The sequence below is a fragment of the Ochlerotatus camptorhynchus genome, unplaced genomic scaffold (genome assembly GCF_037179485.1).
Source record: "Ochlerotatus camptorhynchus isolate MF236.1 unplaced genomic scaffold, CSIRO-AGI_Acam_v1.1 ptg000267l, whole genome shotgun sequence".
Classification (NCBI taxonomy): Eukaryota; Metazoa; Arthropoda; class Insecta; order Diptera; family Culicidae; genus Ochlerotatus; species Ochlerotatus camptorhynchus.
Window position 1 is genome coordinate 1,750,141 of NW_027040757.1, and position 72,089 is coordinate 1,822,229.

At 39.5% G+C, this 72,089-nt stretch overlaps 1 pseudogene; it reads right to left on the reverse strand.

The window, feature by feature from the left end:
- Window positions 1-15,260: 15,260 nt before the first annotated feature.
- LOC135705497 (U4 spliceosomal RNA) lies at window positions 15,261-15,444 on the reverse strand (annotated as a pseudogene).
- Between the last annotated feature and the right edge of the window lie 56,645 nt (window positions 15,445-72,089).

Here is a 72,089-nt window from a genome sequence, read left to right on the forward strand (position 1 = left end):
AGAAACGGACGGTGGACGAAATTTTCACCAACTGCCAGTAAAATGCTCCCCGACAAAATCAAACCCAGAACACGAATGGACAACTTCACTCCAACTCTAGAAACAACATCCTCGAAACAGTTCTGATCGACTCAGAACTACGCAACCTCGAAGACATCACCAAGCCTATCGTATCGCAGATTATGATGTCTCCTACCATCACCCAATTACATACGTTCAAGCATATCAAGTTCACGATCCTTTGCAGATGTGATACCTTCCGCAAGGTACCACCAATCAAAACCAATGGCAAATGTACCACCAGTGAAAACCATCAAATTTCTCCCCACTTACTTAGGCAAGGATACTTAAGGAAAAACGTAGGAGTAAACGATACAATTTTCATCCCGGGAGACCCTTGGCAAGACCGGGATTCAAACCTGGCCGAATTACAAAACCCATCACGCACCCCCTATGATGTGGTTTTTTTTTCTTTATCGTTCGTTTTGCATTGGCGTTGACGGCGACTCTGTAGCTCTTTACTCCTACGGAAAATCCCGTACGCATACGTCAGACTGGGCGTTAAGCATGGCGGTCTTTGTACTATCTTTTCAATCCACTGAAAATTCCCATAAAATGCTGTTAATTTTTGCTAGACGAGACGATTTTTCAACGGTGCCATCAACGCCAATAACAACCTTGTAAAAAAAATCAAAAATCCTCCGCAGCTGGCACAATATTGTCGTCGTTCAGAGGATTGCTGTCCATTCAGTTAGCCGTTTGCATTTCACACCGTACCGTCGTATTGGACGATCCTACAGGCATTTGACCAACCATTGCTGAAGGGAACCCATTTTGGCCATCTTGACTGTCGTATCAACCCTCTCGACCGACCATGGTGTGAAAGAACTCTGTTAGCGTGAAGCTGGACGAAACCACGAGCCGCTGGGATTTTTGCTACGAATCGGATGAGATAAACTTAGTTTCATGGTACAGACAGGTGCAGGCAATACTCACAGCACTTTTCCTTGGAATCCGAACCCAATGTGAAGCCCAATGCAGTAAACGAAGAAGTCAACCTTAGCAACGATTGGCAAAACGTCAACTCTCGACAGTGATGTCCTCAAGTGCCGAATAGTGTGCCATGCTGGATTTCGGCACAGTGTGCAGAGTTGATTTCCTCTTGGGAATTTCAATAATTTATTAACAGTCAATTCTCCACAACTCGATGTCCACTAACGCGATATCGAGTTATAGAGCCATAGTAAAAAAGAATTCCTCGGCTACTATGCTTTTCGGATCCCCTATCGGTGTTTGCTGAAACCCCATTAATGAGAGTGAAGAATACTCCAACCCAGAGGCGATATAAAGAGACGCGCGGAGAAAAAAAAAAGTAAATTTGGTTGCACGGCCAGTTATGATATATTATCTGCAAGGTTTGGCAACCCGCATATTTGTGTTTACTTCGAGTGACTTTTACTTTGAGCAACTGACGTTTTGCTTCAGCGTCTCGACAAAACGAATTCCTTTCGAACCATATCGGTAGTGATAAATTGAAAAATGCCATTGAAATGCACGACTTCCTTCTGCATTAACAAACCGAATAAAACGTTAAAATGTGTCAGTTTCTTTCGGTTTCCCAAAGACAGCGTTATCAGAGAAAAGTGGATTCAATTCTGTCGGCTTCCCCTTGATCAAAGCGTAACCGAAAACTCTCGTCTATGCAGTGTAAGTAATCTACCATATTGATAATACAATTGTTTAGATGAAAGTATATACATGGCATCGGATAGCGCAAAATTATTGGCAGCTCCGGGTGCAGTTCCAATTTTTTAAAATGTAGTGAATTTGAACAAACGAACAGGGAATGATAATTATACGCTAGACTTGATTTTTGATTAAAAAAATATTGTTGATTACGTTCATAGGTTTCTGTTACCATCAAAGATCCCGGTGAAGGTCTGAGTGCGACAGCCTGTAACCAGCAACAATTGTTTCCGAGCAGCACGATTACTGCGGATTCCAACGAGCGATTGGAATCGTCTGTATTACCAGAACGGCTAGTAAAATGTTAAAAGCCAATGTATGATCATCATAAAAAGAACTGTTCATGAAGTGTAGATAGATTTTCTTTTATTTTTATTTCGTAGACTAATCCGAACTATTCAGAAGCTTTGACACAAAACTGTTCTGAAGGATAAAAATCTCAAAAGTTTTCGGCAAAATCTACGCCGTGCCAATCAGAGCCGCACCAGCAGTACAACGAAAGCAGCGTCAACACTTTTCAACCCGGAGCAAGTTCGACTGAAGGTGGCCTTCGTCGGGTCAAAAAGTGGTCTAAACAGACAATAACGGAAAGCTTCGAGATTCGTTTTACCTGTGGAGCGAAAGGTTATAAATTCCTTCGCGAGATGAAAAACAATCCCTATCCTTCGATCCGCACTCTACAAGAGTATCTTCAAAAATTGCATTTCGATACTGGGATCCTTCACGAAGTTTTCATGCTGCTGGAAAAGAAAGTTCAATGTATGTCTGGAGCCTAAAAGGATCGTGGATTAGTACTGGATAAAATGTCCATTGATCAGTCTTTCGTTTTGCTGTAACAAAAAAATACTTCGGTGACGTCACTGTTCCTGGGCAGAGTGAAAGGGCTAGTTTGCGTTTCTAGTAGATGGAAGCAAGTAGTGGCGTACTACTTCACATGAAATTCCATCCCGGACGGGTTTCTAAAAAGTGTGATAGTAGATATCGCCCCAGAGTGGAAGAATTAGGGCTGCATCACGAATTAGGGCGGGCAGAACTTGTTACTGTTTTTCAGTGAATGTAAAATACATTCACTGAAAAACAGTAGTGGCTTCTATTCGCTCTGGTTCGTCATGCATAAGAGATATGGATTTAATTTTTTTTACAAAACTTGTAGCTAATAACAAAACCTACAAATGCTTCATACATTGTTTTGCGGAATTCTATTTATGAAAAAAGTTAGGGGCAAATGAATGTAAATAAATGCCCGAAATGAATGCAAATGATTTTCCATGCCTGGTTCCAGCGCAACATGTTCTTCGCGAAACGTCTCCAATCGGCGGATCTCTGGATAGACCTTTCACAATGCTGAAATTCTCGCGCAGCACGAGATAGGATGATAGTTGATCGATTCTCTTCATCGATTTTCTCTTTCGCTAATAACCCGACTGCAAATGAATTTCCCATTCAGTGTGTTGTTTCAGGCGCAAACTAACATCATCTTCTGTGGAACTGTGCTGCAAGCTTAGCGATAAATTCGTTTATGTTGCCGTGGTAAACCAAACAGAAAGTCGATGAAAAGAATCGTTCACCGAACAACTCCTCACCGGGAAGCGATATGATTCAATTCAATCTTCTGAAAAATCTCCCAGATGTTGCAAAACGACGCTTGCAAGGCTTATTCAATTCCTTACTATAAAACAACATTGTACCGCCTGAATGGAGACAGGTCAAAGTAATAGCCATTCAAAAACCTGGAAAACCAGCGTTTGGCCATAATTCATACCGTCCGATTGCCATGCTTTCGTGCATTAGTAAATTGTTGGAGAAAATGATCCTTCGGAGACTCGATCACTGGGTCGAATCAAATAACTTTCTATCAAATACATCGAATTCCGCAAGAGCAAAGGAACAAACGATTGTCTAGCGCTGATTTTCACAGATGGTCTTTGCGCACAAGGTACAATTGGCTTCAGTATTCTTGAATATAAAGGGAGATTTTGATTCAGATTCCAATTAAAAATCTGTTAGACAATCTGCAGAGATATGGACTAGCTTAAATTTTAAATAATTTGCTGTCAGAAAAGCTAATGAACTTTTCCCTTGGACAACTGATAACTTCCAGAATTAGTCACATGGGCCTGCCCCATGGCTCATGTCTCAGCCCTCTTATTTATAGCTTTTATGTCAAAGATATAGACAACTGTTTGGCAGACCAATGCACGCTAAGCAGACAACGGTTTCTGTAAAAGGTCCACATGCCATGGTCTTGCAAGGACCATTGCTAGGTTCAGGCTTGCAATTGCTCATTACAGTTAAAATGCTAGTTTTCGTAATTATGAAACTATGGGATACTATAATGATAATTTTTATTTGTAAGAAGCGAGAAGAGGTGGTAAAGTTTGTGTATGACATATAAAATTTGTCAATTTTGCTTGAAAGCCAACTCTTCCGGAAGCGGAAGCGTAGCACCGAACACGCGAAAAGAAAAACCCACCGAAGCACAAACCAGCTAGCACGACGCTACAGCAACAATTCTATTTGTACCAATTTCTTATCCGGGGTATTCACAATATTGTTCAGAATCTTCATTTATTCACATTAATGAAAACGAATTTCTTTTTGAATTGGAACCAGCCAAAAAGCACGCGGAAACACAAAATGTGTGACAGCAAATTTAAAACCAACCGTTCTCGGGCAGAGCCTACTGCGCCCTCCCGGCTTCAAGAGAAAGCTGTGTAGTGATTATTGGATAACCGGGAAAAGGCTGAATAAGCGCCTTTCAAGTTTGTACACAACTAAACAGCAGGATAACAACTGTTTAGAAGCGTAACTGGAAATGCAATAAGGGCTTGTTCCAACCGTCCCAACAGCCATAAGTAGCTGACAAAGTTCGCCAGATTTGCTTGTATAGAGGTTGCCTCATATCGTATAACGCTTGAATTCAGCTTGAGGCTGTATACATGAAATGAGTAAAGCGTTTATCTTGTGAAATTTTTAGTTGGGATGTGTCTTCCTTGTTATACTCCAGACCGTGCTCACTTCATTAATCGCAGTTCCTCAATTGCATATGATCTGACCATGAAACAAGTAACTCATGGGATTCCAGATCAACTTCGACCTTTTATTATCCCGCGTATTTCTACTGAAAAGTACCAATACGTCAATTGCGTGAAAAGATATTTTACAGACGGGTCCCGTCTCAATGAATCCACTGGCTTCAATGAAAACTCTAGCGCCTTCCGTAAACTTCAGGAACCTTGTTCCGTTTTTGTTGCTGAGCTGGCAGCAATCAACTTCGCATTGGGAATGATTTCCAACATGCCCGCAGACCATTACTTCATCTTCTCGGATAGTCTCAGTTCGATTGAGGCTATTCGGTGGATGCAACAAGGTAGGCACTCATCTTATTTCTTTTCAAAGGCAAGGATCAGATGAGTGTGCTGGTCTTTCCTTTATTTAACGTCGGTCTCTGTTCCGCAATCTAGTGCCAATCACCGACGGACATCGATTGCCATTCACTGACGGCAATTGAATGTGCAGGAAGGCAGCTTCTACACCTGCGTAGGATATCGCACCCATTCAACACACATGGGCCGGGACCAACGGCTTTACTTCCCTTCCGAAGGAAGACGTGACCAGAGATTTTCATGCCTCGGAAAAATCCCACCGACCTCGGCTGGGATTGAACCCAGACGCATCGGGATGTTAGAAAGCAGTCACGTTTACCACTGCACCACCAGCGCCGGCTTGAGTGTGCTGGTCGAAAGATCATATAAGATTACTTTTGTATGGGTAACGCTGCTCAATCCCAGTCAGTGAGAAGGCGGACTCTCTCGTAAAGGTGGGCGCGCAGGAAGGCAAATTTTATGACAGGCAAATTTTACACGATGAATTTTACCATTTAGTGCGTCATCGCTCTGATGAGACAACGAAACCCTGCCCCCAAAGCTCCTCCCCTTTTCCTATCCTTCGAAAATGTAACCCGTGAGTATTCGGCCCAATTCCTACTAGGCATAGAATTATGCGAATTTTGTTGCAAACCATGAACAATGAACTATCGGATCCGTAAAGCTAACGCGATTGACCCTTCCAAATTAACTAATTGGATGGAAAAAATTCTCTTCTGAATTTTCTTGGAGCTCTCATTCTTTTAAATACGTATCTATTTTTTCTTTTACTTACCACATATTACGACTTATTTGGTATTTTTCTCGGTACTTCCTTAAAGCTACTAGGCCAATTGAGGAATACTGGTCAATTGAGAAGCACATACTGAAGAAAAAGGATGGAACTACAATTGACCTGAAGAATTTCAAGCGGAAATGGAATTTGGCAGCCAAACAAGTGGGAACAGGGCTCGTGCAAAAGATGATGGGCCGTGTACGAAGAAAAGTTCGAGCAATGGCCTACACACTTAGAAATAACTACTTTTACACGAGACGTAATCCATATTAGACGTAAATTCAGGAACGTAAACAAACATTTCATGTAAAATTAAGTGTTTTCAAACCGAAAGATAAGCAACTGGACGAAGAGTACTTTTGTTTAAATTGATTTTCTCGTTTCTTTCAACTGATTCTTATGTCAAAAGGGCCGCTTATAGTTTCGGTCTCAGGGAACCAAAATTTACACGACTTTTTCGTAGTGTGTATGGTGACCCCGGCGTAGTGGTTAACATCCATGCCTCTCATGCCAAAGTCACGAGTTCAAATCTCACCCCCGGACAAGTCACGAATAACCCAAGAGTGTTAAAGTGACTATAATAAAAAAAAAAAAAAAAAAAAAAATGGTGACTGAAACAACAAGATTTTCGTATCCGGATTTTTTTGTGTTCGACCTTCAACAGGTGATTTATGTTTTATGGATGCAGATTTTTTTGTACCTCACCTCTGAAACCTCAATTCTACTCAATTAAACGTACTTTAGAAATTTTCAGTCTCGGAGCACTTAATTTTACATGACATGTTTGTTTACGTTTCATTCTTTATGTAAAAGATGGATTCTGTCACGTATAAGATTAATTACCGTAAAACGGGGTAACATTGATAGTTTTTTGAAGTATATTCTAAATATTTTTTAAGGCAATTAATTTTTTTCAAATTTTTATTTTTTTAAACAAGTACGGATGATCCTTGAGTCAATTCGTTAGTAATATATTGAACGGAAATCAAATCATTTGCACTATTTTTTTAGTCTTGTAACCGAAAATCAGTATTTTGATTTGGGGTTACTTTAATAATCCTCGTTGAATGTAGAAGAAAATGCGTGAAACTCAAATAATTTAGTTCTTCAACTATGAATGAGTATATAATCAGAAAACATCATCAGTAATAAGAAGAAAACATTTAATTTGTGATGGCTAAATTGGAAATACATTTCATTAATGATTATTGAGTGCTTTTTCAAACAGGCGATAAACAAGAAAATTGAATTTTAATATGTTTGTAAAATATGTAACTCATACAATATAAAAACTACATACCATATCAACGGAAATGCCATAAGATACAATATGGAACCAATGTTTCCAATTCGGAAAAGGCGCAGTGAGTAAATTTAATCATTGTATTCTACTATCAATGTTACCCGAATTATCAAAGATACCCCGTTTTACGGTATTTCTAAGTGTGTATATGTATTGACACATTTCGCGCCAAATCGAATCGAAGCTGGCAACACCCTCTCTTCAATGAAATTTTCTGGATGTGTAGACTTTGACTAAACAAGGACTTTTGCATACTCAGTTTTTCCAAAATTTATCTAAACTAACATTTGAGAAGGGCCAAATTTTTTCTGCTGATTTTTTTCGAAAAAATATCATGGAAAAATGATAACTCCTACAAAAATTTGTTGTATGGATGACTTTAAGGAAATTGTCCAAGCTTTAAAAAAAATCCATTTGAGACCTACACTGAAAAAAAAATTCTTCTATTATGAGATATCACGTTTCGGCATGGCTCACAAATGCTCATCGTTTCATCAATTTTCTGGCTGTATCCCATAGAATGTATTTTTTCTACCATCGTTGACGATATGGCCCGTAACTTATTTCGGTTGCATCTCGGATTATTTATATTTGCACAACATTTCAATCCTTTGAGCCTTAATTTACTACTTTGGTCCATGATAATAATTTTACTAAAACTTGTCTTCACAACTTTCGTTATCAGACTGACTGCTGCTTGTATGAAATTAACCTTAGTTTTATAGTGCTCTTAGGTAGAATGAAGTGGTAGGTATATAATGTTAATGGTTTAGGTATAAATGGTCAACGCGATACGTTGACTTCCAAAATCGTTGTTGATACGAAAGAAGATCTCAATTTAAATTTTATTCATACCTAATTCTCTATGGATAATTTTATCTAAGAATGCTAAGTTGCTATAGAAGTATCGGATTTTGCCGCAGCAGTAGACAATATTATTTTCAAATGATATAAGCCCTTTTCATATGGAATTCTCGATTAATCCAAGTGATTAATTGCTGATAAGACAAAATTGAATCGGAAATTGAGCTTCATTGGACGCCGAGATGATTTTGAGCTTCAATGGTTCAGTTTTGTGTGAAAATGGTACGTTAAAAAAAATCAGTTCAGACATGAACAAGTTTTTGTAAGAAAAACTCTTTTTTTGTTAAAAGTGCCCATTCTGTGATGTTTGGATGGATGGAAGTAAACATAATTACCTATCTTGAGTCAAAGTTTCATCCAAATCAAACATTTTTTAAAATCGACTTTAAATTTTAAAAATTGATTTTTTCAGTGTATGTCTCAAATGATTTTTTTTCAGTATTTTTTTCGAAATCTTGGTCAATTTCCTAAAAGTCATTAACACAACACATTTTTGTAGGAGTTGTAATTTTTCCATAATATTTTTTTGAAAAAAAATCGCCTGAAGAAGTTTGGCCCTTCTCAAATGTTAGTCTAGAAAAAATTTGGGAAAAAACTGAGCATGCAAAAGTGCTTATTTAGTCAAAGTTTACACATCCAGAAAGTTTCATTGAAATCTGAGAGGGTTGCTGCCAACTCCGAATATGATTTGGCGTGAAATGCGTCATTAGGAACTTCACAAAGTATGGTGCTTACACGGTACACATTTGTTTTATAAATTCAAATGAATAATATAGAAACGAATGTCATTTATTATTGGTATTATCACCCGCGCAGAATAACCCGATTTCATGGTAAATTAAGCTCATTCAAACAAGTATAAGGTAGCAACACACAGCAAAAAATAAATTTTAATATTACATCCAAGAGGATGCACTTCAATCATGTCGAAAATCTCATGTAATTTTTATGGCCACACAAATATACAAAAGCAGTAAAAGCAACGTAATGTCAGTTCATGCACTGTATTCATGATAATTTTCTCCTTTTTGGCAAGTAATATTACACCATATTTTTGTCACGATTGAAGTGTATCAACTTTGATGTGATATTAAAATTAATTTTTTGCTGTGTACACCAAAATGCGTGTAATTTTGAATGTCCTTTAAAATTACAAGATGAGCCCATCTAAAGCCATCCATGTAAAATTCAAGTGACGTTTAATTTTACATGCATGTAAATTTCAAGTCGTGTAAACGTAAAAATCAATTTAATTTCACATGAATATGCATGCTCTTTTTATGTGCATGGAAATTCACGTAAAATTACAAAATAATTTTAACTGTGTATCTATAAAGCGAAGTGCCCTGATCAAATTCCAACACATTTTCATTTTTAAAGTTGAACTTAACTTCTGAAGAGGAAAATAGCGCTCCATTTCTATTAATTAGAAAGCTTAACAAACTCCAACAGAGCATATCATACGTCAACAAACCTTCCCCACAACAGGTATCATAGCTCTGTGTTATCAATCTTGATGGAAGATGTCATTGAAGATTGAAAAAAAAAAACCTTAAAAAACTGAAACAGACTGTATGCTAGATGGATTATTTGTTCAGAACAAAATCAACACAAAACTATTATTTATTTAGCTGCCGCATCTGCTTTCGTTTAGCGCGCGGTTGTATTCAAATCAAATTTCCATCTGGCTTCACGCTTCGACAGAGTTCACCATATAGTTTCAGACTGAGAGCTGCTACAACAAAAATATCAGTCGGAAAACCGGGAGCAAAAGCAAAAAAAAAAAATAACAATGCTCTCCGGAAGTTCAGAACAGTGGCACTCCCCTCCCTTTCCCTGTTCCTGTGCACTGCACACTCACACACAGTGCAAAATATGACCGCACGGTCTCTGAATAAATGAATGAAAGGAAGCACACGGCTGCTGGCTGCCAGCACTCGGAGCAGAGTTTCCCATCAGAACCGGTTTGGTCCTCGGCCAGCATCCCCAGCCCAGGTTCAATTGTCACCAACAAACGGCGGTGTATGCAACAAAAAAAAATACGCTTCAATAAAAAATTAAAGCAACAGCGAGCGGGGACATAAAAAAAAAGAACTATCAGCGACAGTTTTGCAACAGCTGGAAAATCTAGTGGAAAAAATGGAAACAAAACAAGGGGCCAGCAAATAATAAGCTACCGGGAGCGATAACCAAGCGGATCCAAAACTGGAAACGATTCAGCATGTTGGAAAAATAAACGAAAGATACACTCCGCGAACGGTGGTGGGGGTGGATTCATGAAGTTGCCGAACCGTGGCCACGTCGTGAAACGAGCGAAAATTTACATTTTTATGTGTGTACTAATTGTGGACGTACAAATGTCATGCGGCAAACACACACACACACACTCATTCATAATGACTTTGGATGGTTCGTGTGCGGGCGCGAACGAACGAACGAACGAACGAACGGATGGGTAAATATTGTGAACCGTGAACCGCTTTTGGATGCGATCAGCATGCAAATTTGATAGCTGATAGGACGGAGAGAACTCCGTTTCGGGACTTTAATGTTGTGACGGTGGAGGACTTGAGAGTGTAAGACTCAAACAAGTTGGAAGAATTTTATTTAAAACTGTTCTGTGGGGGAATTGACGTCTTTGTCAATTCCTGTACATAATTATCGTGAGGGCACGTTGGGGTGATAAATAAAGTCCTTGAGTTGTTCACTGAAAGAATCCCTAGGTACAGCTATCAGAATCAGATTTGTCCTTGACACTAGATCCGGAAAAATCAGGAAAAATGATTCCACCTACGCTTTTCAATGTCGAATTCTTCAAAACTGTTTGCACGCGTTTTTGCAACGCTCCAAACTTCTCAGTTGAGTGTATTGTTGGCAGCCTCTTTTTGACGTAGGATTGCGTCTTTCGGCAACATATTGGTTGTGAAATTTCAAAGAACAAAAATCGACCGCGTTACGAAAAGTGGTCAGGTTTAGACGGCTTATAATTTTGTCAGTAGCGGATGGATATTTATTCTAAACAAGCCAATCGATTGGAATGTCATCTACAAATCTGCTAAAATGAACACTTTATCAATTTTCAAAAGTTCAATATTGCTATAATAATTCCCTAACACAGATTTAAAAATCGAATTCACTCCGATCTCACCGAACGGTGATTATTCAATCACCCCGTGTGGTGAGTGGTGGTGTCCAGTGGTCATCATCAGCAGCAGCCGCAGTGCTTTCGGCACGTGGCGTTGTAGATTATTCTCCTGTATATAACGAAAGTGCAGTTGACTGAGTGGTCCATTCGCCAAAGAAGGAGGAAGAAGTTGCACCGCTACTGATCGTATTTCAGTTGCTCGTAGTGAGCCGCTATAGGTCATCTATGCCAAGCGCGTTACCGTTCCAAACAATATACAGCTCGCCAGCCTTATCTATGTGAAACACCTTACTAGCTCAGCATTACTAAACCATCACGACAAGTGATCAACAAACTGTTCACCAATCGATTCAGGTGCAAGGCATGAGCACCGCTGTCATCTCCAAAAACTCGAGGAAAGAATTTCACAGCATTGTTCTAAACTGAATTCTAAGCTTTCAACTCATCGGTTCTTTTTAGGACCACACATGACTGATAAAAGAGTTAACTAAAGACTTCAAGAAAGAGCTTGTATTCAAGACACATCGTCCACCTCAAAAACAAAACTCTCAAACTGCTTCCGAATTTCAACCTATCGAACTTTTTCACTGATAACGAGTTATGAAATCAATTTAATACTTACTATACCTTTGCTGTGACATCAAAACTACCTTTCGCAATCCTACGTCAAATCTACGGTCGTGTTTTGGAGACAACCTCTTACTTTTTTCGGCATCCTTTCCATTTGAACTGCGTGTTAACCAACTGTTCTATTATCGGCAACTCGAACTGTTTCGAATCTTGTTGAGAGGAGCGTTGATTTTCCATTCGCGGCCGGTAGCTTAGATGAAACTACAGCTGTTCTTAATAGCGCTTTGAAAACGTGTACCAATCAACTAGTTGAGCAAAAGTTTGTTTTTTTGAAAAACTCGAACAGCTGGTACAATTTGGATCTTTTGCGTCTCGAACAGAAAAGAGACATATTACCATTTGTAGTTTTGTAGATCAAATGATCACAATGATTGGAATAGGTACACAATCGTGCGTAATAAGTAATCACAATCGATAAAGAAAACTCGTTGTGAATATGTTCAAAGGAAGATTGATCAGGATCAAAACAGCAGCAAAGAGTTATGGAAAATTTGGAAATCTTTATTAAAACCTAGTCATTGCACATTAGACACATTAGAACAGTCAGAACAAGTAATTGCATCTCAGTTTAATGATTATTTTTTCGACAGTGTTTCATTCATTAATCAATCCATTGAATTGGTCGATGAACCTGACGAAATAAAACAGCCAGTTAATAATAGTTGTAGATTTGAAGCTTTTCACCCAATCACATTAGGTGAACTTATAATTATTTGTTTTTCATTAGGAAAATCGGCTGGAGTAGATAATGTTAACGCTAGAGTTATTCAAGATTGCTTTCATGTCATTGGCCACATTTTGCTGGACCTTATTAATGAATCATTGCAAACTGGACATGTGCCACATATTTGGAATCCTTGGTGGTTCCTATTCAAAAAGTTGCTGGAACGATTAAAGCCGAAGAGTTTCGTCCCATCAACATGTTGCACACATTAGAGAAAATTTTAGAACTTGTTGTTAAAGGCCAGCTATTGGAGTATTTAAATAGCAACAGTTTGTTGATTCCAGAACAATCGGGATATCGGGAAGGTCATTCTTATGAAACCACCCCGAGTAGCACATTTCCGTCACAATAAGTAGCAGCAACTTGTTTATGACTGATATAAGTTGTATAGAAGTTGCCACAACCGATTTGTGACAAGCGTGCTACTAGGGACGTTGAATTTGGTTTTAGCGAAGTGGAAAAATAACTTGGAGTGTAAAGATACGATTGTTGCTCTTTTTATGGATCTAAAACGCGCTTTGGAAACAATTTCTAGGCCCTTATTGTTAAGGTCAATCAAGCGCTTTGGAATTACGATTACTGCATAGAAATGGTTTGAAAGCTATTTGACTGACAGAATTCAACGGACTTTTTTTTACTGATTCTGTTTCCAGTCCCGTGGGGAATAACCTTGGAGTGCCCCAGGAAAGTGTATTAGGGCCCTTGTTATTTTTTATGTATATTAATGACTTGGGACTTGTTTTACGATTTTGCGACATTAATCTTTTTGTAGATGCTACTGTGTTATTCATTGCAGCTAAAAATTAAGATGATGCCGTTTTACACTTGAATGAAGATTTGCGTTCTCTAAGTAGATGGTTGAAGTATAAGCAGTTAAAATTGAATACAAGTAAATCTAAATTTATGGTAATTTCGCGGAATCGAGTAAATAAGAACGTCTCTGTTGTAATTGATGATGAGACTATTGATCGCGTGATTATTGATGACAAACTTAAGTTCAACTCTCACATTGACAATGTCATCAAGAAAAGTGCCAAGAAGTTTGGAATTTTATGTCGACTGAAAAACGATTTAACTATTGCCAGTCAAATACAGCTATACAAATCAATCATCGCTCCTCATCTTGACTTTTGCCTTTCCATTTTATTTCTTGCCAATGAAACACAAATATCGACATTACAGCGCTTGCAGCATAAAATAATGCGTTTGATTTTGAGATATAATAGATTCACTTCCTCAACTTTGATGCTAGACGCCTTACAATGGTTGTCGGTGAAGCAAAGAATTGTATATTTGACTATGGTGTTCATTTTTAAAGTAGTTAACGGTTTGCTGCCTCGATATTTCTGTGATTGAATTGAAAGAGGAAGTGATTTTCATAGATATTATACTAAGTAGAAACGTGGTTGAAATAAGAACACCACATATCTTGACTTGTGCTTCACAAAATTCATTATATTTCAAAGGAATAAATGTTTTGAATTCAATGCCTAGTCATATTTAATTATCTTAAAGATAACTCGTCCAGCACAAACCTTTGTAGGGGTAAGAGGTGGGACTATCATCATCAACTCAGCCACATTTTGTAGTGCGTAGATTTCATTTATAGAAAAATCTAGCATAACAGGATTGCTCAGCCGTAAAAATGTAATCATATTGAAGCTGAAAGATTCCCTATCGAAGTATTTTGATGGGAAAATACAGTGCAATAAACGTTTAAATGTTGGTTGCTGGAAACAGTCATGTTGTTGCCGAAGCCAACATTTACCCTACATATAGTTTGGTTCTATTTGGGTCACTTTATGCGCATATGTGCTCTTGAAGGTGGACTAATATTGATTCCACCATCGTGATATAAAATCGTTAGAATTCAAATTCATCTAAAAATGTAGCATAGCAATGATTATTAGATATAACATTTGATTTGAAACGGTTTGATTTTACGAAGGCCACCTCATGAATGCTCATGCTCTTCTTAAAGTTATGTCATCTTAAATATCATTAATGAAATTTTGGATGCAAATTTTAAAATGGTGCTCTTAAGAAGAAAACAATAGCTCCGCCTTTAGTGAGGTAAACAAATGTTTTTGAAAAACTGCACCAATTTTTTTTGAGTACCCTCTGGTTTCCCTCACACCAAAAAGCTCCATTTTGAGCCCTGTGGTAGTGGACATTCAAAAACTCAGCCATAGGCAACACCATAAATACAAAATACTAAAATGGCTGAGAATATTTTTATTTTTGAAGCGCTTAAATAGGTATATTCAAAACATTACAAAGTTAATCTTCATACTTAAGAAAGATGGACCAATAAGTTATATTTAACTATTTGATGACGGTTTAAATATAATAATAAAAGGAAATTAAATATAAGAAAGTTTAAATTAATAGTTGTGGTATTTGAGATCGTAAATAACATCTTATTTTAGATTTAAATGATGAACGATTTGTTAGCATCTGTATATTTCTGGGTAGGTTGTTATATTTGTTTGGACCTACATAAGTAAACCGTTTCTGACCAAAGTTTACCTGGTGTTGTGCAATCGTGGCGTCACATTTAATGTTAAACTATGGATACTGTGTGGCAGTGCCGATGTTTCGGCAATACTGTATGTAACACCCGTTGTTTCGCCTCTCATTCCTTCCACCTTGTATAGGCATTCTTGGCTCATCACCGTCGCTGCGATCGTCGTGCAGCACCAAGCATCGTGGCTTTTCGTGTGCTGGTATCAGAAGAGGTATGACGCATTTGGCAATTCCGGAGCGTGCTGGGCATTCCTCAGTTTCGGGTTATTCACATTAGTTTTCAACTAGCAATAATCGCACCTCGGTTGCACCTCATTGGTTACGATATCGCCACTGCGCAAAGTTTTGGCTAGGATCCCTTTTCGAACAACTATGTCACTGCCTAAGACTTCAAATCTTTTTAGTTGCTTTGGCCAGATTCCCGTTTCGAGGGCATCTATTACCTGTAAGAGTTACAAAGATACAGTTGCTTGAAACAGCACGCATAAATTTATATATGAGTATACCTCCTGAAGAAGTGTATCCGTCGCAGTTGCTTTTTGAATCTCATCTTCCGTTAGAAAGCCTGTTGGGTTTGCTTCGTATGGACGCAATCTCCCAAGGACTGACGTCTTCCTCGAAGGGCCCATCGTGTCCTTCATATAGCCTTGAAGATGGATCCGCGATGTTATTCCGTCCTCGCACATACTCAACGTCAAAATTGTAGGGGCTAAGCCTGAGGGCCCAACCGTCAGCACGGTTCATAGCTCGCTTCGAATCCTCGCGCAATCTGTTCAGAATGAACGTGAAACCTTGCGCGTCTGTACGTAGGGTAAAAGGCCTTCCAAGTAGGAAATAGGCGAAATGCTCTACTGCCCATACTGCCCCTAACGCCTCACGCTGATTTTGTGGGTATCTTTTCTCAGTAGGTGTAAAAGCTTTTGACGCGAAGCTAATAACACGGGGAGGGCGTTCGTTATCCTCCTGAACAAGAACAGCGCCGAGGGCATTCGGCGATGCGTCCGTATATAGGACAGTTTTTTGCTGTTCCGAGAAATATCCAAGGGTCGTCGTGCAATGCACGATTTGTTCCTTCAACCGTTCAAAAGCTCTCGTTTGTTCGTCACCCCATGTCCATGAATTAGCGCTGGTAACTGCCCACAGTGGGCTCGGAGTGTACCCCATTAGGCATAAATACGTTAGGCATACGGACGTTAGGCATACGGACGTTAGGCATAATGGACGTTAGGCATAATATACGTTAGGCATAATGGACGTTAGGCATAAAATACCTTGCTGCTGTGCAACTCTAGAAACCTGCTTAACCTGTAAACCTGTAAACAATGCTTAAATTAGGCTTAGCGTTGAATAAAAAATTATACAAGTTAAACAAACATAGTTTATTTAATAAGCACAGTTTGGAATCCATTATTTATCATATCATAAGTGACGTATCTACATATTTACTTAGATCCATGATTAGTGGCGATAGTGGTTAAGTAATCTTACAATGAAAACTCAGCTTAGTTTTGAACTATATCTTGAAATCAATCGCATCTAGAAATAAAAAAATTACACATTTGTTGTAATATACTCTTACACACATATTGCAAAAGTCAAAGAAGAAAAGGTTTTCCTCAAAGAATAGCTCATGAAATAAAGAATGGTGAATTCTGTGGTTTTTCATTCAATAGCAAAAAAACAGCCAAGGTTGAATAAAATATGATGCCAAAGAACAGCTCATGAAATCAAGAATGGTTAATTCTGTGGTTTTTCATTCAATAACAAAAAAACATACCTGCTGCTTCCAGGATTTCCTGCCATACTTTTCGATACAATGATTCTGATTTTGTTGTCATCAGAATGAAAACTAGCGGAACCGTCTGCTGATGTGAGGGAGCGATACTTCCATGAACAGTGACGAGTTGCCGAAACAAACAAGGAACCCAATACTTTGCCTGTCCAAGACGTCGTTCATGAGTTCCAAAAATTAAGGCTCTTTCATTATTGTCACTGAAGTCAGCAATCAATAGACGGTCTCCATTATCATCCTTCTGGAATTCATCCGGTAGATTATGCCTAACATCCATTATGCCTAACGTCCTTTATGCCCAACGTCCATTATGCCTATCGTACATTTTACCTAACGTCCGTATGCCTAACGACCGTATGCCTAACGTCGTGCACCCATGGGTTCGCTCGTAAAATTTTTAATACTTCAGCAACGGTCTTACGGAGGTCTTCTAAATTTTCCGCGAAGATAAGAATGTCGTCTATATAGACTATAATATTTTTCACTCCTTCGAGCATTCGTGACATTTCTCGTTGGAAGATTTCCGGGGCACAGTTCACCCCGAACATTAATCGGGTAAATCTAAACATGCCATCTTTCGATAGAAACGTGGTCAAGTCTCCTGACACTTCATCGAGCTCCAGATGGTCAAATGCGTTCGTGCGATGCTTTGAAAAAAAAAATCGCTCCATGAAGCTTGAGCTTCATTTCGTCCAACAACGGCAAACGAAAATACTCTCGTTTGATTGCGCGATTAGCGGCCGCATATTGACAACGAGGCGAAAGTCGTCTTTACCTTTGGCCACCGCTGACATTCCGCTTATCCAGTCCGGGGCCTTTGTCACACGTTCGATAATGCCTCGGTTCTCCATGTCCTGAAGCCTTGCCTTGGCATTGGCTCTATAAGCAGCTGGCACATTGTAGTAGGCGTTTTTTATTTGAGGGATAGAATTGTCGACGCTGAACTTCACTAGGAACAGCTGAACATGGTACATTAAAATCCTCTCTAATTGAGAAAGCAGTCGACTAATTAAATGATCATAAACTTCACAACAAGTTGTCATTCTTTACTCCGGAGCGTGCTGGGCATTCCTCAGTTTCGGGGTATTCACAGATACTTGTTGGATTATGTTGCGCATTGTGAATCAAGAGCAATGTTTGATCTTCACACATAGGCAATACTTTATGTGGAAAATCTATGTTCAACCGGACTGATGGAAACAGGAAATAACGTAGATTTTAGATTATTTTGATACATCGATTTTGCAATACCTGTAGTCTTTTAAGCTTTGAAGATCCCAGTAGGCCGCGGTTAAAAGTTGACATGAAAGTTCAACATTTTTTGCTTTAAATTTGTCAATTTGTGTGCTTTAATTAAGTTTCAAGTGTTCATAAAATTATCATTTAGTGATATATCGTGTTTTTTTCTTGAGTGACTCGGTTGACCTTTAATCTAACACCTCCAAAATCTACGACACAGTTCCATTTGTTCGGTGTCAGTTTTCATTGCCTCCTGGAAGCGCGACCCAACTAACAATTTTCACAATGTAAACGCTTTGCTCATTTCATTTATACAGCCTTAAGCTGTATACAAATGCTATACGATATGAGGTAACCATTATTCACAACCTCTATACAAGCAAATCGGGCGAACTTAGTCAGCTACTTATGGCTGTTAGGACGGTTGTGGCATATCCATTTACGTTCCTATATAGCTGTTATTCTGCTGTTTAGTTGTGTGCGAACTTGCAAGGCGCTTATTCAACCTTTTCCCGGTTATCCAATAATCACTACACAGCTTTCCCTTGAAACCAGGTGGAATATTGTTCACGTTTTTGTTGGAGGAATTTATAGAGTTTATTTTGCTGTGGATTAAATTAATCGAAATTGGTTATATGCACACCACCAAATTATTTACCCAGCACTAGAACATCAAATTTAACTCGAGACGACCACATTAGCAAACCAACTACCAACTTCGCTACGCCAACACTTTGCACTGACGTTAACACATCTACATGACTTTCTACAACAAGATCACTGAGTAGAGGCTTTATAATAGTTCACATGAATCACGTTTCTCGACTTGTTAGTTCAGCTTTATAAAGGAGCGGGGTAAAAGCTGTAAAACTGTACAATTCTTAAAATAAATCTGGATGACTTTAAAAATGCTTCCAAAGTAGCGATAACACAGTTTATTAGCTGAGTACAGGTTGTTTAGGTGTTGAAGAAGCACTTTTGATATTTTTTGTAATTCAGCAAGAGTGGTTGGTTGTGTAGAACCCATCAAATAAGCTTTGTTTTGCAGCTACAAGTTGAAAGTTGATTGATATTTACATAGAAGTGACATTAGCGTTTATTGGCTGCTGTTATTCAGTGCGACTGACAAATTGAATAATGGTTTTATTTTGTATACTATTTTGTTAGCTTCTAATTTTAGCTGTATCTGCAGCTTTTTTTTTTAGATACAGCACGATGCTGGAAAAGGTGGCTTATAAAGCTGAAAATGTTAGTTTTTCTCTGCGTTCGGATGCCACACGTTCGGCGTGTAGTTCTATTGAGAGATTCGTCACCGTGGGCGAGTTTGAAACCGATCCAGTTAGTGAATTAGACCATAAACGTGCTGATAATGTGTCTGTTGCGAGTTTTGGTGGTGATTCTGTGGCCGACGTTGCTGTGTATCAGCAAGTTTTCCGCTTGCAAAGTGCTCATCTGCTGATCTCTCGACGGTGTCGGAGATTGCAAGCAATCTGAAAGATGCCTTGCTGGATACGCCCAAGACTGGACGAGTGGTAGCTAGTGGCAGTGAACGATTACTGGGGAAAGCACTATACGCGAACCTCCTCTCAGATTTATTTATTTATTTCCATTTCGTCAAGCCAGTGTAGACTACATACAATGATTATTACAATGTTTACTTACATACTATGCATTAATTCTATTCTGTTTTAGCTTAGTTTGTATTTGCTGCTTGGACATAGTGATGTCAATAGTTCCGCAATGCAAATTATATAGGCGCATCATTCGATTGATTGGGCTATTTTTTGCATAGTTTGTTCTGTACGATGTTTCTGAAAATAAATTCCTTGTTCTAAGATATCGACAAGGTGTGTAAAAATTTAATTGTGCGAGAATTTCTGCCGAATCTATGTGCATTGAAATAATGTCGTTGATGAAGAAAAGCATTGCAAATTGGCGGCGCTCCTTAAGTGTTTGTATATTGATGAGCATGCAGCGCGCTTCATAAGATGGTAATGGAAATGCAGTCCAATTCAATTTACGTAAAGCATATAAAAGGAATTGTTTTTGGACAGATTCTATGCGTTCTTCGTGTATGGAAATGTATGGATTCCATACTAGGTGGCAGTATTCCAGAATTGGCCTTACATATGTGGTATATAATAGCTTAATAGTGTATGGGTCTTCGAAATTATGACTGAACCTTTTGATGAAGCCTAGCATTCTGTTTGCTTTACTAATGATAGTATTATAATGTTCTATAAAAGTTAGTTTGGAGTCTAGGATTACACCTAGATCTCTTACAATTTTGCTTTTTTCTACTATTTGGTTGCCTAATGATATTTCAATATGCGGTGTTTCATTTTTTCTGCTAAATGCTATTGCAGTACATTTTTTTACGTTCAGTTTAAGTAGACTTTTACTACACCAGGTGTGGAATATATTGATTTCATTCTGGAATTCTTCTGCATCGCTAGAATTACTTATTTCCATAAAGAGCTTCATGTCGTCTACATATACAAGCAATTTTATTTTTTTAAGTATGTAGGAAATGTCGTTTATGTACAAAATAAAAAGAAGTGGGCCTAAATGAGAACCCTGGGGTACCCCAGAGGTGACTGAAATTGGTTCTGAAAGTTTATTTTTATTACGATGTGTTAGGTATGATTGAAGCCATGGCTTTGCAAGAAAATTTGTGATCGTTGAAGGAAGCATTACGAAAAATCACGAAATGAGATGCAAATCGTAGCGAAAAACAAAACTACTGGATTGGAAGACGTTAACACCCATTACTAAATTAGGAACAATTTTTCTTGGTTGTCAGAAGATCTTCTTATTAAAGTTTAGTTTAGTTTAGTTTAGTGAGAGCAGATTATCGCAAAAATATTCCTGGAGGATTTGTAAATCTTCAGTCATGCTTCAAATAATCGCTTTTGGATCGACATTCATATAAAATAAGGCTGTGTCATCTGCAAACAAGCAGTACAAGAGTACCAGCAATGCAAGGTTTACTAATATCGTTAATGTAAATGAGAAATAGTAAGGGCCCAATATTGCTCCTTTGGGAAACTCCTATACTTATTTGTCTCAGGGAACTTATTTCTCCGTCATACGAAACAAATTTAGGAGCTTTGAACTATGCCATTTGCAACTCCTCTGATCCCATAACGATCTAACGTACGCAGTAAAATGTCATGTCTCAGAGTGTCCAACGAATTTTTCAAAACTAAGAATAAAGCTCCTACATATCTCTTGGAATCTATTTCTTTCAGTGTATGATCAACTAGTTCAGTTATAGTTGAACCCAACCGGGGGATGGAATATTTCCCAAGTAGCACCTGTAACATCTTTTTATAGAAGAGAAAGAGGAACATGTTAAACAATGATTACATAATGGTAACCATGAAATATATGCAGTTACATATCAAATCAACATAAAGTTACGTCATGACCTTCTAAGCAACAGGACAATTTAATTTCACACAATGGTCATGGCCAATGGTCTATCACTAGATATTAAGATTGTCACGATGTTGAGATAAAATGCGACTTATCTGCTCTCTGTGATGACAAGCGTAGCCTTTTTGTGTCGATCTAATGTTATCAATAGGTTGGACTGTATTTGAGTTGCCACACAATAGTAACCGAAAAGATACGAATATCATGACCTGTCAAATTCGTGTGGAAAAGTTGTTATGCTGAAACTTTATTTTTATGACAAATATGTAACTTGGCAACTATTGTATGCGGCATTACAGTTACATTTTGTTTCAGCGTGACCTTAATAGTCGCATGTCTCCAGATGGAAACACAAACGTAATATCTATGATCTGGAAAAATGAAAGCTACACTGTAGCTCTATAATGTTTCACCAATCGCAGTCTAATTGTTTGAAAATTAATTTAAATTTAATTAATATTTTTTTTATTCCTAATGGTAAAATATTTAAATAATGGTAATGCTATTGTGAATACTGAGTCTTAAGGAAAATTAATAGAAACGTGTTTTATTAATTTTTCATATCATGAAACTTTTTGTTAGAAGTGTAACTATCAAACCGAGTGTACACAGATTTTTTTTCTTCGAATCGTATAGTATGACCTTAAATATGATAATAATTCAATTAAAATATATGATGACGCATATATTTAATGAATATAAAACACCCAACTTCACCGTAAATTCGGAGAGCTTCGAGATTTGGGCGTCATTGCTATTGTAAACAAATATGTCAATCGTTGATTTCTTGCGAATAAAAGCTCAATCTCGCGAACAAACTATTCCAAATGACAGAGGAATCACTCATTCTACATGAGTGTGTTGTTAGTTTTCTAGGCTGAGTTTTTATTCGCGAGAAATCGTTGATTGACGTGTTTGTTTACAAAAGCAATTACGCCCAAATCTCAAATCACTCCGGAAATATGAAACAGCATATTTTTTTCTGATACGTGTTTTCGTTACAAATATCACCTATGATTATTATAATTTTATCACAGACAAACAGACATAACCCATTGAATAGGGAAAATGGCTCTTATGTTGGTCTATCAATCTAAGATTGGGCCCATCGCTGCTATTTATCAATTTTATCTAGATAAACGCGTCATCGAGACGGCTATGGGGACGGTCCTAATTGATGTTTTTGGTAACTTTTGAAAATTTAGTCCATTGTTGAATTTATGTATGGGTCCAAAATAGGGGCATTAAGGCCGACATTACATCCATTTCCCCTATTTCTCACTGTAAAAAATCGTCGCTAAAACATTACCACCATCTGTTGAATACACTGTGGTGGGTAGTACGCTGAACAGATGGCGGTAGTGTGTAAACGTCAAATGCAAGGTAACTGACTATGCGTGCCACAGGTGGCGGTACTACCAACTACGATACTTTTAAATTGACCGTTAGATGCTTGTTCGATGAAAGAACTGCGAGTATTATGTCTGTTGGTCTGTTAATTTATCAACGCCTCAAAATGTGTATGCCATGAAGGCACTCTGTGAAACAATATTCATCGTCGACATTAAACTAAATAGTTGAAGATGCTAATTTAAAATAACAGATTAAAGTGGTAGTTTTTATGCGATAGATGAGGAGATGAAAGTATAGAGTTGATAGTTCCATTAGAGTACGGCAGTGTGAAAATTGTATATAGAAGGTAGAACGCGAGGAAGAACAACTTATTAGGAAGGGAAATCGGTTTGATCATCTCTCTTTACCAAACTCCCTCGTTGGAGAGGGATAGTATTCCGCTACCCCCCCCCCCCCCCCGCCACCACTGTCAAAAAGAGATGATAGAACTGTTTCAAACACATCGTCGGTACATGAGCGAGTCGGCGATCATTTGAAACTTTACTATTTGGAAACATTTTCAGCAAATTTTCATTCAAGTTATTTTTTTCAGCTAGCCCAATTGTAATTAATTTAATTCGACGTAAATTACTAAGCAGCACTGATCCATATGCATGTTCTAACCTATTTTAGCTTGCTTACATTTATAATGGAATCGTGTAGTATACTAATTTAATGAAAAAAAAAATGCTAGTTGATCCCTTTGGATCATCATAACAGCAGCTGTTGTGCCAATAAAGTAACAGATCCGGTTCATGTTTGGCGTCACACTATGTGTCAAACACTGCGACAGTAATATACCCGCATTCCCTTGCTCTGCCGAACAAACCCCCTTGAACCTACCGAAGCGCGATGATAAATGATGTGAACAAATGGCTCAAATTAGCTAACATGGTTCCACATACAGCTTGCGGATAAAAATCTCCACTTCGAGAATGATTGATGTACGTTTGTTTGTTGGTTTTATCATGTTTCAGTTCATCAAAACGGGGTGCGATTGCAGTTGGGGTTTGGTTTGATTCGTTACTATAGTGTACTGCGTTATTTAAAATTTAATGGATGCATGCTTTAACTGTTGCCAACATGCGATTTCCATTTTGCCAGCTTTACCGTAAATTCTGAACGAAACCACATAAAGTCCCGCTAATTGAATGTCATCAAATGAATCACTCAATCGTCTCTATCAACCTCACATCAGACCAGACTGCACACTCAATTCTCCCGGGGAATGGATTTTTCATCCTCGACACATAAACTTCCACATGTCATGTGGGAAAATGTTTTCCTCAAGAACATCTGCCAAATCGGCTGCCAAGTTGCCGTCGGTCTGCCAGAAGTCGGTTGTACCTTATAAAAGAGCTCGACGACGATTGATTGGCTTCGTGGCTGGATGTCGAACCAAAGTGACACATTTGCCATACCACCACATAGGGTTAATGTTCCTAATATTATCCCTAAGTGTCCCTAATATTGGGTCCGTACATACATTTCGAAGGAAAGGATTTTTTAACAGTTCTTCACTAGGAACCAGAAATGGGAATGAGATGAAAAATGTAAGAACAGGAGATGTTTTATCGATGTTTCGATCCATAGGCCAACATTTGAACCGTTTCCTGAATATGGCCGGAAAGTGCTCTCGATATTCGAGTGTCGCCTGTCGTTCATTGTGTTTTTTGTGCGTCGCTTTGTGATACACACAAATAATTCTTCCTGTCGCTCCCACCCCAGCCGCTTACAATTGCATGATTTATTATCGTATGACAACAATGACGACAGCACTGCCAGGAGCAGCAGTAGTAGTATAGCTAGTTCGAAGCAGGTTAGATTGACACCGTAATGCACCGAAATCCAGACTCTTAGTCCGCAAATTCGGACACTTTTAAAAGTTGATTAACAAGGCAGTGGGCTATGATCCAAGTGCCACGTTACTTTTAAGATGATCCTATAGTGTCATCTGTCCAGTATTCGGTGCATGACGGTAGGTCAAGTGTGCTCGACGGCCATCAATCGATTGTGTTTTCCGTCTAGCATGTGTTGTTTATTTGACACCGTAGGTGTCGAAGTTGGCGCCCTCATTTATGCATGCAATGACAGAATCTGTGGGTGGATTATTAATATATTAATGTGATTATGGAGGGGGGGGGGGGGGTTTATATGTATTAACGTCTAACAATCAGCTTTGATTTTTTATTTGTTCATTACTTACCTTACCATATTTACCATTCCGGAACAGGCCTGGTTGTCCCGATGATCCATGGCTTCAAGTCACCAGCCACGCTGTCTGCCGAGTCTCGAAGGTCGATTCACGTGGCTCGCTGCACGCGTCTTCGTCTAACTACAGTCGGTTGTTCTCGAAAACCTTTTTTTACCAACAGCTGGTGAAATTCACATTTGATTCGCCTCCTCCACGTTCCGTGTCTATCTACACTCCACCGTTCGAAAATATCATGGGTGATGTAACCTCCACGAGCATAATCCGCGTCTCCAGGTTGTAGAGGACTATCGTTCTAATAAGCGTTTTATTCGTCCGTAGTTCCAGGAAAAATAGGAAAAATCAACCTTCTCTGATTTGCATGAAACTAAAAGCTGACTAAAAATAAATTGATACGCCCCTCGCGCACCGCTAGCACGCCTCTAGTGTTGGGAATCGAAAATCTTTGACAGTGGTTTGTTTGCACTTCTATAGAGAGCAACTGGTGCAAGTTTGATCAAAGTAGTCGATCGCGTTCAGAAATAATGTCAAATGGAACTCCAAATAAGAAAAACATATTGTTCACAAACACCTGGAAAATCCAGAGTGGTCCAGTTCCAAGCTGGCTTAAGTGCTGAAGATGTTTGTCGAGTGTTCAAAACCTCCAAGGAAACCCTGAGTGTGGAAAGAAATCAGCGGACCTACGAAAAAACTGGAACCGTCAGCTGCGCAGCAAGGTGTTGAGGTGCGTTAAAGCCAACTCTGGTCTTTCGATCCGAGATGTGGCCAGCAAGTACAACGCCAACTTTCAAACGGTGCGGAACAGCCTTGCCAGGGAAGGATACAAGTCGTACAAAGCCAGTAAACATCCGAACCGGCACATGAAGCAGAATTCCGTGGCCGTGTGTTTTGACGAAACACAAGGGCTGCCCTTTGGTCGATGACGAAACATACTTCAAACTCGATTTTAAGTAGCTTCCCGTCTAAAATTTTTACATCGCGACTGGACGTGGGGATGTGCCGGGAAGATTCAAGTTCATGTTTGCCGACAAGTTCGCGAAGAAGGCCATGATTTGGCAAGCAATTTGCAGTTGTTGCCTGAAAACGGAACCATTTGTCAAATACTTGACGAAAGCATCCCGAGTTTACATCGAAGAATGCCTGAAAAAGGGTGCAAGCATAGGGGCAAAGTCATCTTTTGGTCCACTGCCACTACTCCAAGGTGGTTCTGGAGTGCTATGCTGCCAACAAGATCGATTTTTTCCCAAGCTAATGGATCCTCCAAATGGAATTTCGACTAATCGAAAAATGCTGGGCAATTTCAAAGCAGTGGCTTAGACGAAGCGGCGGGACAGAGGGGAGATATGATTTGGATTGTTGTGCAGTATAGAATGATACCTCTAGCAGCGCCGTTGGTGTAGTGGTAAGCGTGATTACCTCTCACCCCAGCAGGCCTGGATTCAATCCCAGTCGGCGCCGCCGGGATGTTCTGAGGCATAACATCTCTGATTGCGGGAAGTAAAGCCGTTGGTCCCCGGTTCATGAGTTGATGGGTCGATAGGTAGGGTCCAGGTGTGGGAGCTGCCTTCCTGGTGTTCGTAGCATTAGTGCTCAGCACGGAAAACAAGATCGACGGAAAACAAATCAAGAAAAAAAAAGAATGATACCTGACCAAAGTGAAGTCTTGAACAAATATTTGAGGACTTTTGGAGATGTCTGATCACCTGGAGGTCTTTGGAAACATTTCTGAGCAACCTGCTTTCGGTGCCGCCTGGATGTTCTGAGGCATAACATCTCTGATTACGCCTTCCTTCGGGAAGTAAAGCCGTTGGTCCCCGGTTCATCAGTTGATATGTCGATAGGTAGGGTCCAGGTGTGGGAGCTGCCTCCCTGGCGTCGGTAGCATTGGTACTCAACACGAAAAACAAGATCGACGGAAAACTAATCAAAGAAAAAATTAATAATCTGAATAAGATTCACATTAAGCCCTGTAGATTTTTGATCTAGACTTCTGGTTTATGCAGATTCAGTGTTATCCAAATAACATCCGTCAGAATGTTTTCCTCATACGAAGTAATAGGAAATTATTGCAGACTAATAAGATATACTGGTTTTTTGTTCAAGACTGCAGGTTCATCAGGTACTATTCTGAAGATCGTCATCTGCCAAGCGATCCTAATCTCATTTGTCATATATTCTCTCATAATATCATGTTGCTCAGAAATTATTTCAAAAAAATTTAGGTTTTTAAACAATCTGTAAAATCTATTGGATGCTTTTCAAGAATTCAGAATCATCTGCAGTAAGCAATTCCATGATGTCAGCTATTTTACCCTTGGTATCAATAAGTTCAGCATCCACTTTTGATAAATATTATCTTGCTCAAAATTTACGACGCCCATAACTGCACTCTCCGATATCGGCTAGAATATGAGACTTCACTGGTTGGTTGGCTCCATTATTTCATAATATCATGTCTAGTCGTACACATGCCTATGGAAGCCACCCACAATTTTGAATGCATCCATGAATACTCTATGCGCTCATCAAGTTCTTGTAGCTGCATTATACTATCCACCCTGGGATGCCAAATGTGAAGACATGTGTTCATTTTGAAGACTTTTAGAGGTCTGTGAAGATATTTTTATGCCGAAATTGACCCGAGTTGCATATATACTAAGCTCTCTTAATTCTATCAAGATTTCAGATTGCCTCTCAACTTCTTCAATCATACGGGATGACCCTCAGCATGTTGTACCAATATTGCAGAACATCTCGGATGGTTCCTAGAATTAAACAGAATGTTCCTAAACATCCAGGAAGTTCAGAAAAAAAGATCATTGAATACTGACAAGAAATTTCCTGAAGTCCTAAGAAGTTATCTGAAGATTTCCAAACATTCCTGAGGTTCTACAAGCAAACCAAAAATTTATTACATTCATGGTGGTAAGCTTCATCGAGGATAGTACGGCAATCTCGAATTATCCTCGGCTTTCCTCAATCTTAATCTCGGTCTACTTTAATATGTCAATTTTGGTGTACATAGTAGAGATTTTCAAAAATAACGCAACCTAAACAGAATCTGCTATTACCGGTCTCACACACACACACATATGCACGAGCATCAAATGTCATTTTTCTGTTTATGTTTGTGGAATCCGATTCACTGCAACTGTTCTGACCAAGGTGACTACATATAGGTGTTCTAATGAGTCAAATTCATGATTCAGCCATGTAGACCTTTTTGACGTTTAATTGTCTTTCTCTATCTAACACACAGGGATAAATGGATGGTTTGTTTTCCCACTAATCTGTTTCCCTCTTGCTCGCACTCCTTCAATTTAAATGCTGCATTGGTGTGCGCCAATTAAACGTCAAAAAGCTCTGTTGGATTTTTGTAAGGGACAGCAACCGAATTTGTTTACAATTTGCTCTAATTGCAATTCCCTCACGATCTCCTCGTCCATATACAGCTTTCCCCCGAAGAACGCGTTACCCGCTGAGTTCACCCACCGCTTTGCCTTGGTGGTTTTTCAACCAAGCGCTCTGATTTTCTGCGAGTGACTAGTTCTCCATTGACCCTATTCACATGCAAAAAATCAGACCGACTGGTTGAAACCCCACCGAGAAAAAGTGGTGGGTGCAACTCAGTGGGTAACGCGTTCTTCGGGGAATAGCTGTAGTGACAAAGCTGTATAACCATGTACCTACCATGGTTCCGACTGCAGCTACCAGAAAGTTGGTACCAATCGGAACGTCCTCCCGGGGGTGTGTTATTTTTCATCATCTTCATCGTCTTCCCGGACAATCCGATCGGTTGTAGTAAATAAATTCGGAAAAGTTATACGCATCTTATTCGGGAGGAAGTAGCAAGTGATTGAAAGTGTCGGCAAGAATTGTTGCCTATTCGGGATGGATTATGCTTATGCATATGGTACTCTTCTGGGTGAACTTCTCGTCGGACGTACTATGATCATCTCGACGGAAGTACTGTGAATTTCTAGCAGAAAGTTCTCAGAATTTCTCCTCGGCAGTTCTCTGGATTTCTCGTTGGAGATTCTGTGAATTTATCCTCGGAAGTTCTTTGAACTTCTCGTCGGAAATTTTGTGAAGTTCTCCTTTCCGAGTAACACAAATGCAAAGAATTATGTTGAGTAAACTGCTTACATATAAAGGTTATATATACTGTTATAGAACATGTGAGTTGCTTGGGTCGGAACTGCTCTGAACGTCTCCTCGGATGTTCACTGAATTTCTCCTCGGAATCTTTGAACTTTTCATCGGAAGATATTTGAATTTCTCGCCGGAAGTTCTCTGATCTTCTCCTTGGAAATTCACTGAACTTCTCCTTGACACTTCTCTGAATTTATCCTCGGTAGTCCTCTGGAATCGGAAGTTCTGTGTAATTCTCATCGGAAGTTTTGTGAACTTCTCCTAGGAAGTTCTCTGAACTTCTTTCCGTAAGTTCTCCGAACTTCTTCTCTGAAGTTCTCTGAACTTCCCATCGGACGTACTGTGAACATCTGTACGTCTTGTCGAAAGTTCTCTTAACTTCTCGTTGAAACTTCAGAGAAAATGAAGTTCTGTGAACTTCTTGGAACTTCTCTTTGGAAAATCTCGGAACTTCACGTTGGAAGTTCCCTGAGCTTCTCGTCGGAAGATCTCTATCATTCTCATCAGAAGCTCTTAGAACTGCTCGTCGGACGATCTCTTAACTTCTCGTAAGAAGTTCTCTAAACCTCTCTTCGAACATTCTCTAAACTTCTTGTCGGAAGTTATTTGAACTTTTCGTCGAACTTCAGGGAAGTTCTGTAAATCGTAGGGATTTTTTAAGTACTCTGAACTTCAGTGATGATCTGTAAACTTTTCGTCGGAATTTATGCGCTTTTGTGAACTTCCCTTTAAGTTCAGAGAATTTCGCTTGAAGTTCAGAAAATTTCACTTGAAGCTTGGAGAATTTTGTCTGAAGTTCAGAGATTTTCACCTGAAATTCAGAGAATTTTGCATAAAGTTCAGATAATTTCGTTTGAAGTTTAGAGAATTTCGCTTGAAGTTCAGAAATGAGAATTTTGCCTGAAGTTTAGAGTTTTAAGATCAGAGAACTTCCCTTAAAGTTATCAGATCATTAATAAATAGTTTAGGAACCCTTTAAAGCTCCTTTGGAGTAGTTCTGCTATACTCTAAAGAAGATCAACGCACTTCAGGGTTGTTTAATAGGCCAGAAATTAAAATCTCAGAACTATGCACAGTCTCTCTGAAGTTTACAGGAAATCGATAAGAGTACTCGAAAGTTTGTATGACCACTGCATCAAAACGCATCGAACTTTTATTAGCTAGCAGCTAGGTAGTAGAGCTTAGCTGAAGTTCGCAGAACTGCTCTCTGAACTTCTAAGCTGTATGCAGAACAGTTTTGAGATGTTTAGTGTAAAAAAGTCTGATGAAAATTTACAAAGATCACGGAGCTTTTACAAAATTCTCTGAACTTCTGAACAGTTCTCAGCACTTCTACGATATTTGCTACATTTCTACAAATTTAGCTGAACTTCTATTAAATTAACTGAACTTTAACAAAGTTGTATTAAGTTCTATAAAGCTAAATAAACTTTTAAAAAGCTGGCAGAACTTCTTCAGGACTTGCTTCACTTTAAGAAAGTTTCTTGAACTCAGACGACGTGTTCTGAACTTCCAGGAATTTGCTTGAAGTTCCGCGATGATTTATGAAGTTTTATGAAGTTCTAAAACTTTCACTGAACTTTTACGACGTTCCCCGACTTTGCCAACAGAAACGGATCTCTTACCATAGCATGATGTTTTGCTGCAGCATAAATTGCTCTATTATTTTGCCCCTGATTTTATTAGTCGATTTTGAAAGGGGGAGGAGGGGGAGACGAACACTTTAAAATAAATATGCAATGATCCATCTTTTGCAAATAAAACGATTTAAAATGTGTTCAATGTTGTATTGTATGGAACTGCATTTTTTATAAGCTTACAAAAAAACGTCAGTTTTAAAATCCTTAAATTGTATTTTTTATGTCATTAAAGTTTTGAATAGCTTTATTTTTTTATTTTTGACGAAATTTGTGAATTTATTTCAGTGCGTATATATTCTGAAAAGGTTATCCAGTTTCCTACAACTTTGTCTCAGACACCATTTCAGTTAGCTATTTAATTGCGCCGAAGTACGTTTCGCCGAAAGACGTTTCGTCGAAGGACGTTTCGCCGAAGGACGTTTCGTCGAAGGACGTTTCACCGAAGGACGTTTCACCGAAGGACGTTTCACCGAAGGACGTTTCACCGAAGGACGTTTCACCGAAGGACGTTTCACCGAAGGACGTTTCACCGAAGGACGTTTCACCGAAGGACGTTTCACCGAAGGACGTTTCACCAAATGGGTCATTTCTAGAATGTAATACCTTGATTGTACATTTGAAACATTTCTTAAAATGTAATAGGGGAAATGGCTCTAATGTTGGCCTATGGATCTAAGATTGGGCCCATCGCTAAAAATCTGCTATTTATCAATTTTATCTAGATGAACGCGTCATTGGGACGGTTCTAATGAATATTTTTGGTCGTTATGGATAATTTAGTCGATTGCTAAATTTATGTATGGGCCCATGTTAGGGGCATTTAGGCCGACATTACATCCATTTGCCCTACATAGATTTTTTAAAAATTTCTGAAATCAGGACAACTCAAAAGAATTGATTATTTAGAAAATAATGAAATCAGTACAACTCGAATGAACTGCTCTTGTTTTATAGAAGGAAGCATTCCTAAAAATCAAATATATTGATTATAATAAATTTTATGAAATCAGCGCAACTTGAAAGAGTTTTTATATATAAAAGAAGGAAACTTTACATTTGAATAGCATGCCAGGTTGAAAAAATCGAACCTCATTAATCTTTTTTCGAGACTGATTTCAAAATTTACCAAGCTTTCAAGAAAGTTCAAACCCGTAGAAAATGGCTTGCTCTTCGGCGAATTGACCCAGTTGGTGAAATGACTTTCGGTAAAATAATCTTCGGCGAAACATTATTCGATAAAACGTCCCGCTCCCGTATTTATTCTGAAAAGGCTATCCAGTTTCCTACAACTTTGTCTCAGATATTATTTCGGTTAGATTAGCCGTTTACGTGCTGAAAAATATCGAAAACGCTATTTTCTAAAATTAGGCGAGAGTCTGAAATCCGGTACAAACAGTGATTAATTATGCGATGCTGATGAATGTGGGTGACTTATGCGATGTTTCATGGGAAAAATCAAATCGTTTGTTGGCGTGGAATTGTTCTACTGCCTTGTTACAATATTGACTTTATGAGACTCTGTTTTTGTTTTTCGACCATGATTTAGACTTGTAGAATGCTTTACAACCTCAGCGTAGCGCATGAGCGAGCATAAGCATTGATGACCGTAGAATTCGTAGTTGCTACTCCGTGATTGATCAGATTCACCCAAATTTGCACCAAGGACCAAATGAATGGGGCTTCGGATTAGCGATCCGTTCTCAGTGAGAAAACTCCAGTAAAACACGAATTTCAAGACCAATAACGGTGTCTTAAACATTCTACTGTCTTCGAGGTGGGGAAAGATGATTAGTTCGACATCCATTATTAATAGAGACCTAGTGCACCTCTCTGAATCCCCATGGCTGTCTTGGGAAAGACGTTTTTCATAGTGGGCAGAGTAGATTAATTCTCGATTCACTTTGGAAAGTGATGCGATCTTTTAAACCCTGATAAGCTAATAACCCGACCTAATCAGTTCAGTAATGTGAAGGGCCCTGGGATTTAACCATTTGGCCAACAAGCCCCGTTCATCAAAAAAAAAAACCTCTGTGACCGACGAAATCGACGACATAAATCTGTGACTTAAATGACATCTTCCGAACCCGGATAGAGCATACGTCTCATTTAACCGAGACTACCGCTTTTCCCGCACAGATCCAGCATTTCAGAGTTCTAGCATTAGCGATTCTCCATGTACTATTACAGGAAGAAATAAAAGTAATGTATGGGGGTCTGTATTAGAATCCACGGTATTCTGCTCATTAAGCAAACGTGGTTACCATTTGGCCATTGAGCCCCATACATCACAGAAAACCATTGTGACTGGCGATCGTTTTTGTCCGATCATTTTTAAAGTTATTTAGATGAAATTCGGCACCAATCATAGTGTAGGAAGTAAATTCCGGGTGCTTGATTTTAAGAAATGTTAGAGGGCTGCGAATTTTTTAAGAAAGTAGGGGCTCTAATGTTAGCCTATGGACACAGAACAGAAGGAGAAGTGCAAACAAATCGGTGAATCAAAAAGTGGTTCGTTTTTCTGCTCAACAAGCGATGTGTGTGGTAGCGTTCCAGACGGACTTTCTATGTGCACTCACACTATCATAGCATGCTGCCTATCTTAACTGCAGGCAGAAGATGCCTTCTACCGGTAGGTGCGCTAGTGTTCGCAAATGACAAGTGGAGCCACTTTCTGATCCGAAGTTCCACTCCTGTGCTATGGATCTAAGATTGGGCCCATAGCTAAAAATCTGCTATTTATAAATTTTATCCAGATGAACGCTAATGCTAATGCATATTTTTGGTTGCTATTGAAAATTGAGTCGATTGCTGAATTTATGTATGGGCCTAAATTAGGGACATTTGGGCCGACATTACATCCATTTCCCCTATTTAAAATTTTCTATGATTTTGCTTATTTACCGAGATTCCAACTTATCTAAATCCTTGAAAAAGGGAGTTCGATAGCGACTTTTCAGCCTTATTGCATGTTAATTCTGAAAAGATTCTATAGGGATTCTGATTTGTTATATCAATAGTCAATTTGGGAGATTTACTATGTAATTGTATACTAGTTGTCAAGTTTCAAACTTAAATTTTGAAGTTACTCAATGAAAAAGAGAAACCATTTAGTGGTTTTTCAATATGCTGTTTCACAATGAAAAACTTGTAAAAGCTCAATTCGAATACCTTCAACTTGACATACTAGTTAAGTCCTTCAAAGCAGCTCTTTGAAGGGGCTGTAGGGTGTCGGCGGTGAAATGTTGGCCCACCCTTTTATATAAGCTGTCATTCATAATAAATGCATTCCGAAATCAATCACACAATCAATTGTGCTCTTCAGATAAGTAAGAAAACATGTCCTAGGTTTCATATTTTTACTTGTTTGTCACTGGAAAACATCAAAACAGAACAAAACCACTACACTCAGCTGCAATAGAAAACCGGTATTACACAAGATGCATCGCATGGCACCAATTCTCCCAACTTTGCATCCAGGAATAATACTTCCACAGTATAGTTCCATGCACATCAGATTACGTGCTCGTTTTGCCCCACCCTCCCTGCCTCCCCCCATTGGCAAACACGTTATAGTGGATGCGTGTATGAATGTGCCTGGCTGCACCACAAACAAAAACATGTTTGCATATTAAATTTAATATTTTTATGCAAATGCACGTCCTCAGGGCGTTGCGGTTCTTCGTCCGCCTTCCGACCAACCGGCCACTCACTTCTTACAAGAGATTTCGGTGTAATCCAAAGTTTCTGCTGCTCCCTCACTTCTGGCATTCTAATGCTCTTCTGCAAATCGAATATAACGAGAAATAGTCTAAGAACTTGCCTCCCCCCCCCCCTCTCCCAAAAACCCAAAAGTTACCGTCCGTCGGGTGGAAAATTGCGACAAAACTTCCCTGGCACAAGTGACATGACGTGCACTCTTCGGTTCTCTCAAGATCCCTATAAGGATGCAGCCTGTTATGTTGTGGAATCGGAATCTTTATGAAGTGCTAGCTCCGACGTTGTGAAGAATGGGTTTGAGGATGCTATCAAATCAGAGCCCGCCTGACTTGACGGGGGGAGGCAACCCTTCGCCGATGTGGGATGTGGGACACCATCCGGAATAATGACATCCAGCAGCAACGGAACTAGGAGTATGCTCATACGTTATAATGCACTTGATTTCTGGCATCAGCCGAGGTGGAAAAAGTAGAAAGAAAGATGCATGCATGCACTTCTACAGCCAACCTTCTCCGTAGTCGGTCGTCTCGTTAGGAACGCTGGAGAATGGTCATTTGCATATTATTGAAAATCATATCCCGAGAGATTTGTTCCGCTCCCGTAGCATGACACTGAGCATTAGGATCTCTAAGGTGATTATATTATTCGGTTGCTCTTTGCCTCTTAGATGGTGGGTTGAAAACTGGACTTCAATTGTCTCAGGTTTCTTTTTGGAACAAAGGCACTGTGATTTCAATAACAGTTAGAGGGAAATCCAGAGAAATTTCAAGTCACTGACGAAACAATTTATTTATTTAATGAAATTCTAGGTATGACCTTTCCGGAGTAAATGCTTGGAGCTATATTTTCTTCCAAAGGAATGCGATGATAGTTCATTATTTCCCAACTCATCTAGGGGTTGCATCCGGTGATTTCGCTGCTGTTCGTATTATTATTATAAAATCAAATTTAAAAAAGTCTCAAATAGGTAATGTCAATTGAGCCTGATTTGCTTCGAATTCGGGAGCTCACAAACTCCATTACCGACCCGATCGACCGAAATTACCGGATGGGTGTTTAAGACTTTTTAGATTTCATTTTAAAACAAAAATACGAACAGTAGCGAAATTACCGGATGAAACCCCCTAAGCTCGTCGCATCATTCCTCAAGAGCCACACAGCGAATCGATAATGTTCGCCTTCCTTGGACTTCCAACCATTCCACCGGAAAATACCTCCGCACCTATTTCAATCTCCCGGCCATTTCTCACAATCAACAAGCGAAGTCGCAGCAAATAGACGGAATTCCGACGAACGACCGCGGTACCTCCACACCGCACTCGCCGCTGCCGTTGGCTGACTTGGCTGGCTGTGATAATGACTATAATGATGAAATGAAAATTCCTTTCATTCCAGGCAGCATCTATCACACCGTTGTTCACCCTTGATAAAACTAGATAGCTAGTGCACGCGACTTGCTTGCTGAATTCACTTCGGGCGACGAGCGTGGTGACCTTTTACAATGAACGAAAGAAAAATGGATCCATTTGGCCACCACCAGCCATCATTGTTGGGAAGACGCGATGGCATTCCTGAAATGATTCAGAGCTTGGAATTACGCTGCGAATTTATGGAACCGAATCATTCGAGATGGACTTGCTGTCTGTATGCGAGGAGTTTGGCGTGGGGAGGGGGAGATTTGATTTCGGGGAATGCGTTGAGAAAGGTGACTGGGAGCGGGGAAATTTCGAGTGATCAGTGATTATTTCAACAAGAAGAATGGAAGGATTATTTGAATTGTTACTGAGAATTTTTGGCGAGTGATTTTACGCTGAAGACCGACTTGTTCTGGTAAATATTTGACAAAATGAACGGGCAGTGTCGTATTAGCAGTAGGGTGATGGTGGGCTGAAGCCAGGGTCACCCATTTCGAGGGACCTCAGAGAATTCAATCATCTTTCTCAATAATATAGCTTTGGAAAATTAAAACAATAAATCACACAAGTTGATGACATGAAAAGAAAAATTAAAACTCTCATATGTACTATCAGATTACAGAAGAACATTAGGATATTTAGACGGTAGCGTGGGAAAAATCTCTAGATTTGTGGTCATATTTTCTATAGCTTTACGGTTTTCGACAAAGTTGCTTGGTTTACAAAGCTCAAACTTTTTAAGATGTCTGTTCCCACCGCCTCGATTCATATTAAAGTTGTGAATTTTGTAATAATGCTGCACTATGATTTACAAAAAGCAGGTCTATAAAAAAATACCGCATTAAACGCTTTTTCTAATGTTTTGACGTAGGACTACGTCTGTGATTTCTATATGGGGGTACACTTTGTGAAAACCAAAAATGGAACCTGTAACGAAATTATGAAAGATTTTGAACGTTAATAACTCAGCTGCCCCTGGAAAAATTTCAATAATTTCATCACCAATCGATCAGAAATATTTCCACGCACCAATGCGAAACTATTTAAAAAGTGGTAAATGTTAACCGTTGTCCAAATTCGTCGAAATAACTAACAAACCCACCAATTACGTACCTGTATATGTTGCTTTCCATACACAGTCATCAGAGAATCGTTTCTAGACGAAACATGTCGATGACAATCACCAAAAGGAACCAGCAAAACGGTAGCAACCAAGCGTCTTATCCGGAAGTAACCAGGCCGAGACTATTCTGAGTGGCCCCCTCCCTCCCTGAGTTAGCGAAGTTTAGGTACCCTTCGCTGCACCTTTCCAAGCACCGGGTCAACCCGTGTCTAGCAGTAGTCATGCCCATTAGTCGTTGAGGTATCCTTCACTGCGTCCTTCCAACCCGTCGCACCCACCTAGTCTACCCTTGTCCAGCAGTAGCCGCGCCGGGACTCTTCCGAGTGCCCATTCATCGTAGCAAGGTTGAGGTTTCTCTCGCTGTGGCCTCCCAACCTGTTGCAGACACCAGTTCAACCCCTGTGCAACAGCAGACGGCCCGAGACTCTTGCGAGTGGCCAATCATTGAACCGAAGAACATGGGATTGTCCGGTACGATTTGATGATCCAGCTGCCTACACGGCATCATCATCTTTCAAAGGCTTTAAGCTTGTACTACAATCGGCCCTTTTCAGGGCCACCAAGATTTTCCAAAAGAGTTAAGAGGTTGTTTTCAAGGCAATCGTAGTCATACTAATGAGTATAAACAGAGAGAACCTATGCCTATCCTACACAAAACACAAGCTTCTGCTGCAGTTAACAAATAACATTTATTATATAATACCACATAGTCCTACGTCACCATTGCGTACAACCCCATAGGGCTGTCCCTTGCAGTTTGTACGAATATAGGTGAGAGTTTAGGATTGTGATACTTTGTGGTTGGGATTAGATGGATCAACCAGGTGGAAGGAAAGCTGCGGAGCATTTCGCAATAAAATATTGGTAATCCTTATTTTTGTAGCGAACAACTTTGGGGAAGATTGTGAATTGCATTGAATAATTTTCTGTAATGTTTACGTTCGTTAAATGTTTGAATTAAGTGTGTGTTTTCCAATGCACTATGACTAGAAAGTTATTTGGTTTATTTTTAGTAAGCCAGAACTGAAAACCTGAAGAAGATGAGTTGTACAAACTAATTATTAACATAAGGACTAAACTTAAGTAGTACAGCTTTATCAAGGTTTTAAAGCATTATATACTATATATTAGGGTGGGAAAAAATTCAAATTCCAGTTCCAGTATGATTTCCGGGGGCCTTATGGGTCCTAGAATAACAGTGTAAAATTTAAGGTCGGTCGGTGGAACTATATTTTAGCGCCAGCGGTTTTAATTTTACATAGGATTTTCTGTGGGAAAACATACTTTTTCAAATAAAAATCTGGTGAGGTCACTCATTGACCAAATCAACCCATTTATTCCCTAGGAAATTTTACATGGAAACTTTTCTTTCAAGACCGCAAAACAATCCGACGCTTGTGAAAAAAGTTATTTAGCTATTACTGATTGCTAACCAAACGAACTGCTCATTATTCTTTTTTTCTAGCAGCACTGCCAGCTCCCGCCTGCTGCTGTCTGCGCGAGGCAGTCACGTTGTGTGGGGGTTCACTAGACTGATGCAAAATTTGAAATTTTCGCTCCACAGTGCTCAAACGGTTTCAAATCAGGTCCTGATTAGCCTCCCAAAATTTAAACTCATTTGGTAAGAAACTGACTTAGCACAAACTATTCGAAGTTTATATGGAAATTACTATGGGAAAACAAAACTTTTTGTTCATTGTCTTTTACGCATTTTCCATATTGCTTTTTCGAAAATTTCAATAACTATTCTTATGGGAAAATTTCTAAACTACAACTTAGAAGAACATCGTTTTTCAGCAAAATGTCAAATTAAATTGTTATTAATTGTTTAAGAGATTGATAATCTTATGGCATGATCAAGCAGCTGTTCTGTTAGCAACACTGTATTCTGCAGTGTGACATAGTAGCCATGATATTTGTGCTCTATTCTTCTCACCAATGTTGCCTGCTGAACAGTTGAATGAGCATAATCATAAGACATCAGTGACTTGAATCATTAATAACTTTTGTTCCGTGCATTTGATTGAAAAGTGGTTTTCAACAAAGTTGTAGCTGGGAGAATTTGCTACAATCACTGTTATCATTGTTAAAAGCATAGTGATGTGGTTAATTGTTAGATAAATATGAACAAAAACATAAGTTTTCCCATAGTGATTCCCATATAAACTTGAAATGGTTTGTGCCAAGTTTCTTACTAAAGTAGTTCAAATTTTGGGATGCTAATAAGCACCCAATTTGGAACCGTTTAAGCACTGTGGAGCGAAAATTTCAAATTTTGCATCAGTCTAGGGTTCACTCAGCATGGAGGAAAGCCGATATCATGCGCAAAGAATCTTCGATTTTGATGAAACTTTACACAGGTTTCCGGTATAGTATAACAATTATGTTTCACGGGGGTCATTTGGAAAAAAGCGTGATTTTTCACAAGGGTGTATTTGCTTTGGCACACAATTTATTCAAACCTAATCAGTCGATGCGCTTCTGCTCAGACTTCAATATTTTATCAGCTTCATTCGGTGGTACTCCACAACTTGCAGTAGGTATTCATGTTGTTCGGGATTCTTGGTTACCGAGTTGTTGAGGTCGAAAACAAGCTGGGCCGTCCGCGACATCATTCACAACCCCAAGAGCTTGAACTCGCTGCTGCGCTGTTAAGTAGAAAAGAACCGCCGTCACTTTCAATAATTTTAAAGCACTTTTTTTGTTCAAAATCGAAACGATGTTTATGAAAATATATCACTCTCTTTCGGTTGGTAACAGTGAATACATTTTCATGAACATGACACATCAACAAAAAATAACTTTGATCTTGATGATTTGTTTTATTTGCTTACCTCTCTGATAATCTTGATTTAAATCCCAAAGTTCAGGGTTTTCACTGAGAAAATCGGTGGAGATGTTCATTACAGTAAAAAACTCTCTAGAAGCCTCAGTAATAAAGTCAGAAAGGGTCGAATGGTTACTGATGTTAGTTGCTCTGACGGGAACTTTATCCTCGCTGAGTTTGCGTTGTTTTCCGGATTTTTCGATTTTTCGGATTTTTTTGGTTCATTTAAAGCAGCTACCATCTTTACTTTTTCGTCTATTTCTACTTTTGAATCGAAAAAAAGAAAGGGCCACGTTCCATTCCGATAAGTACCTTAGATGATTTTGAAAGGCTTTCATGGCAATCATAGCGTAATGTTGATCGTGAAAGTTGTGGAGATCTGCCCAAAATTCCAGATCCACTCGAGGGGCCGAAACAGAACTACTTTAACGATACCAATATCGAATGAAGCATTGCGATAGAAATAGAGCCAACGTTGTGTAATGCTTCCAAAGAGACTGATCATCGAAGTTTTCGCTGCATATCCACGATTTGTATATTTCGGGGTTAATTTCACGACCCATCCACTTCGCACGGCTGAGGCTACTTGCATTGTGGAATCTTACATTACGACCAATTTGAGGAGCTCTTCGTAACACGATCGTTGTTGTTAAATCAACCGCTGGTCGTTACAAAACGCGATGATTCCGTCTCTCCATGGTTCAGTTAAGGTCCTCAGCTCCGGATCATCCATAACGGTCCAGAATATTCGGTTGCTCCGATTTTGGTTAAATTCTTTTTTGAATTCATTGAAAGAATCGAGATTGTTTGACTTCGACTTATCGCCATATATTTCAAAAACGTGTTTTAATACAATTTCGGGCGATGTGATGGCGGCATGCCAATGGTAGCAAGTTTCTTTTCAGTAGAACTGGAAGACGGGTTATAATACCATTTTTTACGCCAGAGTTAACACTAGTTGTATCAAAGCTCATTCCAACTATTCTTTCCTGCAGACCCCGCAGCTGATTCAGCATCCGCCGTTCCACTTGATAGGGAAGGTACCGAAAGAAGCTTAGCTCCAGTCACAAGAATGGGAAGCCGATCAACGCGCTACACTCGAAGTTTTTCCAAGTAGGATTGTTTGAATAAATTGTGTGCCAAAGCAAATACACCCTTGTGAAAAATCACGCTTGTTTCCAAATGACCCCCGTGAAACATAATTGTAAAGTTTCATCAAAATCGAAGATTCTTTGCGAATCATATCGGCCTTCCTCCATGCTGAGTGAATCCCTACACAACGTCACTACCTCGCGCAGAAAGCAGCAGGCGGCAGCTGGCAGTGCTGCTAGAAAAAAAAAAGAATAATGACCAGTTCGTTTGGTTAGCAATCAGTAATGGCTGAATAACTTTTTCCACAAGCGTCTGATCGTTTTGCGGTCTTTTAAGAAAAGTTTCCTTATGAAATTTCCTAGCGGAAAGTTGGGTTGGATTATTTTTAGACGATAATGGGTGACCTCACCAGATTTTTATTTGAAAAAGTAAGTTTTCCCATAGAAAATCTGATGTAAAATTAAAACCACTGGCACTAAAATATAGTTCCACCGACCGACCTGAAATTTTACACTGTAATTCTAGAACCCATAAGGCGCCCGGAAATCATACTGGAACGAGAATATTTTTTTTTCATATATCCGTGTCCCAGCCTATATATACTATGAGTCCAAACCATAGGTAATACACCAAAAATTGTTATTTGGGAAATTGGGATTCCTAAATTTGGAAATAATCATCAGGATACTTATTTCAATTATGACTCTACCTCAAGGTAGATTAATATGAGTGACAAATAATTTGAGGGATACTATAAACCAGACATAATTGGTTACTGATTTGAAGTGGAGTTAATCAATTTTCTTTAAAAAATATTTCATGGAGATAATTGTGTTTGTATTGCATTAACTAGTTTTAAATAGTACCTTTGAAATGTAATAAATGATGCATTCCATCATCCTATATGTTCAATTTTGCGAAAGTGATAAAATATGCAACTTTTAACTGTTTCCTTAAAACCCTCTCAGCATCAGCATTTATTCTGATGCTGTGTTAGGTGAAATGATTTATTTTACTCAATTTTGGGTCGCTGAATCCGAATCTGAAACTAGATTTCTTTACTATGAACGATTTCTTATTATAAAAGAACGATTTTATGTGAAAACTGATGTTTATTGCCTACATATAGGCGTGATTTTAATAAATTTCAAACAAAATTTGCAGTTTTTCGTAAACCACAACTTAAAAAATAAAATAAAATCAGCATAGCACAACATTTGAAAATCTACGTTTGGCACATTGATATATATCTTCAGAACTTAGTTAAACGTACAATAATTCAACTTTAATTTTACGCGAAGGTGTTTAATAATTCATTCATTTGGATCGAATTTTTATCTAATTTTAGATACTTCTATTAACGAATTTGCAAGCATAGGGGGATTTAGTTTATTCAGTTAAAATTTGTGTTGAAATGCCAGCAGGTTAGAAAAACAAATTTAAAAGAAAAAAGATTGTCGCAAGCATCTCTTTTGGTTTCATGCGTGCTAGAATTTGAAAATTGATATCAAATTATAGGCGGCCCCACAATAAAATATATACCAGAGGCCTCAAGGGTGGTTAATTCGACCCTGGTCTATGGTGCTATTTTGTTCTTGGATGTTATTTCGGATTACAAGGATAAACTGAAAGATTTTGACTCATGTAAATGCTAAACTCCCTTAGCTCAGTCGGTAAAGGCGCAGCTACAAAGCAAGACCTGCCGGAGGTGGCTGGGTTCAATTCCCGGTCCGGTCTAGGAATTTTTCGGGTTGGAAAATTTCTCGACTTCCCTGGGCATAGAAGTATTATTGGACTTGCCACACAATTATACCAATGCAAAAATGGTACAGGCATCGAAAGCTCTCAATTAATAATTCTGGAAGTCCATCTAGAACACTAAGTTGAGAGCGTGCAATAAGCTAATATGCGATATGCAATTAGCTTGAAATGCGAACAAGAAGAAGAAGAAATGATAAGCTCGCTTGTTAATATTTGGGATGATTCGGGTTGACACAAGCTTACACTAGATACATTAAGCTTATAAACATTAACACATGATCCATTTGAGCAGTTCCACGCCAACTGACGAATCGGTTTTATTTTCCCCTCTCCAAATTCCATGCTTTGTGCACTATAAAGGGCGAACACGAAACTATTGCGACACATTCAACAGGGCATAACTTTTTACCATTGGGTAAAAATCAACCAAATTTTGCACACTTTCTCATTGATGTGTATTGTGTACATGCTGTCAAACTCGAAGTCGTGTTTTTCGATTCAACGAAACTGGAGGTGAACCAACGCGAGTTGAGAGAACAAATTATTTCCAAACACCTGGAATTTCCTGACCTGTCGCACCGGCAGTTGGGAAAAATATTGAACATTCACCATTCAACCGTCTCCAGAGTGTTGAAGCGGTTCCAGGAGCGGTTGACGTTGGACCACGGCAAAGGAGCTGGAAGAAAACCGGGACAGGAGAACAAAAAGACGGAGGGAAAGGTGAAGCGGATGATTAAAGCAAATCCCAACCTCTCAAGCCGTGATTTGGCTAAAAAGATCGGCATGTCGCAGAGCTACGTCCAGAATGCAAAGAAGAGAGCTGGACTACATACATACAAGGTACAGAACTTCCCAAACCGCGATGAGCGGCAACAATCGACGGCTAAAACTCGGGCACGGAAGCTCTACGAGAAGATGCTGACAAAATATGGCTACTGTGTGATGGACGACGAAACGTATATAAAAGCCGATTTTAAGCAAATTCCGGGGTTGAAGTTTTTCACCGGCAAGAGCAAGTTCGATGTGGACGACAAATTTAAGAAGAAGAAAATGTCGAAGTTCGCCTCCAAATATCTCATTTGGCAGGCCATCTGCTCTTGCGGACTGAGGAGTGAGCCTTTCGTGACAAAGGGCACAGTAAATGGCGAGATCTACAAATCTGAGTGCCTCGAGAAGCGCCTTTTGCCGTTCTTGCAGCAGCACGACGAAGCTCCGCTATTTTGGCCAGATTTGGCATCATGCCACTATTCTAAAAGTGTCCTGGAGTGGTATGAGGCCAATTCTGTCCATTTTGTTCCAAAGGACATGAATCCGCCAAACTTTCCGGAGCTGCGCCCGGTGGAGCAGTACTGGGCAATAATGAAACGGGAACTTCGGAAGAGCAAGAAGACAGTCAAAGACGAGAAGGACATGTTAAGAAAATGGAAAAAAAAAAACTGAGAAACTGGTACCGGATGACACTGTAAAGACTTTGATGGAGGGCATCAAGCGAAAATGCGTTCAATTTTACACTCAAGGCTCCATCGATTAACTTTTCTTTTGATTTTTGAAGTAAATATATGTATAAAGCTACCCTAAAATTTTGGTTTGATTCTTAACATTATAAGAAAATTGGCATGACATTTTCGGTGTCGCAATAATTTCGTGTTTGCCCTTTACTGGGATGCAAATCAAAAAATTATATTACGAAATAGTGTTAGGTTTTAAAAGCTTATAACTTGGCCATTTATTGATGGATTTAAATTATTTTTACACCCTTTGATACAGAATTGATGTAAAATTGGATTGGTTTGAAGATAATTGTAAGTTATTAATGGTAAACTATTGAAAAATTATCAAACTTTTAGGCCCCAATCAACCAACGTGCTTGCTTGTTATGACGTTCTTGCTTGTTATAACTATCGAGATAACAGAGTGAGACGACGTTGAGAGGTTATAAAAGAGTTAATCTGCATGTTTTATTTTTAGATCGTCAGGGGATGTGATGGTTGTCGCATCGTTAGACGACATACACGGCCGATGAGACTAACTGAAAATTGAGAAGGATTTCTTTCAAAATAGTTGAATGAGAAAAAAAAATTCTCAAAAAGCTGTTTGAAAAAATGAAAAATGTGACGTCTTTTGAGTCCATAAGTACACTTTTACGCTGCCATTGAGATAAACTCAAAATTGAGTCGGATTTGACTCAAAATTTGCAAAATAAGGGGTTACTTAGTTAATGAGTAAATATTTCCTCGATTTTCTAGGAAAAACTTCATGAATACCGGAGAATCAACCGGTGGAAACTAACAATTTAAAATTGGCTCACTACTTGACTAGCCTATTGATCCCAAGTACATCTATAAGCGTACCCCATTCTAGTCGAAATTCTAGTATTACACTATGTATGTTTTGATTCGCTATGAAAGTTTGACAGATAAAATGAGGTTTTCGTGGATTTTCCTATGTTTCGAGGGGTGCATCGATTAGCTTGGGACCGAAGAGAATACCAGAGCTGAGCCAAAATGATGAACACGTTTCTTCGGGACCTTCTGGTCTTAGAGTTACCTCTATGGTAGAACCCCGTTGAACAGCTGAAATTGCTACTTCGACTAAATAGAAGGTAGTGGTCATGAACAAAGCTGTTCTGATGAACAAGACCTATTGGATGATGGGCAGCTCAGTTCAGAATTCACTCACCATGTGACGCTAGTGCTTGCTTTAACTTGACAGGGCGATTAAATAGAAGTTTGCTGTTTTCAGTTCTTAATGACAAAACCTATCGTATCTCTTTCGACAAAATCACTAGCCACTAGTGCTATTTGATACTAATGGTTGACATCTCGACTAGATAGAAGATTGCTGTCAACACGACCTATTGTATAGTGGACAGCTCTGGTCTTAATTCTCACACCAGGCCCGGCGAGTCTACGATTTGACTTATAATTAATTGCTTTAATTTGAAAGCTCAATTAGATAGATGGTTTTTTTTTACAAAGTTAATCAGGTGTCGAAGACCTATTGTATGGTGGCCAGTTTAGTTAAAAATTTGTTCACCAGTATACGAGCTGATTTGCTACCTTTTGCCGAGTTGTTAGGCAAAAGACCTGTTGGAGGGTGCACAGTTTAGTTCATAATTCTGTCATCAGGGAAGTAAGGGTGCATTTAAAGTAATTATTCAGAGTTATTGCGCCCCAACTGGAACTTTACTTTTGGCTTCAATTTTTATTTTATCTGCTGTTTTGGAACTGCCGTCGTTACTTGTGAAATGGACATTACACGAATGTAACGTATTGGCTTGTAACGTTTTGATTTGTCAGTATACGATTTGCAACTTTCATGGCATTCATCAGCGAAACAAAGCCAGACAAAGATTTATCAAAATGGTACCTTAATGTTTGCAAATTTAAATACTGCCCTATGCCTTGTGTAAACCAGGCTAGCTCTGTTCAAACTCACAAAAATACCTATGTTTATATGAAACAATTTAATTGACGTTACATTTATTGAATTACAGCGTTCGCTATTTGATAGATTTTTGTTTGAACACAGATAAAGGACAAACTCAAATGATATTTAGTTTATCTGTCATAACCTTGTGCAACATTAAAAAGTAATAATATGGTGTCACGTACTTGCATGTATTTTAACCCGGTTTGTTATATGAAATACATCTTAGATAGCGAATTTTCACTCCGGTTACTGTAAATAAATACTATTCAGTAGGTACCTACCTGAAAATTAGCTGTACATGTTTGGAACCTAATTTTGAATGGGAAAGGAACTGAATTTCGAAATATGAAAATTGAATTTAATATCCTTTGAATGTCCCATCATTTCAAAACTTTTAATTTAAAGTTTGTTTGCTTTGTATTTATTATTAATTATTTAGCAAAAAAAAAACAATTTCGTGGTCCTACGTCAATATTGCGTTCGTGTTTAAGACACAACCCTTATTTTTTATAATTGTTCTCTAGAGGCAATGAATCAAGTTTATACTAATTGTGATGTACTCCATACCGTGTGGAACATATGAGGGTAAGGTGAACATAGGACATACGAAAGGATTGTTAAAGGTGCGGATTGCAGAACACATGAATGACAGCAAAAAAAAACCTGAAATTCGGCTTAGCGTACTACACAAGGACATGTGTTCAACTTTGACAAACGACAGTTTTAGAACGAATCGAAAACCCAGGAATCAGGACGATAGCGGAGGTCTTCCATATCAAGAAGCAGGGAGAAAGGAATACCGTTAACCTTCAACGTGTGTGTGGTAATTTTAACTCCACATACAATAGACTATTGGCTCGGCTGCGTGGAGAGCCATGGATCCGAGAGCTAGAGAGAACAAACGATGCCGATACCGAAAAAAGCCAATCTAATCAAATGAGTACATGTCCACTAGACTGATGCAAAATTTGACTTTTTCGCTCCACAGTGCTTAAATGGTTTCAAATCGGGTCCTGATTAGCCTCCCAAAGTTACAACTCATTTGGTTAGAAACAGACTTCGCACAAGCCATTTGAAGTTTACATGTAAATTACTATGGGAAATCTCAACTTTTTGTTCATTGCCTTCTAGTCTTTTTCCATATTGAGCTGCGAAACATTCTTATATAAAATTTTCTCTGCTACAACATTGCTGAAAATCGTTTCTATGTAAAACGAGACAGGAAAAAGTTATTAATTATTTAAGAGATTGGTAAACTTATGACATGATCAAGCGCTGCTCTGTAGGCAACACTGTATTTTGCAGTGTGACATAGTAGCCATGATTTTTGTGTCCTATTCAACGCCTCAGAAACACCAATGTTGCCTGCTGAGCAGTTGATTGAGCATGATCATAAGACATCAGCGCATTGAACCATTGATAACTTTCGATGCTTGCATTTAATCAAAAAGTGGTCTTGAGCAAAGTTGTAGCTGGGAAAATTTCCTACAAGTACAGTTGAAAGCTTTTGAAGCAGACCAATATGGTGAATTATTAGATGGACATGAACAAAAATCTTGGTTTTATCATAGTAATTCCCATACAAACTTCAAATGGTTTGTGCCATCTCAGTTTCTCACCAAATGAGTTCAAATTTTGAGAGGTTCGTCAGGATTCGATTTGGAATCGTTTAAGTATTGTGGAGCGAAAATTTAAAATTTTGCATCACTCTAATGTCCACGGTTATTAACGCCAACCAGTGAACCAAATTTGTGTTTGACTCTCGCCTTATTTTTCAAAATAGCGTATTTGTCATTTTTCAATAAGTTATAGGACGGCTCATCTAATCAAAATAACGCCGGAATCAAAGCTGTAGGATTTTGGATTGCCTTAAAAAAAATGTAGACTAAAAACAATTTTTTTGCAGATTTATTTTAAGTTGGCACATTTCCTCTGGATGTTCACAAAATGTTTTTTAAATTCGTATATTTTCTGAAAAGTTTGCCAAATTTTCGAATCTCGTGAGCTTCTAAGAACTTCTCAAAAATATTTAATAAAATTTGCAGAACTTTTCCTGAAGCATGCATATCAGCGTCCCTGCCGCCAAAATTCAAAATTCCATATCAGTTATGGCATAATCATTAGAAAATTGACATTTTCCGCTCTTAAACGCTCTCAATATAACGCGTGTTATTGGTACAAAATATCATGCTTGATATTGATTTTGCAAGCTCCTTTGATATTGCGAGACTATTCACAACGTGTAAAGTTGAAGCTAAGAGTTGAATCAACGCAAAAATGATTCCGTTGCACTTCGTTGTCTTAGAAAGAGAAGGTATAATGATGCTATCTCTTTTTTCTCTTCTGCTCGACTGCTGCCAGCCGTTATGGAAGTTTCGGTTGCGTTTGGGTGTGAAGCCAAGATCATGAAACTCAATCTCACCACAGCTTGGTGAGATTTGCAGCTGGTGAGTTTTGTTAGCTTGATATACTGACCTGCGATATCACAGCTTGCAATATCATCCGCAGTTGTTTGATTATTGATTTTTGTCTGCGAAAATCGAGCGTGATCTTGTCTTTTGGTGAGATTTGATTTTTGACGTAGGACTACGTCTTTGATTTCTATATGGGGGTACACTTTGTGAAAACCGAAAATGGAACATGTAACAAATTAAGAAAGATTTTGAACGTTAATAACTCAGCTGCCCCAATTTCAATAATTTTATCACCAATCGATCAGAAATATGCCTACACATTGATAACAATGCTTTTGAATGTTGATTTTCAACAAGAAACTATTGAAAAACTGGTAAATGTCCAGCATTGTCCAAAAGTGTCGAATTAACTAGCAAATCTACCAATTACCTACATGCATATGCTGCTTCCCCAGCACAGTCGTCAGAGAGTAGTAAGTAGACGAAACAAGTTGAAGTGGCATTCGCCTCCGATCCTCGGGCGCGTGCGAATAGGGAGGATGGAATTGCGTAATATTTTGCACACTCATCGCCATATTCAGAAACAAACGCAAATTCTTCGAGATAACCACCATCCGTCGTCTGGCTCGCCGTGGCGGTGTCTGACGTATCTCCGGTCTGATTTACGAGGTGTGCTGAAGGTGTTCCTGAAAAATGAGATCCGTGAGGCTGTCACCTACACTAAGCAAGCCAAGCGTAAGCGGCCATGGATGTCATCTACGTTTTGAAGTGACAGAGACGCACTCTGTTTGGTTTCGGAGGTTAAATCATCACCAACTTTGGCAACAAAACGGCACTTTTCAGGGCCACCAAGCTTATTACAGTAAAGAGTAGGAATATAATTCATCTGCCTGTTTGTCCATATTCAGAACCAACGACCACACAAAATGCTCTCCAGGGTGGTAATCTTGTAACCAAACTTGGAAGCAGGGGTGCAAGTGATTGATTCTCTTAATCAACTTTCTCTTTGAAAAAAAAAATACTACAAATTTGGTACGCCTACGGAAAGAGTTGAGATAATAGATAATTGATCAATTAAAAGAACTAAATGCTCTTCACATTTATTCCGTCCACTAGCGGTCCTACGTCAAGCTTCCGTTCGTGCCCCTAGGCACAGACCCTTTTACTTTTTGATATATTTTCAACACTGTTGCAGATATTAAATGTTTTACCTAGACATCGTTCTTAAAACAAGGTCTATGTTCTGCCTCATATTTATCACTGCTTGGCCAAAAGATCCGTAAAACCGTGTGCCGTAAAACATTTCTGGGACTTTGATGAATTATGAGAACTCTGATATCCGATATGGTACTAGAAAAATTGGCAAAGGCACTGCAAAGCTATGTTTTAACATAAGGCCTGTTCATTAAAGAAAGTGGACACGTGTTTATCAATGGTTTAGGGTTAAACGTAACGAAACATTGTGAATTTTCGCTCAATGTGTAAAAACATTGATTATTTTGGCAACACACCGGAAAAAAAGTGAGAAATTGCGAACGATGGGTCGGAAATAGTTTACCAACTCGTAAGATTAATTCTGCACAAATGGTTTTCCGAAAAGTTGTCGTTTCGAGAATTGGCAAAAAGCATGAAGTGCAGTAAATCTACATTGTTCAAGATTGTTAAGGAGTTTGGAGAAACGTGTTCTCTTGAAGATTTACCGAAATCTGTGCGCAAAAAGAGGGCATCGGACCAGAAAAGGAGCTGGCAGCAGTACGCCTTTTGAAATCGCATAAACCGTGTTCCGTTCGTGATATTGCAAAATAAAAATTAGATATTAACGTCGGAACTGTGCAGAATATTAAAAAAAAAACGTAACAATATCAGAACCTACAAGAAGCAAAAAGCACCCAAAAGGACGGATTCATAGAAAGCTTCTTCCAACATACGGTCACGGAACTTGTATGAAGTTCTCCTTCAAAAGCCGAACCGGTGCATTTTGATAGACGACGAGACGTAGGTACTTCAAATTTGATACCAGTACACTTCCCGGGCCGCAATTTTTCAACGCTGAGCAGAAGACAGATGTGCTTGATGATGTGCGATACATCTGAACCGAAAAATTTGGAAAAAAAAGGTTTTGGTGTGGCAAGCCATTTGCTCCTGTGGTTTGAAGAGTTCTTCGTATTTCACAACGGGCACAATCAATGGTGAAAATTACAGAAAAGAATGCATAAAAAAGGCTTCTACCCATCTACCGAAAGCATACGGATCCTCCATTCTTTTGGCTGGATCTGGCATCTGCTCACTATGCTTCGTTGGAGATGCTCAAGACAGAAAAAGTCGATTTTGTCAAAAAATTCCAAAATCTCCCAAACTGCCCTGAACTGCGGCCTATCGAAAGATACTGGGTAATAATTAAACGGCATCTTAAGAAAGATGAAAGAGAAGCAAGCTCTGTTGACTGCTTCTAGAAAATTTGGTCAGCAGCACAACTAAAAGTTAAGAAGAAAGTTGTGCAGAATCTAATGGGCGGTATCAAGAGAAAAGTCCGAGCGTTCTTCATAAATGAGAAGTATCCTGATGAATGTGGGCGTCTTAGTGGAATACCTGTATAATGAGAGAGAGAGAGAGAGAGAAGGATTAGTATTTTCCATTTAATTCCACTACTGTATTTGCTTTTCCTTGACAGATACGCGTATTTCGTCTACAATGTGCAGACTTCTTCAGTGTCTTGTACTAATACTCGACTAATGACGAATATTAGTATAAGACACTGAAGAAGTCTGCACATTGTAAACGAAATACGCGTATCTGTCAAGGATAAGCAAATAAAGTAGTGGAATTAAATGGAAAAAAAACTAATCCTTCTCTCTCTCTCATTATAATGAGAAGTATATTATTCTATTTTATTCAATATTCAAACTCACGTGAAATCGGTCATATGTATGTTGATATTCATTTATTTGTAGTAAACTTATAAATTTGTTCGAAAATAAATATTTTCCTTTGAGAAACAGGCGTCTACTTTCGTTAATGAACAGTCCTTATTTTGTAAACAGAAATGATAAAATAATGTATTATTGAATTATAAGAGACGATGAGTGGCCCGTCCCCCTTGCCCATTCGCACGAATGAATAGGGTTTTCATGGGTAAAGAGAGAGAAGGATTAGTAATTTTCATTTAATTCCACTACTTTATTTGCTTATCCTTCACAGATACGCGTAATTCATCTACAATGTGCAGACTTCCTCGGATCCAAATACCCTTCATATCGAGCCTACAAGCACAAAACATCATCATAACATGTAATGATTTCATATTTCTGTAAAACATTATTTTATAACAAATGTCAAATGCAACCCTATCAATACTAAGTTTTAATATTTGCAGTTCAGTACCTTATAGTAACCAAGTTGTGATTGATATTCCCAATTAATTCATCTTTCATTTGTAGAATTAATTTATTCATTGGTTAACAACTTAAAAGAAAATGGCCAAAATATGATAAATGCCTGTTGAAACACATAATGTTAAATAGAGGAAGTATACCAGCTAAGCTGGTCCTCTAATTGGCTACACGACCTAAAACCTAAGAATTTTCATCAAACTCAACATTGTTTGACGGATTGTTAGTCTCACTGCTGTTCTACATGCTTACGATGAGCAATTTGGAAACATTCAATTTGAACTTGATGTTGGCCGAATGGAAAATTAAGGGAGCACTAGTGCCATAATGGGCACACTTTCCCATACCTCCTGTTCGAATGAACACCTTACTGAGAAATGCTCATCAGCATTTATTTGTTTGCTGAACCCACGCAAAATGTTGTTATGAATATTTGCCACAATTTTCATAAAACCTCCGAACGTTCCAAATACCCGCAAGCCAGTACTGACTGTTTACAATCCAATTGCTATTTGCATCTGTCAAGCAGTAATCCTTACCGGGAAAATGGATGATCTTGTTTTGCCGTTATTTGAATCTACCAGGCCGAATCTGTTATCCAAATTCGATGCCAACCCGCACCCACCCGCTCGCTTGTTTGACCATCACCTGTTTGTGTGGCTTACAACGGGAAAATGGATGGACACATGGCTACTGACAGCTCCGGATATGGACCAGTTTGCGGGTGAAAATAAAAACCGACCTCGAATTTCGATGAAAATCATTTATTTACCCACAACGGTAGTCGCAATCCGATTTGTCTCTGTGGTTCCTATTGATCCGTCGGGTCTTTTGGGCTAACCGACGATCGTCGGTCACATCCGCCACCAAGAGGGGCATGCATTCACCCGATTCCTGCTCCTCGACCGCCTGCTGTCTGAATCCATTTCGAACAGACAAGGAAAGCGGTCAGTAATGTATGTGAACCGTTTTCCTCCGATGTGGGATGGGATTGTGCAGGTTCAGGTACACAGCAATCGGTGTGCAATGTTTCGATACACAACGGATTTTGGGATGTAGGATGTAGATCCAAGCACAGTTCAGTGGCAAGTGCAACTTGTTGAATCCCCTCCTCACCGGCTGGGATGGGGTTTTTTTTTATGAACAATGTGCATACATGAACACACAGACAGGTCAGATAACTATCGGGCACGATTGGTGTTGTTGTGCATCGCGTCCTAGTGTGGCAAAATGTGGGTTGATCGGGCAGGGAAGTGGATTGCAATCGGATATTTGTGGCATCCCGGGAGATTGATACCGGACCGGTTTGTGTGTTGTGTTGGCTGACGGTGCACAGGGCTGAGAAGATGAACCAGGTGGGTTTTCTACCGTTCGCAGAGTACAGGGACACTGAATGAATAAATAATCCGAAGGTCTGAAGGATGTTAACCGAGAAGAGAGAGCTTTAGGGCAATAGTTGTGTGTCTGAGTCTGGTCCGTTTAAGAATGATGAAATAGCAGAGTATTCGTAGCCTATACAGTAACTTTCCCCTGGATGGGAGAAGGCTTAAGCATGTTGATGCGTTGTAATCCATTAGGGCATTGATTAAACATGCATGGAAATGGTTGAGGCTATCAACGAGTGCCTGGGTCTTTGAAGTGGAGGAAAAGTGAATAATGGTTACCCAGCAGTGGTAGTGTGGGCTAAATCTATGAAATGTAGGTTAGAAAGTGGGAGTGATTTTGAATCGAGCTAAACAGGTTTACTTGTTCTTGATAGGTGTACCAATATTTTTTTTGTCATCAAGTTTGGAAGAAATCGGAATGGATATGTGGTTCCTTGTACTGAAAGCCCACGTAAGAATCGTGAGTACCATCCAACAGCTCCACTTCACGCTATTTCCAAACAACCCAAATTTTAGTAGGATCTACTCATATCCGTCAAAAGTAGGGCTACCCATAATTGAGAAAACAAAGTTGGAACTGACAACGCTATTCTTCGAAATACTCGAATAATCAATTGATGATTAAGTTTGATTACACAGCAAATAATGAAATCTGGTTGAGAAACACAAAATGTTGCATACCTGCGGGCAAAATGTTACTGTAAACCAGAAAACATTGAAACTTGAAGTAGTACATGTTTGTGACAGAGACGATGTTATATATAAGAGACGCGCGGAGAGAATAAAAGTAAATTTGGTTGCACGGCCAACTAAGTTATTTTTCTCTAAGGTTTGGCAACCTGCAATTTTGTGTTTACTTCGAGTGACTTTTAATTTGAGCGACTGTCATAAGCGTCACGGTTAAATTAATACTTTTTAATCGTATCGGTATTCAATCGAAGTATTTGAAGGCTCAATTTTAAACAACTCTGAATGAAACCAAATATACCACATTGTAGGGTATATTCTACAGAGTGTTGCACAATATTATTCAATTTACGATTGTTGCTTCCTAACATGTATGAGTGAAATCTCTCTCACAAATTTTACTATTTTGATATATTACACCGGAAACGTTTTAATCTTTGTTACAGAGCCTGTGTAGATGTATTTCGTTGTGCTCGAGCGAATATTTCGTGAGAACATAACGAGAATACAGCTGGTGAATAATAATAATATTCCCTGTCCAATTTAACTTTTCATACGCAAACTTAATTATATTTATTTAAATCTCTACAATGAACGCCTGGCTGAAAATCTCCTTAATAAATACAACCAACCAACCAACCAACCTCAACAATTAAATTCAACGCCAATCTCAATACTCTCCACGCTTTTCTTCGTGAAGCGCTCGTGTTTATTTACATTGCTCGAACCGCGTTTGACGGTTCGATTGGAACTTTTGGCTTCAGTTTTCGCGCGTCTCTTATTTAACATCGTCTCTGGTTTGTGATACTTCCAGCATGGGGTACCTCGTGAACCTGCTTATGTTTACCATATTAGGCAGATTATTTCTGAATTCGCTCTGCTGTGCCATGCGCTATTCCAAAAGTGCCGAAGCAGGTCGAAGTGTGCCAATCAAGGTATCAATATCCCATGAGTTTGGCAACCCTGAAGCTATAATGACATTTGTGATTGTATTTGAATTTTTATTCTCCGAGCGGGAGGTCAGGCATAAAATTTGATAACGGCACAAAAACATTTGTAAACAAACTTTCTTAGGCCCTTTACACGTGAACCAAAGTACGCACACCCAAACCAATACCACTTTCGGAAAGGTGATAGTTGCCCCTATCCGATGATGTTGTTGGTTTGCGTGGGCGTACTTTGGTTCGCGTGTAAAGGGCCTTAGAAAGTTTGTTTACAAATGCTTTTGTGCCGTTATCAAATGTTATGCCTGAGGTGAAAGAAAAACTGGAAGTTATCAAACCTTTAGGTGTATAAGAAATCTAGACCGATCAACAAGATTCTGGATCGATGTCTATTTCAATTACTGATTACTTTCAGGTATGCAGAAACGAAGTCGTAACCTGATCGTTGGAGGAAGAGAATGCCACCGGCATCCCTTGAAATCTTCTAGCGTGGACCACCGTTAATCTGAACGACACTACGTGCATATTAACGTGGTTCATTTTTAATTTGGACTTCTATTAACCCTATGATTATCAGAAAAGCGAGGTTTTGGTAGCCTTATTTGCTGTTTTGTTTTGATTCTGCGTTCCGATTCGTATCTTTGCATACGTATCATTTTGCATACTCCATTCCATGCTCGCTAACTTAAAAGTACCCATTTTTTTAAAGACCGTGCATTTCGTAATTGCTCATCCGTGATTGATCAGAACTAATGCACTTGCACAGAGAACCACGTAGATGGTGCATGGGATTAGCTTTCCATTTTCAATGTACAAGCACACTAACTAATTAAATCTATTAATGGATCAATCACAGCACCGGCCACGTCCTCACGGTCTTTTGGGGGAGGGAAGGATGATTAGTTCGACGTATGTTGTTACTAGAGACTGAATACACCTCTGCATCTCCACGGCTTTCACGAGGAGGATATTTGTGTTAGTGATGTGGGTTAATTTTAGATCAGGTTTTCATTTAAATCTAGTGGGTATATAATAAGGCAAAGTGAAAAATTGCAAGGAAGGGGACGGACCTGGGATTGAACTCCCGACCTTCTGCTCAGTAAGCAGAAACGGTAACCACTGAGCTACCAAGCCTCGTCACTAACTTTAAAGAGTAAAAAAGACCCATTTTTAAGAAAAGTGGCTTAACTCATAAGGTGAACAAAGCAGACTTTACTCATTAATGAGTGCCGTGAAACGGGGTAACATTGATAATTTTTTAAAGTATATTCTAAATATTCTTTGCAGCTATGAATATTTTTCAAATGTTATATTTTTAAAACAAGTAATTTGTTTAACGAGAATTAAAGCACTTGCACTATTTTTTTTTTAGTTTTGTGACCGAACATCAGTATTTTGATTTGGACTTACTTTGATAATGCTCGATTAATGTAGGAAAAAAATGCGTGAAACTCAAACATTTAAGTTCTTTAAATATGAAACTTTGAATGAGTATATAATCAGGAAACATCATACGCAATAAGAATATAATATTAAATTTGTGATGGCTATGTCAGAAATACATTTTAGTGCTTTTCAAAACAGCCAAAAAATACGAAAATTGTTTTTTAATATGTTTGTAAAATATGTAACACATACTACATAAAAACTATATACGATATCAACGATATCAACACCCTAAGCTACAATATGGAACATTTATTTATAAATTTTTAAAAAGCACAGCGAGTAAATTTAATCTTTATATTATACTTTCAAAGTTACCCATATTATCAAAGAAACCCCGTTTTACGGTATCTTGTTTCTGTACACATTTAGATTATTTTACCGAAATCTGTGAAATTTTACCGAAATCTCAACAGCTGAACGTTCGGTAAACAGTTCGGTGATTTTTCACAAATTTCCTGTAATTTTTCCTAGATATTCGGTGAAAAATTACAGGAAATCTGTGAAAAATCACGGAACAGTTTACCGAAAGTTTAGCTGTTGAGATTTCGGTAAAATTTCACAGATGTCGGTGAAATGATCTTAGTGTGATAGATGAGTAAAAGGTACCAATTTTGTTGATTTGTATTTTGCCTCATAGGGCTACCTGGCATTAAAACGATTAAATCTTTTAAAAACTCATTAAAAATTGAATCTCGTCATACTCTTTATTGTATATAATCACAATAATAATCAAATACCCGAGTTCCGAGGCATACAGTTGGCCTTGCGAAAGGACACTTTTCGAACTCGATCCAGTTCACTGCTGGTCGGTCCGCGAGAGATGCTGCTAATCTCACTGGTCCCTCTTTTCCCTTTTTAGAGTTCTTCGCTAGCCAGAAACGGAACACATTTTCAAAATACGTGTCTTAATTTTCATCATGATTGCACTTATAATTCTTACCCATTCTTTTTTTTGCAGAAGACATTTTCTCAAATGGGGAAAAAGTACCTGCTTTCCGTTTTTTTTAAAATACCCATTGTAACGTAGGACTACGTCTGTGATTTATATATGGGGGTACACTATTTGAAACCCGAAAATGGAACATGTAACGAAATTATGAAAGATTTTGAACGTTAATAACTCTGCTGCCCCTTGACCAATCTCAACAATTTTATCAACAATCGATCAGAAATATATCTATGCATCGATAACAATGACTGTTGATTTACAACAAAAAACTATTGAAAAAGTGGTAAATGTCAAGCATTGTCCAAAAGCGTCGAAATAATTAACAAATCCACCAATTACGTACATTAATATGCTGCTTCCCCAACACAGTCATCAGAGAATCGTTTCTAGACGAAACATGTCGATGACGATCAGTAAAAGGAACCAAAAAAACGGTAGCAACCAAGCTTCTAATCCTGAAGCAATCGGGCCGAGACTCTTATGAGTGCCCATTTCTCGTAGCAAGGTTGAAGTTTCTCTCGCTGTGGCCTTCCAGCCTGTTGCAGACACCAGTTCCACTCCTGTGCAGCAGCAGACCGTCCGAGACTCTTGCGAGTTCCCAATCATTGAACCGAAGAACATGAGATTGTCCGGTACGATTTGCTGGTCCAGCTACCTTCATGTCATCATCTTCCAAAGGCTTTAAGCCTGTACTACCATCGGCCCTTTTCAGGGCCACCAAGATTTTCCAAAAGAGTAAAATTTCTGAACATGTTCCTCCTGAAATTCATATCAAAAGGTTCTTTTCAGGACAATCGTAGTCATACTGAAGAGTATAAACAGAGAGAATCCCGCTCAAATTTCTACTCCCACACAAAATACAAGCTCCTGCTGCACTTAACAAATAACATTTATTATATAAGACCACATAGTCCTACGTCACCATTGCGTACAACCCCATAGTCTCTTGTAGTTTTTTGACATATTTTAATAAATTAAAAAAATGAGTACAAGATACTCATTTAATGGGTACATCCGAGTTAGCTTGTGTGCTAAATGACGTTTGAACAATTTTTAATTTGCACTGTGTTCAGATTAGCTAGGTTGAAACTCAAAAGTGTGCAGATTAAAAACGGTCAGATTACCCTGCAAGAAGATAACTCGTAATCTATGGATGAACCTCATCTCATCTCATGGGCTCTTGCGAGGCTCTTGCTAAACACCAAATTGCTTAGGGTCAAGCGAAAACCGCTGAGCGCACGGAAACTTACTCTGCAGTGAAGTTAAATTTTCTATATTCAGTAAGGTTTTACAGTTGAGCGGTAGGCTGGGGCCTCTTGCGATGAACAAGTTGAACTAGTTCCCTCTTAACAGAGATTCAAACGACTCGAAGAATAGGCCAGAGAGATTCACGTCACACGACGTGATTTTTGTCATCTCACGAGTGACATAGAGTCACACGATTCTAGGAATAGACCTGAATGCCAATCTGAGGAAACATTAGAGGGAAAACTTCCTCGGCAAAACCAATTTTCAACCCTGGCCGAAAACCCCTATGATAATCATTTGGTCTTTATTGATTGTTTTGTGCTGGGTCATTAAGCCGAAGTACGTTAGGCTGAAGGACGTTAGCTGATGTACATTTATCAGTTATTCTACATAACAAACTTGTAAATGTAGCTCGGCTCTCATAGAATATCCTGCCCGTTCCTTCGTTCCAAATGTAAATTTGACCATTGCCGTTCCCGTTTCGGCTTTGGCTTTGTTTTACGTTTTGACCTATGTCAGGAACATCTCCACTTGCAAGAAATTAGCTGCAATGAAAAACAATATTTTCAAGGGATGTTTGGAAGAAAGTATCGAATCTACTTTCAGTCACTCCTTCCAGAAGTCTGCTCGACTACCGTTGAAAACAGACTTCTTCTACAATTCTTTTGCAGCCAGCCAGTGCTGTTAATTTTCATATCAGTCGATTGAAGATGAACCAATACAACCATTCAATCTATTCTGTGAGAACGAATTCTCACATGACCATAATTTGAAGAGCCCCTTTCTCATTCGAAGCTCATCGTCACTGTCAATTGAGTCACTCACTATAATTTGATATACGACAGTGATGTATGGAAGAAACCCAGCAAAATGGTCCCGAACAGACAAGTCGACCCGATGTCGGAACAATGTAAGGCAAATTTAAGGTTGATGTCGACCCAATGTCGTGTTGTTGTCGAGTCAATTTTAAGTTTATGTCGGGTAAATGTCGGCTCAATATCGGGTTGGGGCTTGGTAGAAGTCAGGTTAGTGTCGGGTAGGCTTAGTTTTTCCACTGGAATGTCGACCAGAGCTGTAGGTTCAATTGAATGATATGAAACGTTTCTCAAATGAGAATGATCCATGCTTTCGTCAAATGACTAAGCAACTGATATCACCCATTCGAAGGAGGTCCCCTTTGATAACGGATAGTTGCTTTTCTTATTTTCATCAAAAATGTTCAATTGATTTTGAGAATTTACAGCACTGCAGCCAGCACAATTAAGTCATCGATCAGAAGACATTCGTCCCTTGCGAACGTACATAAACTGACGTTCAATTTCTACCGGTTTGTTTTCGAACTCCATGTACCAACTTGTTTACACCAAAGGCAAACTGAACGATTTCGCCGATCGCATTCCAAACCAGATCTTCTAGGCATTTGACCATCCTTCGTTGGAGGTAACCCGTCGACCGTCTTGACAAAACCACCAGCCGAAGGGGTTTTCGCTGCGAGTCAGATTAGATGGACTGAGTTTTGTTAGCGTTCGAGCCGTGGGCTCTGTGTTTGCCGGGATTCGGAGGTATTTCTTCCGGTTCGTACCTCGAACTGCGCACAGAAACTAGAGAAGAACTTTAGCACCCGAAATTATTGCTGCTATTCTACCTTCCCAGTAGAAGATGTGAATTAGCCACTCAGTCACCTTCCACTAACATTGTTGTTTGTGAATTTCACGTTATTCACGCACGGGCACACGATTGATCAAACACTGATCCTTTAACATTGACGCGATAAATATCAATTTCGGATCACACGCAATAAATTCGAAATTTATCACTTCTCTTCCTTTTAATTTATTGCTACCGACGCATGGTTAAATATCGAGGTATCTGAGAAATAACACGACAATCGATTTGGTTGTGCACGCTTGGATATCTATTTGCTACTACTTTACAATTAATACACATTTCTGCTGTATGATCAAGTTAAATTGAGTGACCACTGGATTGAGCAATCTCTCTCGCGTGAGAATTGGCGATCCTCATTAGGGTGAGTCATATGTGTGATAGTGATGCCATTTTGTATTCAATTTTTTGTATTCTACTTATCAACGTGTGCTCTAACGTGCCGAACAGTGTGCCATGCTGTGTTTTGGCACAGTATGCAGAGTTGATTACCTCTTGGAACTATCTCACTATACGGTGCCATTGTGCGTATTTACTTTTGGTAAGTGCTATATCTCGAGAGCCTAACCAGCTAGGGTATTGCCATCTTCAGCCAAGTTTTTAAAATGACCAAGGCTTTGCGGATGGTAGACAGATAAGTTCAGGATTCACTCAGTACATAGCGCTAGTGTATATATGAACATTCAATATGTGCTGTATCTAAGGATCCTAGCTATCCAGGAAGTTTCTATTTTAGCCAAATTTGTTCAGATGATCAAGACCTTTCCGATGGTGAACAGACGAGTTCAGAATTCTCTCAGTACGTGTCGCTAGTGTAATTGCAGCTATTGTTACCTCAACCACGGTATGTGCTCCTGCCATCGTCGACTTGATGATCTCGAGGAGACACGGGTAGAGTAGGTGTTGCTACTGTACCTTGCGACCGATTACAGTAGTAGATGGTAAGCTCCCATCTAGAGTTATATACTTCAGCTATTTGTTTGTATTACTTCTGCGTGAAGCTAACGATTTACATAGTTAAAGATGCTAATGCCTCCCTTCAGATAACAACTTGAGTGCGGTACAATCGATAGAACTGTTTCAAACACATCGTCAGTACATGAACAAATTGGTGATTATCTATTTTTGCCAATGGTGTCGGGGAGGAGATACCCCTCACCATCCCTCTCCAACGGGGGAGTTTGGTAAAGAGAGATGATCAACCCGATTTGTATCTTCCTCAAAGTTGTCCGTGCTCGCTTTCTACTCTCTATATACAATTTTCACACTGCCGTACTCTTACGGAACTATCCACTCTATACTTTGATCTCCTCATCTATCGTATAAAAATAACCACTTTAGTCTGTTATTTGAAATTAGCATCTTCAAATATGTAAATCTTTGACTTCACACAGAAGTAATACAAACAAATAGTTAAAGCAGATTTCATTATTTTTTGTCACATTTAAGCACATACCTTGTATCACACTGGTGCAATTTAGTTGAGGAAATTTGTTGCACAGAATTAATTATTCGAGTATTTCGAATAATAGCGTCTCTACATTTTATCGCGCAACGCTTCATGTAGCGAAAGACACAAATAAACCTTAATGCAAATTTCGCTTTTGCTAAGGACATCCCCCAACTTACATCTATTCTCTCTATTCCATTTGGCAGGAAAAAATACCAACCCATTCGGAATGACAGGTTGCTCCTAATGAAGAACCGATTTGCGTTCGTGTGTTCAATTTATCTTCACCTCAAATTATTCAATGCATGAAACCGTTGCGCATATTACCTATGTCATGAGAGCGAACACACGCAAATGCGAGGGGTGCCATTTGAAATATGTAACCGATTCGGGTGTTTGGCTTTGGATCATTATTTACGTCCCAACGTGGTGGAGTACACATTTCTAAAAATCCTGCACGTGTTGTATGTAGGTATCTAACTTGCGGCGTACCACGCCCTCCACGGAAAAGCGTCATGTTGCAACAATTTCAAACTGTTCTTTTGGGTGCGAATAATGAGATGGGATCTAAGATTGATGATCGAAATTAAGCGGTTCTGAGTGGCACGCGGCAATCACAGATACTTTTAACGCGAACGTTTCCTATGGTCGGAAAATGAGCAAGTTTGAATGAAGAATCACCGAGATGCAGACTTTGATGAGATGTTTTTGCGAAACATCTGACTGTTGACTGAGCGCGCTACCCATGGTGAATTTTAGAACTAATGGAAATTCAAATCCTCTGGAGAAGTAGGCTGTGCGTTTGAACGAACATGACGATCGGTTTCTCTTTGGAATTTTGCTTCACGTACATATATTTTAGGCGTTAGAAAGTGTGATATGACACACATATGAGACACGAGTGACACGATCTTCAGGAAGTCCATGCAGCTTCTTGGCTTCGCCGATGACATTGACATCATGGCACGGAACTTTGGGACGATGGTGGAAACGTACATCAGACTGAAGGCGGATTGGACTTGCCATCAACGCATGAAAGACAAAATACATGAAAGGAAGAGGTTCTATGGAAGACAATGTTAGACTCCCACCCCGAGTTCAGATTGACGGTGACGAAATCGAGGTGGTCGATGAATTTGTGTATTTGGGCTCACTGGTGACCGCCGAATATGATACCAGCAGAGAAATTCAAAAACGCATTATGGCAGGGAATCGTGCCTTCTTTGGACTCCGGAGGACGCTCCGATTGAATAAAATTTGCCACCGCACGAAGTTGTCTATCTACAAGGCGCTGAATAGAACGGTGGTCCTCTACGGCACGAGCCTGGACTATGCTCATGGAGGACCAACGCGCCCTTGGTGCTTTCGAACGGAAGGTGTTGCGAACCATATACGGTGGAGTAAAGATGGACGACGGAACGTGGAAAAGGCGAATGAATCACGAATTGCACCAGCTTGTGGGAGAACCATCCATCGCCCACAATGCAAAAAATGGGTGACTACGGTGGACTGGGCACGTCGTAAAAATAGTTCTCGAAAGCGCCCCAACAGGATCAAGAAAAAGAGACGCACAGCGTGCAAGGTGGATCGACCAAGTAGAAGGCGACCTGCGGACCCTTTGCAGACTACGAGGCTGGCGACGTGGACATCAAGGCCTTAGCCTGATTGGTAAGGTAAGTATATTTTAGGCTGCTGATCAGATCAAAATTACTGAAAGTTTTATTCCGATCCATTAGTCCCGTCTGTGTCTATCTCGTGTTTCCGGAGCTCCTTCCAAGTGTAAAAAATACATACCCAGAACCTTCTTCTACGTGTGTGCGTTGCGTGTTTGTTTCGTTACAAGACCCAACCTACATAGTTTTGCGGAGCCATGTCATTTATAGCTTCTCGTAAATCCCTTACTTACCTTACCAATCAGGCTAAGGCCTTGTTGTCCTCTGCTGTCCGAAGAAGTCGCCTCCATTCTACTCGATCCATGGCCACACTTTGCCAGTCTCGTAGTCTGCGAAGGGTCCGCAGGTCGCCTTCTACTTGGTCGATCCATCTTGCCCGCTGTGCGCCTCTTCTTCTTGTTCCTGTTGAGTCGCTTTCGAGAACTATTTTCCGACGTTCCCAGCCCACCGTAGTCACCCATTTTTTGCAATGTGGACTATGGATGGTTCTCCTAGCAGCTGGTGCAATTCGTGGTTCATTCGCCTCTTTGACGTTCCGTCATCATTCTTTACTCCACCGTAGATGGTACGCAACACCTTCCGTTCGAAAACACCAAGGGCGCGTTGGTCCTCCACGAGCAAAGTCTAGGTCTCGTGGCCGTAGAGGACCACCGGTCTAATCAGCGGCTTGTAGACAGTCAACTTCGTGCGACGGCGAATTTTATTTGACCAGAGCGTCCTCCGGAGTCCAAAGTAAAGGGTGATACGGTCAACATTTGGTCAAGGGAAAACGCGTGTAAATTGGTGAAATCGTTTATTTAAAAAATCAAATTAAATTTCTTTTTCAAGTTCAATTAGTATAAAATTCAGGAAAAATATTCAGTTAGGCTTCCGCTTTTCCAAATCCGAATTGCCGGGCCTTACGCTTGACCCCTGCCATCAGATTTTGTACAGCCACCTTGTCCACCTTCTTCGCCGCAGAAAGCCAGTTTGCCTTGAACTGCTGCTCGCCCTTAGCAGTTTTTTTGGTGTTCTTTAGGTTCCGCTTGACAATAGCCCAGTATTTCTCAATTGGGCGGAGCTTTGGCGTGTTGGGAGGGTTCTTGTCCTTGGGAACCACCTGCACGTTGGTGGCGGCGTACCACTCCATGGCCTTTTTACCGTAATGGCAAGATGCCAAATCCGGCCAAAACAGTACGGAACAACCGTGTTTCTTCAGGAATGGCAGCAGACGTTTATTCAAACACTCTTTCACGTAAATTTCTTGGTGACAGTCCCGGAAGCTATGAAAATGCTGCTTTTCAAGCCACAGGTACAGATGGCTTGCCAAACCAGATATTTCTTTGCGAACTTTGACAGTTTCATGTGCTTGAAAACATCTGCTACCTTTCCCCTTCCTTTTGCCGTATAAAACTCCTGTCCCGGAAGCTGCTTGTAGTCGGCTTTGACGTAGGTTTCGTCGTCCATTACCACGCAGTCAAACTTCGTCAGCATCGTCGTGTACAGCCTCCGGGATCGCGCTTTGGCCGTCGTATTTTGTTTATCATCGCGATTTGGAGTCACTACCTTCTTGTAAGTCGATAGTCCGGCTCGTTTTTTGGCTCGATGCACGGTTGTAGACGATACACCCAGCTTATTTGCGGCATCTCGGAGAGAGAGGTTAGGGTTTCGCTTGAAACTACCGGCAACTCTCTTTGTCGTCTCAGCGGCTTCCGATTTTCGATTTCCCCCCGATCCAGGCTTCCTGGCTGTCGACAAACGTTCCCCAAACACTTTAATTACATTTGTAACGGTTGATTTGGCAACTTTTAGCGATTTTGCCAACTTTGCGTGCGAGTAGCTCGGATTTTCGCGATGCGCGAGCAAAATTTTGATACGCTGCTCTTCTTGCTTGGACGGCATTTTGACAACTGAAGAGTGAATTCCAAAATCAAAATAGGAGCAACATTTTACACACACACACCTTCAAAATGAGGGGTGTTCAGGTTTTTTAAATGCAAAATTGAAAGAAATACGTCAAGTTGATATTGACCAAATTTTGACCGTATCACCCTTTAGGCCCGATTCCCTGTGTGAGTCCCACGTGATATCGGGAATCGCCACACCAAAAATTGGTGAAGATATGGCGTTTTGTTAGTGTTGTTCATGTGTTGTTTACTCATTTCGGTAACGGTGGCAGCGTGGCTGTTGGTGTTTGAGATTCCCAAAATTGAGCAGCACACGAAAGGTTTGATCATTTGGTAGTTGGAATAAATTGAGCCATCTTGCTCGGAATTTGGTGCGGACATTCATTTAATAAATAATAAATTTATTCCAGTACATAGAATAACATAACATGCATTTATAAACGCAACAATATTCAAATACGACTAAATACGACAGGGCATCGTTTGCTGACTGTTGCCGCAGGATTGTGTAGGTACCCGGTAAAAACTTCAGTCGACGGCGGTGGCTCTTCTTTTCCTTCTACCCCTGAATTAATCATTTTGTCAAGCTTCTGCATTCTTGTTCCATCAGATGTCACTGCTGTTGTTTGTGGTGACTTCTAGCAGAAACTACACACAATCTGTTTTCCATTAATTGTTCACAGAGGACACTGCAGTACAAAACATGTCTGGTATTTCTATATATGCATTTAGATTAACATCCGAAGTCCCTCCCTTTTTACACATTCTGCACACAAAATTGCTCACCCATCAAAGAATTTCCCGCTGATTTTTATGTATGGGGCGAGGCAGAAAGTATCTTTTGTGCAGAATATGGAAAATAGGAGGGACTTCAAATAATAAACTAAATACATAAATAGAGGTACCAGACATGTTTTGTAGTGACAGGCAGGCATGGAAAATCATTTGCATTCATTTCGTGCATTCATTTACATTCATTTGCCTCTAACTTTTTTCATTAACAGCACTCCGCAAAATGATGTAAATAGCTTTTGTAGGTTTTGTTATTAGCTACATTTTTGTTAACAAATCCATATCTCTGATGTATGACGAACCAGAACGAACAGAAGCCACTACTGTTTTTCAGTGAATGTAATTTACATTCACTGAAAACAGTAACAAGTTCTGCCAGCTCTAGTTCGTGATGCATAAGAGATACAGATTTGAGTTATGAGCAATTGTTGTAGCTAACAACAAAACCTACAAAAACTCTACACATCATTTTGCGGAATGCTGTTGATGAAAAAAGTTAGAGGCAAATGAATGTAAATGATTTTCCATGCCTGGTGACAGGTACTCTATTTTGTAATCTGTGAAAGGGAAATCACAAATCGAGTGTGATTTAGCTCGTGAGAGAGAATTTCTTTCTCAAATTCGATTTTTTTTGCTCTCTGGGGACTGGTTGTTAAGCAGTTAAAACTGTATGAGGCAAAATCATTTTTATTTAATTGTAGCTTGTTTAGCATTAATTTCCGGGACTAAATTGAACGACAAAGTCCCTTACTGATTTCTTCAGGTTGTCGTTCACTTTTTTTGACCTGAATATGCACCGAAAGCGAATTATTCCCACTTCTCTCAAATTATATATGGGGATTTTTATCACTTCCTACCAGCGGAACAGCGCCATCTTTGTGGAAAATGGCCGGACCATATTACTAATAGATAGTGCGAATAAGGGCGTCTATGTGATGTTGTGCTGCACCTGTTGTGGACATTAGTACATCCCTATCCTTAAACTTGTTGAGAACACCTTCAAATTTACCGCTGAGCTGCTCTGGTTGGTAAACTGTCTCATTAGAGATGTTGGTGAATATGTGTTAAACATTGGAATAGACTGTCTACTGCCATCACTTTACAATGTATTTGTCCTATTTTGTTCAGAAAATGTCGTGACAAATACGAATACTATGCTGTCTCATTCATATGAAGCCATAGAGAAAAAGGTCTTCACCAGCGCTTTTGGCAGCTTGCTGTTCTAATGCGTAATTGATTTACAACATGACAAGCATTATGACTGTTTGAAATTGATGACAAAGGAAATGTATATTTAGAGCGATTGAGAAAGCTGGTCGTAATTAGCTTTGCGTGGGGATTCCTCAAACTGATAAGTGGGATGTCTCAAGAAGATTTCATTGCAACAGGTCTAATAGCCATGGTGTAGGATGATTGTTTCCATTATGGCATGTGCATGTACACTACAGATGATAAGTTTAAGGACATCCCAAAAAAACCATGCAAATATGTTTTGTTCAATTTTCGATCTCCGAAGGTTATTTGAATGGTATGAATGGTATAGATTAGGGGATGGTCCATTAATTATGTCACGCAAATTTGGCCCATTTTCAACCCCCCTCCCCTCTTTGTCACATTTTTTATATGGACCTTATTAGCTTTTTGTAAGGTTCGTCACAGTTTCGAAACCCATCCCCCTCCCCCCTAATTAATTTTATCTAGTTCGTTTATTTGGGAGGCTCAATCGCGTTAGCTTTACGGAGCCGATAATTCATTGTTCACTGTGTGTAACAAAATTCACTTAATTCTATGTCTAGTAGGAGTTGGGCCGATTACTCGCGGCTTACTCGAGGTTAGAAGGGTACATTTTCGAAGGATAGGATCAGGGGAGGAGCTTGGGGTAGGGTTTCGTTGTCTCATCAGAGCGTTGTCGCCAGTATGAACGGTAGTGCTGTTCTAGCTTCGTCCGGAGTTCGACCGGCTATGGTGGGTGACCAGTGGGCGACGATGAGACTCATCGAGACGGGGGGACAAGACAAACAAAAACTAATAAAGAGAGACAAAAGACAAAAGGAATTAAATTCTTATACTAGACATTTGAAGAAAAACATAAACGGACTGCATATAGCAGAGATCACGGGTTGCCAACACGTCTCTGATAGGAACATAGGGTTGTCTTCCTTGGGCCTCGAGGGTATTCAAAAGTCGCTCTCTGGCGGCGTCATTATCCGTACATTGCCAAACTGCGTGTTCGATGTCATCGTAACCGTTTCCACACCGACAGATGTTGCTGTCCACGAGGTTTATTCTATTGAGATGAGCATCTAGCGAGTAGTGGTTGGACATAAGTCTACTCATCACGCGAATGAAGTCACGACTTAAGCCCAAGCCTTTAAACCACGCTCTCGAAGAAACATTAGGAATAATTGAATGTAACCACCGTCCAAGATTTCCAGTGTCCCAATCGGTTTGCCAACTCGAAAAGGTACTCTGACGCACTAAATGGTAAAATTCATCGTGTGAAATTTGCCTGTCATACAATTCGCCTTCCTGCGCGCCCACCTTTGCGAGAGAGTCCGCCTTCTCATTGCCTGGGATTGAGCAATGTGAGGGGACCCATACAAAGGTAATCATATATGATCTTTCGACCAGCACACACATCTGCTCCCTTACCTTTGAAAGGAAATAAGATGAGTGCCTACCTTGTTTCATCGACCGAATAGCCTCAATCGAACTGAGACTATCCGAGAAGATGAAGTAATGGTCTGTGGGCATATTGGAAATCATCCCCAATGCGAAGTTGATTGCTGCCAGCTCAGCAACAAAAACGGAACAAGGTTCCTGAAGTTTGCGGAAGGCGCTAGAGTTTTCATTGAAGACACCGAAGCCAGTGGATCCATTGAGACGGGACCCGTCTGTAAAATATCTTTTCATGCAATTGACTTGTTGGTACTTTTCAGTAAAAATACGCGGAATAATAATAGGTCGAAGTTGATCGGGAATCCCATGAGTTGCTTGTTTCATGGTCAGATCATATTCAATTGAGGAACTGCGATTGGTGAAGTGAACACGGTCTGGAGTATAACAAGGAAGACACATATCTGATGATATGTAGTGGTGGTAGATTCTCATAAATCGAGATTGTGTGTTTAGCCCAAGAATTTCTTCAAAATTAGCAATTATAAGTGTGTTCGTCACTCCGCATTTGATTAGTATTCTGAGAGAGAGCTCCCAGAAACGGTTCTGGAGGGGTGTTACTCCTGCCAGAACCTCGAGACTCATGTTATGCGTTGAGTGCATACAGCCTAGAGCAATACGCAGACAACGATATTGAATTCGTTCCAATTTTATTAGGTGACTTTTTCTTGCCGAGAGAAAGCAGAAAGAGCCGTACTCTAGAACAGAGAGAATAGTTGTTTTATAAAGCGTTATGAGGTCTCCCGGATGAGCACCCCACCATGTGCCGCAAATTGAACGGAGAAAGTTGATCCTCTGCTGACATTTTTGCTTCAAATACGTAATATGGGCATTCCAAGTGCACTTTGAATCAAACCAGACCCCAAGGTACTTGAAAGACAATGATTGGGTAATGTTTCTGCCCAAAAGATTAAGCTGCATTTGGGCTGGGTACCGCTTTCGAGTAAACACTACCAGTTCAGTTTTCTGCGGCGAGAATTCGATCCCTAGATTCATAGCCCAAGAAGACAAGTTATCTAAGGAATTTTGCAATGGTCCTTGCAAGTCCACGGCATGTGGACCTCTTACGGAAACCACACCGTCATCTGCAAGTTGTCTTAGCGTGCATTGTTCTGCCAAACAGTTGTCGATATCTTTGACATAAAAGTTATAAAGAAGAGGGCTGAGACATGAGCCTTGGGGCAGGCCCATGTAACTAATTCTGGAAGTTGTCAGTTTTTGTTTATTAATTTATTTGATAAGGCTCAACCGAATTAACTTTACAGAGCCGAGGATTCTTGGTCACTATACAATACATCTTAAAACTATAGTCAAAAGGTACAACACAATAAACACTTTATCTTCCGCTATCCAAAAAGCCTCCTCTATCATAACTGGAGCCGCTTCCAGTAGTTTCATTGTATGGCAAATTGTTGTACGCCAACGAGGGTCAGATCGCGTCCATTGCAGTAATGGACGCAAAACGTGGCCAGCACTCACACACTCATCACGAAACGGTTGCTTTCCAAAGTCGACGACGCATCGACCGAAAGAACTGCTGATGAAGAACCATGAGGAGGACCACACAATGGTTGCTGCCGAGAAAACAGACGATCGCGTAGCGCACATCGAGAGTGGCCTGCTTTTGTCGACAGCCGAGTGAACACTGAAGTAGTCAGTTGTCCAAGGGAAAAGTTCATTTGCTTTTCTGACAACAAATTGTACAAGAAATTATTTAAAATTCCAGAAAATCCACATCTGTGCAGATTGTCTGACAGAATTTCAATGGAAACTGAATCAAAAGCCCCCTTAATGTCCAAGAATACTGAAGCCAATTGCTCCTTGTGTGCAAAGGCCAGTTGAATATCTGTGGAAAGCAGCGCTAGACAATCGTTTGTTCCTTTGCTCTTGCGGAACCCAAACTGTGTATTTGATAGTTATTATAGTTATTTGATTCGACCCAGTGATCGAGTCTCCGAAGGATCATTTTCTCCAACAATTTCCTAATGCACGAAAGCATAGCAATCGGACGGTATGAGTTATGGTCAGACGCTGATTTGCCAGGTTTTTTAATGGCTATTACTTTGACCTGTCTCCATTCAGGCGGTACAATGTTGTTTTCTAGCAAGGAATTGAATAAATCTAGCAAGCGTCTTTTAGCGATATCTGGGAGATTTTTCAGAAGATTGAATTTAATCATATCGCTTCCCGGTGAGGAGTTGTTCGATGAAAGAAGAGCCATAGAGAAATCCAGCATTGAAAATGGTCTATCCAGAGAGCCGCCGCTAGGAGACGCTTCTCGAAGAATATTTTGTGCTGGAACTGAGTCCGGACAGACCTTTTTAGCGAAATCGAATATCCATCGGTTGGAGTATTCTTCACTATCATTTAAAGATGAGCGGTTACGCATGTTGCGAGCCACCCTCCACAAGGTGTTCATGGAGGTTTCTCGTGAGAGTCCCTCGACGAAATTGCGCCAATAACCGCGTTTTTTTGCTTTGATTAATTGTTTCAGCTTTGTCTCAAGCTTTGAATATTCCTCGAAGTAAGTGGAGGTTTTGTGTCTACGAAAAGCTTTGAAAGCATCAGATTTTTCTACATACAATTTTGTGCATTCTTCGTCCCAACCAGGTGTGGCTGGTCTCCTTTTAAAGGGTGCACTTGGAACTTTTCTTTTTTGTGCTTCCAGTGAGCTTTTGTAAATCAAATCGGCTAGGAATCGATATTCTTCCAATGGTGGAAGCGCATCTATTGATTCGACACCGATTGTCACCGCCGTTGCATATTTCTGCCAGTCGATGTTCCTTGTAAGATCAAATGGAACCCGAGATGGTTCTGCAGAGTGAGGGCCACACTTTATTGAAATGATGATTGGCAAATGATCGCTACCATAAGAGATGAACTAGCCTCAGGCTAAAAATCTCTAAAATAAAGATTAAAAAAAAAAAAAAAAATGATCGCTACCATGGGGATCATTGATAACCTTCCACTGACAATCCAATGATAGCGATCTTGAACACAAAGATAGGTCGAGTCGGCTTTCTCGAGCCGGAGGTTTTGCTATACGTGTCGCTTCACCAGTGTTCAAAATAGTCAAATTGAAATCGTCACATAAATCGTAAAAAATAGCCGCTCTATTGTCGTCATATAGATCGCCCCACCCAGTACCATG